Source organism: Perca fluviatilis, chromosome 1, assembly GCF_010015445.1.
Source record: "Perca fluviatilis chromosome 1, GENO_Pfluv_1.0, whole genome shotgun sequence".
Lineage (NCBI taxonomy): Eukaryota > Metazoa > Chordata > Actinopteri > Perciformes > Percidae > Perca > Perca fluviatilis.
The window spans coordinates 19,101,419-19,173,507 of NC_053112.1; the positions used below are offsets into that span (position 1 = coordinate 19,101,419).

The window sequence follows — 72,089 nt, forward strand, 5'->3', positions numbered from 1 at the left end:
GAACCGGAGGGTCGTTGTTTTTTAAGTCCCCGTACGGACCGATGTACGTAGCTGTGTCCAGGTAGGTAGCGGTCCAGCAGTCGCAGCCCCCCTCCCCCACCCCCCCAACATCTCTCCATTTGTGCATGTATAGAACCTGAGCATGTGTGTGTATTTCAGGCTCTATGTTCTAACACCAGAGTGAAAAATTGCAATTTCCCTACTGGGGATCAATAAAAAGTAATAAAATAATAGCTTCACAAACATGAGAACATGCTGCTTTTATATTTTTTTGCCATTGCAAATTGAACATATTTGAACTTTTGGACCCAAATAAACAATTTATAAATGTAAAATTGGACTCTCGAAACTTGTAATAGACCTTTTTTTTTTTTACAATGTTCTGACATTTTATTGACTAAACAATTAATCAAAATAATTATTGCCAGATATATTGATAATGAAATAGTCGCTAGTTGAAGACCAAATTTGATACAGATGTTTTTAAAAATACAAGACGCATAATCATGAGTACGGATGGCAGCAAGACCTCATTCATTCGTTTCATGGATGCATCTGACATCAGAGGATTTACATTGCTTTTAAGTACAAAAGGCTGAAACCTCCTGTGAACACCATATTCAAAGTTAACTGTAATGAGTTCCTCTTTGCTTTCTCACACATTTGCAGTGATGGTCTTTGCAAGCTGAACGCATGCAAACTCTCTGGTTTTGGGTCACCACTCAGACCTTATTACAAACAGTATAAAAGGCCCAACATCTCCCTCCCCTCGGTGTCCCCCCAAAAACGCTGAGCAGAATAATGAGCAGTAAACAAGGGGAGTAGAGGGGAGGAAGGAGATGGGGGTGTCCAACTTGAACTGAGGGGTTGACAAAAGAGGGGGCTGTCTCCACAGCGACTGAGTCGAGCTGTTTGAGTCACATGGCCCTGGGTTTCTATTGAAACCAGTTAGAAGAGGCTTGAAGCTCAGCCTTTAGTCCATGTTTTGGAAACCGATGGCAGCAAAATGAGTGAAGCCCAACAGGACGGAGAAATGACGGCAGGCAGCCTCCATCTGAACAGGACGGCAGCTTTGGGACTACATGACCAGGACATGAACACAGCTCAGTTTGGTGTGTTGTAGTCTTTCATGTCAGTTCAATTCATTGTCACCATAGAGTTTAACTGTTTTTCTTTTAAGTGAAGCTCTTGTTTCTTCTCTCTTCTCCCCAGAGTTCAAAGTGTTTAACATTGTCATCATTGCCCTGGCCTTGTGCATCCTCACTATCACCGGCCTGTACTGCATCACTGTCTGCTACAACCGCTCCAGGTGAGGATCAGATATAAGATATGCTTTGATATTTTAAAATGATCCCTGTAAACACTTGTGAAGGACCTACTTTTTAACCTTAATTGGGATCCATGGAAGTTACTACGTAGGTGCAGCCCCTAGTTTGAAAACATATAGTTGCATCATATTCTGTGAAGTGATAAATACAAGATTCAAAGAAAATGTGACATTGTAATAATGAGTGTACTTGTAATCCTTATGCTGAATGCTAGTCTTTAAAGCTACTGTAAATACAAATAGAGTACAATGCAATGTCAAATTATGTTAAGGTCATTAGTGCAATTAGTGCCATCTTCTCCCCCAGGCAGTCAAAGAGAGCCCACGTGTATGAGAGTGCAGTGACCCAAGGCGAGCCGGCGGACCCTGTGGCGGTCAAAGCAGTGAAGAGGTCCACCAGCTTCATCAACCCTCTCGCCTTCTTCAGGAAACCAGAGGCAGCAAAGGACAACTCCAGGATCTACTACATCTACAGTAACCCTCTGCCTGTAGGACTGAAGGAGGAAGAGGAGGGGGGTGGGACTAAAGCCCCTCAGAGACCAGTAGAGCAAACTGCACTGAAGCTGCCGCTGTCATTTCAAGAGTACGCCAATGATCCCAACAGTGGCGTCACTCTGGACCCTCCGATTTTTTACATGCAGCTTTAATAGGTGGTGAAGTGTTCTGCTGTGGGAGTGGGAGGGAGAAGTTGTCTGAATGCTACGAGGCGGGCAGAGACACCAGAATCTGAAAGGTCTGAGGTCCTTTGAGCCCTGCAGCTGCATCTGTCAAAAGTTATGTCACCATGTACATGTCATTAAAGGGGCACTCCACTGATTTTACTAATTAAATTCAGTTTAGTTATCATGGGGAGCATTACCCAGCCTGTAAATCAGCTGGTTATATGGCCTCTGTAGCTCAAGTATGAGAAAATAACCTAGATGAAGTCATAGTGATGTCATCAGCGTTATCTCAGCATAGGCTTGGGAAATACAAATTTATATTTATATAGGCTATAGATTAGAGTATGACATTTGAAGATGTGGCTGTTTACCATGCAAGGAACTGATGCTAGTGAGTTGCATTATGGGAAATGTAGGATCAAGTGTTAGAGGGCTTGGCCCATATAGGGACTAAAATTGAGCATATTTTATCCACTGCAGTTTCAATTTTGACCATTCTGTTTTGAAAGTACAATTATGAATCACTGGTTTACCCCTTTAAGACCTTAATCTATAGTCTAGCCTGACAAGCCAGACCCACATCAAGATGTTGGGTCTGGGAACACACCATTGGCAGGGCTCAATCCGAGGGGCGGGATAAACGGTACGCAATAGGATAGTGCTACAACCAACCAGAGCAACGAAGATTAAACTTTTGCTGTATCCGGTCAGCAAAACTCCAAACACATCTTCCTTTTGTAAGAATGACTTCAGTTCTTTGTTCTTTTCTCAAAGAAAAACTTAACTCCAAGTCTTCCAGAGTCGCGGCCAAAGTCGATTCGAAAGGCCGCTGTTCACCAGCAACAGCAGCCATCTTTTTTGTTTTCAAGTAGCAGGGAATTCTCGCAGAACCGTCGCAACTCTGCCGTCATTATGTTAAGCCCGCCCACCGACTCTATACAAGATGTGATTGGCCTGACTGGAGTTTGGTTTTTCCAGCTCGCAAGCCAACAGAGAGTTGCTAGACGACCCTGGCTGCAAATTACATTTGCTGCCGCTAGGGTGTCGAGATTTCTAGGCTACTTAATCTAATCTTTCATAACAAATAACCCCAGAGTGAGTTTTTCTGACTGTTGCTGCCTTATTCACTTTTTCAAATGCAAAACGTGGGTGCAAAAGCAAACGAGGATGTGTATCTGATATTGATCCATGAAACTGCATTCGTTTTCTATCCCTAAAACATACTTGAAACACCTGCATGAGCACATGGCAACGTGATCCGCATTTCTGCAACTCTTACACCTGTTTTACTGATTGACAGTTGGCTGGGTACCGTGGCTAAGAAGCATAGCAATGTGCAAGCAAAAGCAGGGCAGAAGAAGACTGCAAGCGAGCAAACAATAAATGTCAATCAATGTAAACAATGCAGAATTTTTAAAGGCACTGCAAATGTTTTACAAAATAGAAAATGCATGCAACATGTTAGTAAGGACTGAGTGATACACACAATGCATTTGGGTGAGAAACACTGAGTGTAAACAGAATACAAGGTACCTTTAATTTTAAAAGGTGCAAAATGTAAGTACTGGATGATGCTACTAGTTACATAGAGGCCTAATATTCATGTATATGTCTAAAGTTGTTCTTCTGAAAATGTGTATTAGAATACTGTTTAAAACTGTGCATACCGACGTTGTAATGCTCATTTCTTACAAGTCAAATATTTACTTTTTTCACTTTACATTTTTCTTCATCTTAAGCAAGTTCTTCCACATTTAAATAACCTCAAAAATGCAGGTTTGTCATGCTAAACAATAGGCTGTCAAAGTTCAAGAAAAGCTGATTATATGAGACACAGAATAGTAAACACAGAAAAGTTCTTTATTTTTTAAATGATCTTTAATAAAACTGCTGTTACAATGGCTTTACAAAAGAAGCCGAATGTGAGACACAGAGAAAGATGAGAAAAATACAAACAATTGTCACTGCAGAGCAATTGCAGAACTCAGCAAAAGGATCGGATTGCACAAGAGTCCGTCGTTAGACGATTGGCTGGGTCTCGCTCATCAGCCACTCCAGTGCCTCCTTTCTGCCTTGCCTCTCCAGCTCTGCACCAATCACCTCCCGGCACTTCCTGTGGTACTCGTTCACCCAGTCCCGCTACAGGACAGAGAAGAAAGGCGTCAAAGCATGGAGACACTGTGTTCAAGTAGTGCATAATGTGATAGGAATATTATAAAATATTCAAATGCAGGTTAGCACAATAAATAGTTCCTATTTCTCACATTACTTAAACTCTTACGGAGTGTTAAGTAGGCTACATCTGATGATTTGTTTTATTTGAAGGGTTTATAACCTTACCAATAAAAACGTTTTGAGACAACTCTTTAATGGGTGAATTTGTCTTTTATTATTATTATTTTTTTATTCAAATTATTATTAGGAAGAAATTGGTGTACATAATACAGCACAACAAATATAATATCTGATTTAAAGAAAAAAATTAATAAATGATATGTACAGTACGTATAAAAGAATGGAATGACATCCTTAAACATAATTGAAAATCCAGAGAAAATAAATGAGTGAAAGGAAAAAGAAAAATTCTAAAAATTTAAGTGACCAACAAAAAATTAGGGGGAGGAGACGTAACAATGAGATCATCATAAAATTAAGTAAAGTCTGATCTAAGTGACGATGTCTTTTATTATTATAAATGTAAAACATAAATCCCAATGGATATTCCTTACCTCCTTTTGAGTAAGCATCTCTGTGTTCATCATCTTGACTTGGATAGGAACTAGAGTGAGGGGCTCAAACGTCAGACTGCCTCGGTTTCTGTAGTTGTACTGAACACACAGACAGGAGAACACAAACATACTGATTCAAACATTAATTACCAGTGCATGTGTATGGTGAACAATAATAATATTGTGAAAAATCCAAGCATCTCTATTGATTCCATGATTATATGAACAGGAGTCCCTGTTCTCAGTTAAAGGACCTACTTTGGGCTTAGCTGGTACAACCAGGACCACATTTTCAATACGAATGCCAAAAGATCCATCTTCGTAGTAGCCAGGTTCTAGAAAAGAGAAAGAGAATTAAGATAAAAATGTTACATAATCAAAACACATAAAATGCTAAATATTTTAATTCTGGAGGACCTAAAAATGTATTTGTGTTTGACTGTATACTGTATATCACAAGACATTACAGAATCCAGCTACCGTATCATTCGCTGGCTAAATCAACTTCCCCTCCCTGCCCGCTGGTAACCGGCCATACCATCACTGACGATCATGCCGGCCTCCAGAGGTTCATCAGCGAAGGTCTTGTAGCTGATCCCGCAGGGCCCCTCGTGGACGTTGAGGAAGCAGCCCACGCCGTGGCCCGTACCGTGAAGGTAGTCCAGCCCCGACTCCCACAGAGCTGCTCGGGCAAACGAATCCAACAGATGGCCTGGGGAGAGAAGGGAGGGCTAGAGCTGGAGATCACACTTTAGAGTAACACACTAAAAAGTCATTAAGTGTTGTTTTCCCCACATTTTTATGCCACAAAGAATATTTAAACATTTTGCCCAAATGTGAAATTTGGTGACTTTATATGTGTTAGCACTGCGCCCCTGTCCTCTATCCAATGCATGCAAATGAATGCAAATGAATGCTCACAAATTAATAAGTAAGCTTTTTTCTCCCCATGTGATGAAGAGGGAGAATCTTTACACTGTTTACTAGTTAGTGATCTAAAGGATGCCTTGAGTAACAGGTTTACTGTTGACTTGTTTTTTGGTCTGAAACGAACAATAACATATATACATTCAACAAAAGAGAGAATATACTGTATATGTAAATGCATAATTTCAGCCCTAACCTGTTTGTCAATGCTAAACACGTTTAAAACTGGTATTAAAGGATGTAGATGCAGATGTTGTCTTATCTGGATTTGTGTACTGCGGTTTGTTTTGTTTGTTTTTTCAATTGTGGGATATGTCTTGGAGTTTTATTTGTGGGAGGTTTATGTTTAGATGATGTGTATATTTATGTTTGGTTGATATTTGTATGTATTATGCTGTTACTGTAGATATTGATGGGTCAACATGCCGGAATGTTTGGTTTATTGTTAGTTAACGTCTCCGAATGATGTTATGACCAGACACGAAAATAAAAATTCATACATTCATTCGGTAATCTATACAGTATTACGGTATAAGATAAGCCTTGTGTCAGTGTAGAGGACCTTTGGTTCCATTGGGGAAAATAGCAGCACTGACGGCTATGTGTCCCTTCAGTACATAGGTAAAGCATTCCTAGAGGAAAGAGAGAGAGAGAGAACACAACACAAAAAATAAAATCAGTAATGTATAATGACACTGCTTTAGCTTTTTTTTTTATTAAGAGTCATTCAAATAGCTTTAGTCACTAAACACTAACCTGGAATTAGACTTATTTTGACATTGAAAACAAAGAAACAAACAAATTAACCTTCTCAAAAGCTGATGGTGTCCCAAAGTGCATGGTGCGTGTGACGTCTGTGGTTCCATCACTGCCAAAGACAGAAAATAAATGTAGATGTATGCATGTAATACACAAAAACACTGAACTGTTTCTATGTTGTCTGTGTTCTTGGCATTAACAGGCATGGAGGTGATGACTGTCTTGAGTTAAGTCATGGCTTAGTTTTGTTAGCGTCAATGCAATTGATGTATGTAATAATTATCTTGCTTACACATATTGAGCTCCAGAGTCGATCAGGTAAACTTCATTCATGGAGAGGGTTCTGTTAGTTTCAGGCAGTGGACTAAAGGAAAAATAAAAATGTATCCATAAAAAAATTAAAAATAAAACTGCAGATAGTTACACAAAGCTAATACACCTGGGCCTGTTTCATAAGCCAACTAACCTGTAATGGATGATTGCTCCGTTGGGACCCACGCTGGAAATTGTGGGGAAACTGAGTCCAACAAACTCTTTCTGTTGACTGAAGAAGACAGAGTACACTTAAGAGACTCACTCAGTACAGCACACATCTTGATTACAGGTGATTACATTTTGCTACACGTCAGTGCCGGTAGAGGGGGATACAGTATAACTCCAGAATAGTCACTATCAACACAGTTTCAAACAGCGTCTCTCAGACGCAGCCTTTAAATCGTGACAGGTCACACGCAGTAAAACTGGCTGAGCTCTTCAAACAAATGAGCAAAATGTGGTGGTTTGTAAAACATACATGAAAAAGAAACCGACCTGCGTAATTCTTCCGCCTTATCGGCAGTAGACATCTCTGTCACGGTGCCCTTTGGAATCTGTAAAACAATAATCGCAGCACCTGTGAATACAGACCGGAGCAGTTTTTTATCCTATGGATCTAGAAAAATAATGAAAATACCTCCTTTTCCAACCAAGCAAAGAGTTCACAAAGGGCAACTGCATCCTTGATCTGTTGGAGAAGATTTCCGTAAATTCAGATCATGAACTCAATACTTACGAGATGTACACAATGGATTTTAAGGCGGTCCAAAGGGTTCTTACATGAGCCATTTTCATGCCTTGAATCTCAGCCGCGTTCTTCACAGCCTTGGCGAGGCAGAGTGGAGTGTAGGGAATTGGAGTCCTGTTGGCCTGAAATAGTTCAAGGGGAAACGTTTACAGCCTAAACAGTTACTGATGTTACCTAAAAATAAATGAAACAGTAAAATTATTTAAATGTCTTGAGTCAAAATATTTCAAGCAAAGTATTGTGCCGACTGTCAAAGCCAAAAGAATTAACACTGATCCCCAAAATGCCTTTCTGCCTTGACAAATGGCTAAGTAAATTAATTGTTGACTACAAGGATAAGCCTTGGTCAACTGAAAAAAAACAAATCAGAATAGGTCTGGTACAATGATGCACATTGTTAAAAAAAGGGGATTTGTAGTATTTTAAGATTGCAGCCAATAATAACCCTGGCACTGCAATTTACATGTTTCTGTCCTCCCACTAGCAAAACTGCAATGCAGATTGTTAGTGAGCATGTATTCAAACCAACTACGGAAACACACTCAAAATGTGTCATTTAATGTGTTTTAGGATACAGATGGTACTTGAGGGCGTGGCCCCATTTAGGAACCAGGAAAACACAAACCGAGTTAGAATTTAGCTATGTGTTATGGTGCTCTCTCACCTTGGGGATGACTTGTGTGAGAGCACAACTGGCCTTGTCACAGATCCACACTTTGTCCTTGGGGCTGTGTGCCGCGCAGATGGCCTGGAGCTCAGTGTAGACCGACTCGTACGGGTACGTATGGATGCTCAGCTCGGGCTTGCTGGGGGAGTCCAGCTGCAGGTGGTCTCTCAATGCAGGATCAGAAAGACGCTTTAGGTCCACAAAAAGCCTGCAGAGGGGAAGTTGAGTTCAGTGAGAATGTGAATTCAGGTGACAACCTTGTGTGGCTAGTTTTAATGCATGTAAATGAGTGTGTGTTATTACGTTAATTATTATTCTTAGTTTATAGAGTTCATATTCTGAGATAAAGAAATGCGGACCCATAATTCGTCACCACCATTTAGTCCTTTCATATCAGTCAGTCGCATTAAGGCAGATAACAGAACATCGATGGGGCCAATATTCTGCTGCATTGTTACATTCCATTACCTTATCGTGTTCATCCCCACAATGGCATAGGCAAAGAACACTGGGTTGTACTCGATGTCTGCACCACGGAGGTTAAAAAGCCCTGGGAAAAGGAAATAACAGAAAATGACATTTACATAACATTTAGTAAAATGTAAAGGTGCAGTAGGTAGGATTGCGAAGATCCAGGACTTAGCCAAAAAATTTGAACATCGACAACTTCTCAGTCCCTCCCGCCTTTCTGCTAAAGTCCAAAACAGTCACCTAAGTCCCTCCCCCCACAAGGGAGAATGAATGGGTGTGCATGAGCAGTGATTGACAAGCAGTTAGGCACCCACCCTGGCCCTGATTGGTGCATCTGAACAGGAAGCGGTGGATTTCTGCAAATCGCACTACAGGCTGTAGGTGGTGCCAGAGGAACCAGATTTTTTTTCAATTACCTGCTTCATGTAGTTCTACTCGAACACAGGGTCAGTTTCAGCAAATATGACAAAAAGTTAGTTTTGTAAGGCTTACCTACTGCACCTTTAAGAAAGAAATTGCTTCATCCCATAATGACAGCGACAATGTCAGTAGCCACTTAGCTATCTTTCCTATTCCATGCTAACACTCAAAACAGTAGTTACCTTAACATCCATTTCAAACACTACAGTATGTGTCTCAACTGAAACCTCACTACAATTCATTGGGTGTTAAATATCAACGTTATTATTGGACTGCCACTCACCCTTTGTGGATGCCTGAGCAAATACCCTTCAATTTAACGCCCATTGAAACCCTCTTGTCTAAATGCTACCTGATGACAATCAAATTCAGCAGTTTCTCTAATTGACACTCTCAGACCAAACAATCAGAAACAAGAGCTCATTAGGCACAGTGAACAAGGTGCTCAGACAGGCATCTAGAGGGACACCAGTGCATCCCTGGGTCCTTGGATCGTGATCATGTATCAGACTTATGTAACAGTAGGTACTGTATGTTGTGTACGGCTGCTGCTTGTTTTACACATCAGTAACTAAAAACTGCTAAAAACCTAATGTGGCGTCAGCAAAACGGATCTCAAATAGGCCTTTAATTCTTTGTTCCTTTGGGCTATAGTGTTTGGCCCCTGGGATTATATTTCCACTTGCCCTAACGTGTTGGAATTTGCAGGATATGTCCACCCATAGCCCAGGGCTTATTAAACCGCACGTTATGCTGTTATTTCAAGAGTTATCCTAACAAAAACAGGGTTGATATTTATTGTATGGTTACAACAACAAAAAGGTCAGACAAACATAATGTTTGATGTCAGGTCAAATAAGATATACCTGGTAAAAGTACTTTACCTAAATATCTACTACATCTTCAGATGGATGCATTTGCTGTCTGTCACACTGACTCCTGTCTTTTATACGGCCACCGTAAAGGTGTTTCGTCTGAAGTTTTCAAATCAAGTAAATCATTCCAACACTTTTTCTTTTTTACATTACTGTGTTCAAGTACAGTACCTCCTTGGCAGAGGTAAAACAAAAAAAATTATCCATACATGCAATCTCGTCCAACGCTGTGGCAACAAACCAGGTGACTTTCCTCTCAGTCATCTTGGTTCGCAGTGCTGTGATCTTGTCTTGCCAGGACATACCTATAAGAAGACAGCAAAGCTCATCAACATGGTGCAACTGAATTCCTTTCCTTCAAAAACATGTATATCTAGTTACAGTGGGCTGAAACCTTTACTTTTTCTGGCTTGGAAACAAAAGATAAGAAAGGCAAAGGGGTGGTTGGAGATTTAAATGTCTCTATCTCTGACACAAAACCCTAGTTAGCTCCTATAATTAACATTTTGTTAAATGGTTGAATGGTGTTTTGCACTCACCTGTGTACTCTAAGCCCAAGGTGCGGAGCTGTGTGCTGGGTCTTTCAGGGCGGTCCATCCAGACCACATCGATCAGGTTGTCCTGCACGGCCACCAGAGAGTGGCCTGCACTGGTCAGCGCCTTGGACATGTTCTTCCACTGATCTGAAACATAACATCATTAGTGTTAAGATGAGCAAATAGTTTTAAAAAACACAATCTTTTTATGACAACATGATGACAAGAGAAAACAGGATATATTATCTCAGCACAAGCGTAGCGGTCTAGAACCTTATTAAGTTATTGTGCAATGTGAGAATTTTATTCTCTCTATAATCTGTAGGGCTTGGATTCGATAGTATGGAGTATCGCGATTATCTTTTCCTTCTTTAACAAAAACAAAAGTTGAATAATACACTTCTAGAGACAATATATATATAGGATATATCATGAGACATTCCCCCCAGATCCTTTATAATCTCACCAGGCAGAACCAGTGGAATCCACATTGTGCCCTAAGTGTGTATGGCTGCTGGTCAAACAGGAGGTTGAAGTTCAGATAATGGAGAGGCAAAATGAGGTGCTCTCTGTACAGCTGTTGTGTTTGAAGATTTTTTCTATATTGTTAAAATCAAACCTCCAACATGTATGATTTTAATTTACTACAGGATATTTTCTGCTGCATTATGGGCTAAAGCCTTACTAGTAATGTTGATCGACTGCGCTGAGAGGAAAATGGTACTGCAACCTACCAGCGGCGATGATCCAAGGATCTACTCCCACTTTAGAGTTCTCTGGCAGGATGCTGATCAGCCAGTCCTCCTGAGAGGGTGTCTCCTTCAGCCCTAGACATGATTATAAAAAAAAACTACTGATCACAAACAAAGACAGAGACATACAATATGACACGTACCAGTGTTTAACACACAGCTTTTTAGAAGATTTATTTTTGTCTTAAAAGCCAGACATAAATAGGACAATATTGATAAGTTATTCATTCAGTCATCACCTCTGAGCATGTGTAGGCTGATAAAGGGTACTTATCATTTGTGTTGTGTATAAAGACAAAGGTCATAACAGAGTTTGTAGAGCCAGTCATACACTTTACAAATGTGTGTAAGTAGTCAAAAATAACCACAACTCTGGAGTGTTTGTGTTTATAGCAGCCTGGTCTCATAGAATTCCGTGAAATGATCACAAACTGTTAATATCGCATTACGTGGTGGTGGCATGGAATGTGTGAAAATTCTGTGTGGCCACCACGGAAAACAATGCCAATGTAAAATCAATGAGAAGATGGTGTAGCATTAGGAGCGACTGTCCACGTAGGGAGGTTGTTTGGGGTGGTGGATGGGTCAAACATAGGACTTTCACCCCGGAGACCGGGGATCGTGTCCCGCGTGTCACGTTTCCTAAACCCAACCGTAACCGTCCCGTTCTTCTTTTCCTAAACCCAACCGCCCCGTTGTTGTCCCGCATGTCATGGAAACGTAAGCCCACCCACGACCTTTTCCTTAACTTAAGGGGCCGTGTACATTTCACGGAATTCTTCCGTGGGCCCATCACGGAAATATTTTGCGATTCCGCCTTAGATTTTGAGTTAGGGGGCCGTGTTCATTTCACGGAATTCTGTGAGATCAGGTTGGTTTATAGCTTACATAACATTACTATGAGTTTGTTTCCATTTATATTTTTATGTAGAACAGAAACATCAACATTACCCATTTTCATAAGGGTCCAGTTGTTGTCCATCTGCTGACTGGCCTGGAGGAAATATCTCCCATCAGTCCACAGTGCAGCGTGCTGCTCTGTGACGATGGCTGTACCTACACATCACAACACACACAGCAGATTTGACAGATCTGGTTTGTACAATGGATGAAAGTAAAAGTATGCAAGAAAACTGATACTGGAATGGGAGTCTATTACTGTCTTATTATTACAAGGAACGTTGTTGCTTCATGACTATGCAGCACTTTGGCTCAACACTGCTTTTTTAAATGTGCTTTATGAATAGAGTTGATTGTATTGTCACTCGTCTGATGTGTCAATTGGGCTTTTAGAGGAAGACGCTGGGTCAAAGGGTTGGGTCAGTTCTGAGAAGCAAGATATACAGTACGCCTCTGAAATGAGGGCAGCGAACTAACAGTCTGAGAGTAAGTGAGCTCTCCTTCTCTATTTCAAAGTTTGTTGATTTCCCACAGTGATTGTTACCAAAGTAGGCCACCATGCCAAAAACTATACCTCCGCTAACATCATAAAAAACTAGAGATGCACGGATTGACCGGCCAGTGACCGGAATCGGCCGATTTTCATGTGCTCGGCCGATTTTCATGTGCTCGGCCGTGACCGGTGACCGGCCGGTCAGTCTGACTTATGCCGATTTTATGCCGGTCAAATGCACTCGGGCGCCGCATGATTAACATCGCGCAAGTTCAGCGCACCGCCGCTCAATCAGCTGTTCATGAAATGTTATAAAGTTGTAATTATACACTGCTCTGCAGAGCAGTCTGCTCTGATCTCAGCCTCTCTCTCTCTCTCTCTCTCTCTCTCTCCCCTCTGAGGCTCAATAAGTGGAACATGAAAACCGCGGGTCCCGTGAAATATGACAGCTACAGTTCATTGGAAAATAGCGTTGGGCACAGTGACTTTGATGCATTTTTGCTGTTGATCAGACCCCAGATGAGACAAGACGCTAACGTTAGCAAACGCTGCGGTGACTGTCCCTCTGCCTCTGACGCTGCAAGAGACGCTGTGTTAAAAAAAAAAAAAAAAAAAGAGACTCTGTATTAATAATGTTTAAAACGCTTTCCAGGTTAGTGGGGATGCATATACCGCTCCACACCAACATTAAAAACGTAGTAATCTTCCCCCAGCGTTTAGTTTGTTGCTAAATTGTGTATAAAATGAGTGGTGACGTTTATGTTTTCAGGTAACGTTACTGTTGACGTTCAAACAGGCCTGCGTGTGTGTTTTGAGAAATATCTTTATACTGCAAGACTATATTTATTATATTAAGTTGGTTATTGGATGTGAAAAGAAGGAAATGGTTCTAACATTGCTCTTTAGATGTGTGTGAATTTGTGAGTAATTTATATAGTTATATTTTATAGTGATCCATTATCTGTTCAAAAAATGTTCTATGCAAAATGTAAAATGTTCTATTTAAGAAAAGATAGAAAATAAATATTTGGGTGTGCTGTAAAGTGGTTAGAAAAAATGAAATCGGAATCGGCTAAAATCGGTATCGGCAGGTCAAACTCAAAGAAAATCGTAATCGGCCTAGGAAGTTCTAATCGGTGCATCTCTATAAACGAATGTCTACTGTACATCTACTGCACTATAAAAATGTAAAAGAATAATAGTTGGATGTCCCTGCAAGTTCATTTATCACATTGTCTGTGGAAAAACCACAGTGGAAATTAGATCTTGGCTACCGGTCTGCCCAACTAAGATTTGAACTTTAGATTACTTTTAAACTTGCATGTACATTGCCATTCACACCCAAGCCAAACGTACCTGCAGAGCCATTAAATCCACAGATAAATTCACGTCTGCAGTCACACGGTGCAATGTATTCACTCTGAAAGTCATGGGGACAAAGAGAGAGAACAGCTTCATTAACAATCAGTAAGAAGTGGCCATCGACCAGTCAGACATTTTAAATGCCACATTTGCTGTACTCCTCACATTACGCCCTGTGCACGGAGAGGGGTAAAGGGAGGAGCAGTCGGCAAAGGGCAACAATTAATTGCAAATGCCAGACAAGACGATAATAAGTGAATCAGGACACAACAAAGTCAAGAATCTGCATGACTGTGTGCTTGAGCGTTTATATTCAGGGGTGACTTTAGTAATGCAAACATGTAGTATATACGTATGTTGTGTGTGATGTAGAGCTGGGCAATATATCAATATTATATCGATATCGTGATATGAGACCAGATATCGTCTTAGATTTTGGATATCGTAATATGGCATAAGTGTTGTCTTTTCCTGGTTTTAAAGGCTGCATTACAGTAAAGTGATGTCATTTTCTGAACTTACCAGACTGTTGTAACTGTTCTATTATTTGCCTTTACCCCCTTAGTCATTACATTCACATTACTGATGATTATTTATCAAAACTCTCATTGTGTAAATATTTTGTGAAAGCAATAGTCAACACTACAATTTCATTGCGGTATCGAGATCGAGGTATTTGGTCAAACATATCATATTTGATTTTCTCCATATCGCCCAGCCCTAGTGTGATGTCCCTTACCTGGTGTGAATCTCCAGAAGGGACGATGTAAGCCTGTATGGGCTCAGAGAAGTATTTACAATTCTTCATCGCCTGGCGAAGCTGCCTGAGCAGCTCTCCTGTGATCTTTGGAGACATGCCAGTGTCTGAATGATTACAGAAAACAACACATTAATATAACATTTAAGTAATATTTCTTGAAATCACATCTTTTCAAAACAGAGCTACAATGCCCTTAATATGTATGATGAAGTGAATTAAAGCTGCTGATATTTCCAAGTGCGGACATTTTCACACCTAGGCATTTATGATGTAAAAAGAATCTATTCAATCCTGAAAAACACTAATTTAACACAACTACCCTTTAAACAACAAACATTCATCTGTTGTTATTCAAACCCACCCTAATTATCCATAGATTACCTGACATGTTGACTTCAGGTGACTGGAGCAGGACCGTGACAGACTTTACCTGACTATAAACGTGGAGCTTAAAGTCACAGTCCACACCTGGATCTTTAACCTACTGTAACATGCTGATTAAGCAACTGTCACAGGAGTTAAATATTAAAAGGAAATACTAATTGGCTGGTGTAGGCAGGTCTGTGACCTATTTCCACAGACATGGCCTAAAACAAAGACCAGAAGATTCTGTCCGGTGGTGAATTCACTATCACTACTCACATTTGTTGTAGGGGGTAATAACTTGGTGTTATTTTGATGCTCAAAATTTCTTAGGCGACCCCCAAACCCTCCGCTTAATGTGTCCCCTCAAATGTTGGAACAAAACCTCTGCAACTATTTAGCAAGCTGGACATACTCGTCTGATCCTACAGCATACTTTTATTTCCAGGGTTTTTCTCATAAATAAATCAAATTTCCATAAAAAAAAACGGTTTCCCCATTATTTTCCAAACCTCACATTGCATAACGTTACTTAACTTTATGGTGTTGCACCAATGTGTGTGAGTGAAAGAAAACCTTTTAATATTCCATTAAACTAATGTTAACATAATTACATTTAACTCCAACTCAATCAGTCAATAAGTAAGAAGTATTCTGTTTCAACTCAACTGAATGTTGCAGGGATGAAGTATTTATGTAGGCAAAAAGACATGGAGCACAGATGCAGCGCGACAAGTCTGCCGCAGCTTCCCCCTTAGCAGAACACGTCCATTATAGTCAACTCGAGCTACTACAGTACACTGACCACAGAAGCCATGCTGCTCATCTCTATTTTTACAGAGACTGTGAACACAGAGCATCAGACGGGTTGGCTTCAGAGCTCTGTGTTGCCAACTACTTTCCAATGAAAGTAGCTAGCACTAGGCTCAAAAAGTTGCAAAAACGTCATTAGATGGGTTCAAATGCATTTACAATTTTGTGATGTCATCACATATCATTTGCATAAAGCTTAGTGGCTGTGTCGATTGACTGCCTGCTGCCCGCAGAGGTGTATAGTCCAGGTGCCAGAAAGTAGAAATCCTGTCCAGCAGCTGTCCCAACCATCACTAAACCAGCTCCTCTACCAAGTAGATGAGCTCGTTAGTGAAAACACCTGTTCTAGATGTAGAGGCAGATCCAAAAACATGGCAGGATTTTTACTTTCTGGCACCTGGACTAATACACCTCTGGCTGCCCGCAAGGATGTATTAACGTTAAACATTTCTTAGTTTTTGTTGTTCCTCGTCGTTTCAATGCTTATCAAAATAAACCCATGGATGTATTAAGAGAACGAAGGAGATGGAATCATCATGTCGTGCTATTAGCTACCGCTAGCTACTACTGTTAGCTATTAGCTAGTCGTTTGGGAACAGAGAAGTGAATAATGTTACATCTACTATACAGGCTTTCCAGCGTACAGCCCGAGGATGTATTTTAAGTAGTGCTGTCAGTTAAACGCGTTATTAACAATTTGTTTTTAATCAATTTTTTTATTGCAAGATTAACGTTCTTTTTGGCCTAGCAAACTTTGTAGTTTTTTTTCACATGCTGTTGCAACAACTAGTAATGTTAGAAAAACTACAACACCACACCGGATCTAGCTAGACCGGAAACAAAACAAAAGGCACGCCGCACACGCTTGTTTGGGCTTGTGAGGCGGCCAAAGAGTAGTGGCTAATGTTACATTTTGAGTGGATGGCGAGCGCGAGATGCCGAAATGGATGCCAATAAGATTCTGAATGGAAAGTTTATTTTTAAAAGGTTGTCGAGGGGGACAGTAGTTTCACGCATACACAGCCTGTACTCCACGGATAAAGCAGACCAACTGGAACTGCTTCAAAGTGCAAACGCTGTCTCATTAACCGAATCAAAATTATTTAGGAGTTACTGCACACTATATTGACTATGTATATCAGCATATGGTTTTAGGACTGTGTTGTTTTATATCGTTTTTGTCATTTGGGACATTGTCCACCCCCTTTTCTGTCCAGGAGAAGTGTTACATTCCTTATTAGAAAAATGTAAAGGTTACAAATGTCCTGCTGTGGCATCTGGTTTTGGACCATTTTGTTTGTACTGTATAAGCAAAGTGTTAGTGTTACATCTCAGTTAGGTTAGGTACTTGGAGGAATTGTGCAATAAGGACAGATTCACACATTTTTCTTTTGTTTAAAGTAAATAAATAAAAAACAATTACAAATCTTAAAGTCAAGTTCATAAAGTAACTTTCTTTGCATTAATTTGATTCCCAATCAAGATACACTGGTAAGAATTGCTTTCCATTGTTAATATGTAAAAAAATTTTAAAAACTGTTCTGAAATGCAAAATAATAAAATTGTATTCATGTGATAGCCTAAAACATGCGATTAATCGCAATTAACTATAGAAATTTGGCAATTAATCACGTTTAAAAAAATGAATCGTCTGACACCCCTAATTGTAAGATAATACAAATGATGAATTACGGCCAATATATCCATTATTACAGCTAAAGGAACTCAGGAGAACCATCATATAAGCCTGCAGTGCAGGGCGGCTCAGCCGGGCTAATAGTCCCGTGGGTCTGCTTGCGTTCATAATGCACATTCATTATGCATAGTTAAATAACTCTGGATCTGGCTATTAGTGCATGTTACACATTTGTAAACATAATGATTAAGGGTGTGACGAGATCTCGTTTTACGAGATCTCGCGAGATCTCGCGTGACGAGATTTCTCGTCGAGGTGAAAAGAGTGAAAGAGTGACAGACAAGACGAACACAATATGTAAACATTGTAAGAAAGAAATGCCGTACTACTAACTACTAGTTAGTAGAGAGCTGTGGTGGTGCTGTAAGTGTTTTTGCATAGTGCTCGTGTTAGCCGCGGTATACGGCATTTTTTTCTTACAATGTTTACATATTGTGTTCGTCTTGTCTGTCACTCTTTCGCCGTTTATTATTTCCGCAGGAAAACCAAAATGTTGCCACACAAATGATTTAAAAGTGGCAGGGGGATTTTCAATAGTAATTCCACGCTCCATCACGCTGACATCACATGCCGCCACGAGACAACTTTTCACCGCGGCGAAATCTCGTCTCGTTCTCATGAACCCAATCTCGTGATGTGTTTCGTCTCGTGGAGTAAGCGTCTCGTCACACCCCTAGCTTGTAACCTTGGTTCTCTGAGTAAAGACTATTTTTCCCAGTCATATTTCTTAACTGAAGTTTTCTTTAAATTAGTGTTAAAATCGCGTCTCGCTCTCGTGACCCCAATCTCGTGTCTCGTCTTGTCTCGTGAGCGAGTGTCTCGTCACACCCCTAATAATGATTTAAATAAGGACAATTTAAAGTGTTTGGACTGGTAAGAAAAAAATGATTTGCTGATATAGACATAGGCTATGGGAAAGTCTTTCTGGGCTTGGGGTTGCCAGACGTTGCAATTCCACCATTGGCCGCAAAGCGCAGGGTTGCTTCAAAGCCTGGCGCTGTTCCTGGGGACTTGAGGAGGCCGAGGAAAGAGGATGGGGGAACCTTCTACAGAGGTCCGGGCTAGCCCCCAATGTCCTCAAATCCTAGAAACGCCCCTGTCACCCAAACAATAAAACAAACTGTGATTGTGATTTTCTAATAAGACTACAAAACCACAGAGCTTGGTTTTAAGTGGACGGGCGATTCTTTTTCAATGCACACATAGCTACAATGAATTATTTAAATGTGAGTCGATGTTGATTTTAGTAGTGGGTGTGGTAGAACGCCGCAGGATATTTGTTAAGTTGCTGGATAATTTTCCCAATTTTACAGTTCCAAGTAAACGCTTTTCTCTCCGCTTTGGTAACGCACAATACACTACAGACACAGGCGTATTGTGGCCAACTGTTCTCTCATTTGAAAACAACAACATCCCCCCTGCTCTGCACACGGAGACGTTAGCTCCCCACAGCGCCGCTAGCTAACGTTAAAGTCCCCGGTAATGTAGCCATTGAAATGCTGAATACACACCCAGTGGTTTCGTCTTGGAAATTTGATTCTTGGGCGAAAAAAGCGCTCCTTCACCAGCCTGGACCTTGTGTTAATTTACAAAACAGGAGGCTGCCATTTCGTTGTTGACGTGTGTGGTCACGTGACTGCAGCTTCTTCCAGTAGATGCAGAGGGATCCAGACTCGCCTCCTTTTCTCTAATACAATGTACAGTACAATAACACATAGCCTAATCTAAATGCCGCTACCATTATAATCCATGTAGCCTACTGGCACTAAAAATGGGAGTCTAGAATGACACTAATGCACTTCACTGCGTGGACCTCAAAACTAGCTAGCTAGTAGGCTATATAAGGTTAATGTTACATGATACAGTAACTGATATTATTGAATCGCTGTGTAAAAGAAATACCAAGTCACTTTATAAAAGTAGGCTAACTGAAACTTAAAATGCTTCGCAGTTTATTGTACTACCACATAGGCTACTCTATGCTCACACACTTTCTGAGATGTTTAAGGAAAAAAATCACAGATTATTGGCACAAGGCATACAAACATTTTTATATTTTAATCACAGTTTTCCAGATATTTACACACAGATTTTTGCCATGAATATGTCTTTATACATAAACATACTATTACTGTTAATGCATATATTGAAGGAACTGACAGATACTTTCACATGATAAATGATTGATTGATTGATTGATTGATTGATTGATTGATTGATTGATTGATTGATTGATACATAAAGAAAAGTAAATATAAAACAAATATGAGCATTTCTATAAAGGCTACACTGAACATTTATAATGAATATATTGTTGCCTAAAATGATTACTACAAAATGTAACTTGCACAAAGAAAAAGTTATTATTTGCTTGATAATAAATCAGATTATCATTTGGTGGGATACATTTCATAATCATATTCACAGTTTTACAATATAAGGATCCATGTATCCCTGCTGATGATGTGGCTGAGCTATACATAAACTGTGGATGGCAGCAGGTAGGTGGCAGCAAACATCAAGCAAAGAAGGAAGGTTCCTGGTATCAGCAGCGGACCTGCATTTCCTGAAGGCATCACATCAGAAAGGTCACCACAGGTTATTCTTTATGTTTATCCTTGTTATTATTACATAAGGAATGGAACTCAGTTAAAAGAGAACTATGACTAAGTGTGTGCTACGTTTGTACTCCAAGATCATCTTATTAAAATGAAGCAAATACACTCCTGTAGCTATCCAGTTGAAAACAAATGCTGCCTTCAAGTGCTCATAAAAAATTCATAAACCAAATCAGACAAGAGGTTTGCTTAGAAGTAATGCATCAATGTAATAAGAATGATCTTTGAAAACATGGCATTGGGTATGCACATTTCTTTTCTATGTTATTATCCTTATGTTGTTGCTATGATTATGGAGCGCACTTACTTTTAGTACATTTGTCAGACTCTCTGAACATGCCCATATTCTTGCTGGTTTTGACAGACTGCAGAAGTTCAGTGCTGACATCCCCTTTAAGGTACAGACAATGTGACAATGATTAATTACACACAGACTGACCGATTACTGATATGTTATAATTAATGAGCTGAGTCTAAATGTAGTTATGGACTTACGAATTTTGCATGACTAGGTCAGATGATGATATACCAAATGCTGCAGTGTACTTTAAATGTTTCAGAAATAACAAATACCGTAGCCTACTACTATTACATAGCAAGTTTTCCTGTCAGTTGGTTGTCAAGTGTGTGTGATTGCTTTGCACATACTTTTGCTTCAGACAAAGATCACTCTCAAGCACAGAAAATGTTATCATCACCACACGTCTCATATTCTCTTATGTGCTGCTTGCTGCTGTACTAATATACTTAATATCATGGTAAAGGAAGCCTTCTCTCAGTAATGGCAATAGTAAACTCTCCACCTTGTGGGAGACTTGTGAGGGCATAAATGACTGTCCTGTGCTATACTGTGTGAAACCTCTGTACAGATACTTCTCTGTTCCGCCGTGGGATAGTGTAAGGGACAGAAAATGAGACACACAGACACTCAATTCCAGCATCAGGTTACTGAGCAATTTTTCAGGTTTTCTAAAGATTTTTCAATGCCCGTAATTGTTCATTGTCAGCCTGATGAACACGGCACTGGGCACACAGCTTGCCCAGATAGGTCCTAGAAGCCTGAAGTAGCTGAAGATTTATAGACTTATAGATGCTGTCCGTGCAGCCCCATAGATTCAGATTATATCTCACACACAGGGCCAGCACTTGCTATAGGCGACCTAGGCGATTGCCTAGGGCATCAAATAATAATAATAATAAATTGAATTTATATAGCGCTTTTCATAGACTCAAAGTCGCTTAATGTGTTGGGGGTGCCGTGTCACCCTAGGTTACGTCCCATTAATAATAGAATTAGAACAACAAGCAAAATAAAACATGGTTATTAAACATGATCATCCTAGGGTGCCCCCTCAGCCACATGTTTACTTGTTAACCTGATCATAAGATTGAATTGATGATTATTGTCGATCATTTCCTAATTGGGGGAAAACTTCAAACTAATGATTCACTGTGCAATTAATTAATAATCTACTCACATACCTGGAAACTCTAACTGCTCTTAACTGCTAATTTATGCTAAATGTCATTTATTCACTGTATAATAACACAATGCCATACACAGTCCTATATATCTATCTTTATTTATCTGTAGTTTGTTGTTTTTTACTGTTTATTTACTTCCTATATTTAGCTAAAAGTTTATTGTTATTGTTATACTGTATTGTATTTTTTATACCTCTTTATTTTCTATACAAGTGTTTTGTAAGCTGCTGAAATCTGCTGCTGGAAATCCAATTTCCTTGCGGGAGTCATCCCAAAAGGATCAATAAAGAGAAGTCTAAGTCTAAGTCTTATAGGGGACCTTCATTTTTTAGAGGGCTTCTTACCAGATATCATGAAGTCGACTTGCTGACATACTCCAGCAACTGCAGACCTGGGAGAGGTGGGCAGGATGGTGACTCTCGCTGTCTCCAACTGCAGGACATCTGCAACCCTCTTACGGAAGTCATATCTGGGCAAAAAGAAATAAAATAGCGACTTTGTAATATCATAATTACTGGAAAATACTAGGAAAAACATTTTATTCAGTGTATTTCCTCTTATCCAATCCAGATATCAAACAACGGTGCATTGTACTTCAGAGATTGTAATGATTTCTCAGTAACACTTTATGATCATGTTTGTTGGATGTATCATGAATTCCTGTTGCTCAAAATTAAGAAATGATCAAGTCACTTTGAGTTTATGTGGATAGTAAACGCTGAATAGATCATCCATTTATGAATGTTAACTCATGCCAAATTAGCTGGAATCCATTTAAAGGGCATTTGATCAGCCTCTCAGTTTTAATCTAATTTGTTAGTTAGATTGAATGACCCTCCAGCAGTGTTCGAATTACGTGGGAGCCAGAGGGAGCCGAGCTCCCATAGAGTGAGGACTGGCTCCCATGAAAGCACCAAAGTCAGAAATCTGAGGGGGTCTCTCATATCTGAAGGTGTCTGCCATATGTGGCATTGTAATTTAATCTTAATCAACGCTCATTATCCATCCCTGTGCGATCTCTTACCATTAAGACGTTAAATTAAAATACAGGCTATACGTAGACCAGAGCCTACCCTACGCTCATGAACGCAGCATGACTGCACTTCACCACCAGGCTACGTGAGCAAACCGCATACGATCGATTTCACAGCACTCGCAAGTCCGAAGAAGTGACCTTGCTTTTAGCTTAATGTGCTTTTGAGGTAAATACCAATACATATAAATATCACTGTCAGTTATGCCACCGAAAAAAAGGTAACATGCGCCGAATTCATTTTCGGCCCTGACAAGTTTCGGTTTTACCACCAAAAAACAAAAAATAATTGCAGATTTAGAATCAGAAAATACCAAGTCCTCCCAGAGTTGTGCCTTTTGTCATTAGTTTTGTTTTCAATAACTTTGTAAACAGTGGAAGTAAGCCAACACCAACAGCTACATGCAAGGTATGTGGCACCAAGATAAATGATGCCGGATCAACAACGCCGGACTTCATCAGGCATCTCAAAACGCACCTAATATAGGTCAGTCACACGCTAATGTAAAAGAGACGTTACATTTAGCATATATCGTCATAGGTAACAAGGTAACCATCGTCGCAAAGTGCTGTGCTAATGCTGGGAAGAGGCAGATTATATCTTTATAGTTATAACTATAAAGATATAATCTGCCTGTAGCAGTAGCTGAGCCTCAGACATCCATGGCGCACAGGAGGCGGGACGCACAGGATCCATCTCCCCAGGAACAAACGCTGTGTCGGGTGGGCAAACTCATGTGATGCGTAATTTATCCCGTGGATGATTTGAGGCTTTAAGTGTACAAGGTGTACCCCGGTCCACCAAACACTGGGTCTTAATTCGGCACATATTTCTGTTACTGTACCTAGTCCGATTTACTATTTCATCCATGCGTGGCGCAGCGGATCCGTGGGCTAACCTCTAACGTCGCCTCCTCTGAGTCGGGTCTCCCTCGCGCTGGACTCCGTTTCACTGAGCCTACTAACACTTACAAAATATATAAATGGCATTACATCAGTGACTTCAAACTACTTATCGTGCGTAATTTGGACTGACACTGAGATGCATGTTGTTCTGTAGCCTAACTGGTGTGGCGCTGCCACTATTCTCTTGATTTCCACTTCGACATTAGACATTTTTTTGAATGAAAGAGACGTTACATTTAGCATATATCATCAAAGGAAACAAGCTAACCATCGCAAAGTGTTGCGCTAATGCTGGGAACAGGCACATTGTATCTTTATAGTTGTATATCCATTTGATGTGACAGACTTAGGTTATTATTTCACCAGGTCCGAGGGCTAGAGGATGTGTTAAATAGACCCCATAAAGTTATCCTACAACTGATGTTAATGCTGTACTGTCTGGACATGCTTTTAATTCATACGATTTATAGGATCAGATCAAATGGCCAGAGACTTGAGACTTGACTTGAACTTGCCCCTCAAAGACTTGAGACTCGACTTGGACTTCCAAAAAATGACTTGTGAACATCTCAGCTGTGAGCATATACTGCGCAAAAGCGCCACTCGTTAGGCCATGTGCGGGGTGTGCCAACTTTTTTTTATGAGATAGAGAGACCCCCTTAAAGACAAAAAGATAATTCGAACCCTGCCCTCCAGTCAACAGAAAAAAATGTTTTGATGTTGTTCCACTCATTATCAAAATCTACATCTTACAACTAAACAGACTGAGACGCAAGACCATAGACTGTAAAAATAATGGACGTTGCATCAGTGACGTCACCAATTAGTTTGTGTTTGTTGTTTTGAAGCCGGGAGTTTTTTGGCTGTCGTCATTTTGGTAGTTTACAACCAGAAGTGACCAAATTTTAACAAAAAGGAAGGCGCTGAGGAGGATGTTCTGACTGACAGGTCGGCGCGACCAGAAACTCGTTAGGAAAATGTTTACTGAGGTAATAATTAAAATGAGAAGTAGGGTCATATCCCCAAAGACTTCTGTAGAAAAGGACTTCGTTTTGGAGCCAGGAATGTGTCATAATCCACGAGACAATAGATACGTTTCGTTAGTATCGTTTCCCCAATGGTTCAAACATTTTATGAAGAGTTATTTATCTTAAAAAAAAGGGATGGTGCAACAAACAATGGTTTGAGTGTAATCAAAGTTAGACCATCCCTATTAAGTATTTAAGTGCTGCATACTCAGCCCAAAACAAAAACAAACATAGAGTTTGCAGACATTCAGTTCCACCAGTGACGTTGAAAACTACTGCACATGTCTACAAAAACACACCTCACTTCTGTAGTGTTTCTTCCCACCGCAGATGACCAATGACTTTAGGTTCTTATTTTCTAATTATTGAACATTTGCCAAAAGATTCTGCTGAAAGTGTATTATTCATTTCAATTTAACATGATTATATTTTACTACAGTCACCTGCTGAAGTTAGTCACGGTGGGAAAGGTCTGCCCTGCTGAAGGGGATTCTGGGAGGATGTTGGCACATGCGATGATGCTGTCTCCATTCTTCAGCTGTACAGATCTGTGGACCACTACAAACACAGATAACATTAGGTTTTATTGAAAGCTTTAATTCTCATCACTGCTAAATACACTTGGGGGAAAAAAAACTATGTCAGTGTGGTACCTGTGTTGTCTCCAGAGAGCTGGATGTTGCTGTCAGTGAAGAGCTGTCCCTGAGTCAGGCTGACTGGGCCTTGCCTTGCGGACACCTCTCCCACCACACAGCTCAGCTGGTTTGATAGTGAACAGCTGGAGCTCTGAAGGGGGAATAGAAAGAAGGAAGTGGATTACACATTAACCACAAAAGTGCAAGTATTGGCACCATTGCATGTTATTTGATTTGTAATGTTTCCTTCTCTTCGCTGCTTGAAAGTTTTGACTTACAACAAGTGCTTGATTGGGGTGAATACAAATGTCCTTGTAACATCTCCAGGCATTGATTATTAACAAAAAACATTTGCATTGGAAATGTTCAATTACATTTCTAAACCATAAATCCAATTAAGAAAGCCATTCTTGCAAAAGTCCAAGTCATTTCACAAATTACTATATATTCTATAATTAAGAGTAAAAACATTTGATTATGATGTCATACAAGTACAAACAGAACAATTTGATAAAACTGGGAGGAACTACATTACTTTCCAGAGATTAAACAAAGTTACGTGATTGGCCAGATAAAAGTAACCTAAGACAAGACAGAAATGTCCTTCTATTTCCTTCTATGCCACGTAAAAATCTACATACAAATTAAATACTTGAATTACCTAATATAAGCAAACAGGTCTGCAATAAAGCTCTGCATTAAATCTGAATTGAAACCAGAGAATTGAAAATGCCCTAAACAGTCCAGAATACTAAAGCACTTATCATCTTCAATACTGTAAGTACTTGTACAGTATCAGCCTTCCAGAGCAGTACACTTTGAGAATCAGGAGAATAAGAGACAGGCTGGTCTCACCATTGATGTCATGTTGAAGGGATTGAATGTGCTTCCCACACCGCTGCACTGGCGGGTGTCGGTGACCCAGTTGCTTGTGATGAACATGGATGCCACACTTGTCTGTGGGTTGTGTAATACAAGTGTGAGTGTGTGCACATATTTACGAGACACACTGAAACCACATAAACCTGATGTGGTTTCAGTGTGTCTCGTAAATCCACAGAGAATCATACACATTTACAATCTCTTCCTGATCCTTCTGCATTCAAAGGCAATTTCTCTGGATTCAAATTCTGAGTAAAAGTGGAATTTAACACATCTCTTTTGTTCCTTTCATGAAATCAACTCTGGCAATATCAACTTGGATCTGTGTGTGTGTGTGCGTGTGTGTGTGTGTGTGTGTGTGTGTGTGTGTGTGTGTGTGTGTGTGTGTGTGTTTGTTGCAAGTGTTTCCTCCCTTTCAGGCACAAGCCTAGACATGTGCTTCAACGTGGCAGCGCTTGTGGGTGTTAAATTTATCCCATTTCTAACGCAGTGTTTCTACCTGGCACTGGATGTGAATGTTCTTTTATTTATTTATTTTTTATTGGTGAAATAAAGTGACAAAAACAAAAATGTGTTTATATATATATATATATATATATATATATATATATATATATATATATATATATATTAATTGGCCTTTTACATGACTGTACTTACATGTTGTCCTGTCGATGACTGAAGGGTCACCTCCAGTGTGACATCACTGTTACTCCCATCAGGAAATATCTGTTGGTGCTGGGAGAAAGAACATTCAACATGTCCAATATTAGTAGACAGAGAGGCGGAATGAACGTGCACTGTCAAACTCACATAGTAAATAGTTCCACCAGAACTGGGTGCTTGTTTTGCTGAAAAATAAAGGCAGTTAAAATGGGGACAGTGTTAACAGTGGGGATTTAGCATTGTAACCTGTTAAGTCATTGTTACACTCAATCTGTGACTATCAGTTAAATCTGCCTTACCAAATTGAGTGACAATGTTTAATTCCCCACACTATGCTTGATGATAGCCTCTTAAGAGATACAGTATTCCAAGCTCTTATCCAAAGATGTTGTGCAGAGCTCAGTATGGGGCCTCTGGAGGGAGGCTGACAGAGACAGCTGTTCCCTTGGGGAGCTTCCTAGTTCAGAGGGCCTGTAGGTTTAACTAGCCAGCAAACAAATGCTAAGCTAAGCTAAAGATCCCGCCCCTGCTTCCCATGGCTCTTGATGCAACCCGCCACGGGCATAATTAATGCACTGTCTTTCCAGTGTAGCAGAAATACTTGTCATGTTTTTGTGGCAGCTTGGATCCTAATAAGTTAGCAGGAGAGAAAACCTTGTATGTGTTCTGTGGCTGTCAGAGACAACCGTTGGATTCTGATTTGTACAGTTTGCTGCTGTCATGTGGAAATCTCAAAACTTAGTTTCTGGTGATGAGCTGGGCTGGGTGATTTTCACGTTCGTGATATCTGACCTTATTAATTAGGGAAATCAATTTTACAATGTCAATGTTGAAATGTACTGTAGTCAACTTACAGACAAAGGCCGAGTATCTTATTCTCATTATGGAGGATGATGCTTTACATGTCTAACCCATTTTCAATGCAAATGACAATGTTACTCTGCCTCTAAATAGGCAATGTATCCTACTTCATGCACAAATAGGCCTACACAATGTGAACCACCTTTTCACAATTTGTGAATCACAAACCCACTGAAGAAGCAAGGGAAGTCAAGCCTTGTAAGCAGTGTTGAAATGTTGAAATATGAAAATGACCACATTGTTTTTTCTCAATCTAACTATTTTGCTGAAAATAACTTTCGCTGATGCCGGAATGAAAATACAAATTTGGGCAGTTTGGCGGGAACTCCACAAATCAAAAATTTAATAGAGCTTACAGGAATACTACTATATCACAGGCCTGCCTTCAGCAATTATGGACAGGAGGACATCATTTGCCCTCCAGTCAACAGAAAAAAATGTTTTGATGTTGTTCCACTCATTATCAAAATCTACATCTTACAACTAAACAGACTGAGACGCAAGACCATAGACTGTAAAAATAATGGACGTTGCATCAGTGACGTCACCAATTATTTTGTGTTTGTTGTTTTGAAGCCGGGAGTTTTTTGGCTGTCGTCATTTTGGTAGTTTACAACCAGAAGTGACCAAATTTTAACAAAAAGGAAGGCGCTGAGGAGGATGTTCTGACTGACAGGTCGGCGCGACCAGAAACTCGTTAGGAAAATGTTTACTGAGGTAATAATTAAAATGAGAAGTAGGGTCATATCCCCAAAGACTTCTGTAGAAAAGGAATTCGTTTTGGAGCCAGGAATGTGTCATTATCCACGAGACAATAGATACGTTTTGTTAGTATCGTTTCCTCAATGGTTCAAACATTTTATGAAGAGTTATTTATCTTAAAAAAAAAGGGATGGTGCAACAAACAATGGTTTGGGTGTGATCAAAGTTAGACCATCCCTATTACGTATTTAAGTGCTGCATACTCAGCCCAAAACAAAAACAAACATAGAGTTTGCGGACATTCAGTTCCACCAGTGACGTTGAAAACTACTGCACATGTCTACAAAAACACACCTCAATAGGCAATGTATCCTATTTCATGCACAAATAGGCCTACACAATGTGAACCACCTTTTCACAATTTGTGAATCACAAACCCACTGAAGAAGCAAGGGAAGTCAAGCCTTGTAAGCAGTGTTGAAATGTTGAAATATCATTTTCCAAAACTGGCCCCTCATCCCCACCCGTACCCTTTGACCCACCCTGAAAATTGTATGTGTTGAACAAAATAGACAGATTAGCACAAATGTAGCTCAGCGTAAATTCTGTCAGGGAGACTTCATTTACGTTAACTCTCTTCTTTTAAACTGATCAGCTGGTTGTTGGGTGTTACGTTCTTGTAAACCAATCAGAATCGGGCAGGTATGTTCAAGCCAATCACAGCATGACTACCATGTTTTAAATTTGTTCTCTCTCCTGCTTCTGTCAGTTGTCTTTTCAGACGAGAGTGCGACCCCTTCTACCTCCAGGCGTCTTCAACCACGGTGTTCTCGGTCTTCTCCCGGCTGACGGCTCCCTCCACCACCAGAGTCTAGACTCCATTGGGGAATATGTTTGGTTTTCTCTAAACCTCTAAAATATATATGTACCCCTTCTACGATGGAGTCTAATCTCCAAAGTTTATGTGTTTTCTTACTTTGCACTTGTAGGCTAACTTACAAATAAATGTTTGCATATCTGCAACAAAGTCTCTCCTGATTGAAATACTGATGTAGAAAGTGCATACAGCTAAGTATAATAAAATGGCATTTAGTGGAAAAGACTGTTGTTGGTTCTTACCATTTTGACTGTCCCAGTCACTGTGCCGTTGAAAACAGCCTTGGCAAGGATCCATTGTCCATCTGTATCTCTGCCAGCTAAGACGTCTGCACACTGCATTCTGTACAGAAAACACACACACATGCATACACACACATGCACAGAAAGACACAAAAATTACAAGGTGAGCAAAACCAAATCCCGCAGTTAACCTTTAGAATGTTATTCACAATATTTTGCTGAGTCATTCTCAATGAAGGATGAAGATATTCTGTTTGTTTACGATACAAAGCATGGGGAAGATGTCTATGACATCCTGTATTTACCCTCAATAGTTTGGCAGTAATGATGTATATGAAAGGAAAAGAGTATTCACAGTGCTCACCACTTCTTGTTTAGATATTGGAACATGTGGTCATCTTACAAGTGAAATAGCCTATTTCGTCATATGATATATATATGACGAAATAGGCTATTTCACTTGTACTTCTCTTTTCACTTTAACTCTCTTTTCTTTCTCGCTAAAAAGAACAAACCAGCCTGGTGCCACATTTATAAAACCTGTTACGCAAGAAAAAGTTGCGTGATGCAGGGTGAAATTTGTTGTCGCAATATTCCTCGCAATAATCGGGATTTATAAAGATGCGTTAACTTGTTCCCAGTTTTCCGCAACCTTTTGACCATGCATGTGATTGTGCGTAATGCTCCCAAGGTTTTGCAGACTGTGTTTTAGTGAACTCCGATTGTATCCCTGTTTTCCGAACCTAACCCAGTTTTTGTTTTCCTGAACCCAACAATCCCGTTCTTAAGACGACCCAGAGCCGGTCGCGGCACCCAGTGAGGGGCTGCCAGCAACGGGGAGAGGCAGGGGATCCAGGGCATCGGAGGAAATGCGCTTTTCCTCTGCTGCTCTCCCCTGCCTCTCCCCGTGAAATGCGCTGTGTTTGTTTGATGTGTGTGTGTGTGTGTGTGTCTGTGTGTGTGTGTGTGTGTGTGTGTGTGTGAGTGTGTCTGTGCGTCTTTATGTGGTCGTGTCTGATTGTAAGTGTCTCTGTGTGGGATGCTGTCTTTCTGCACCTTCAAGCACTTTCACCTGTTTTGATTAAGTTCTAAGAAATAAGGACTAATAATGATAATTCTATTTTTTACCTTTTTATTAATTGAATTTCCTTGCTTTCTCACAAAAAACGAAAATTATCATATGATCATAAATGTGATCTCACAGGGGTAAATGGCAAATATGAACCATAAATGATGTATATATCATTGGTAATTGAGCTAAATCTGTAAATTAGCTGTAAAAGTATTAAGGCTGTGTAACAAAAATATGAACACCACACAAGGGTTAAGGCTTCCAAACAGGATTTTGTTCCGATGTTCTACCTCTGTTAGGAGCACCTCGATCTCACAATCACTGAATCATGTTTTTTTCCCCCATTTTTCCGTTTCGTGACTGGTGATGAAGGTCTCCTTTCAAGGCTGGAATATTCATCGATTGATTAACATGGACCTTATTAGGACAAATATGGGACGACCCTGGGAGTATGGAGGGAATATTTATTAGGGCCCGAGCGCCGACAGCGGCGAAGGAATTATTGTTTCTTTCTATTCTTTTCCCATCAAATGAATTGACTTTTTGAGGCATCAAGTCTGGTGAAAATTTACGTATTTTAAGGGTTTCGGGCGCACAAAAATGGCTCGCTAGCGCCCCCTAGAAAGTTAAGAAAATTGAGCCCCTGCAGTGCGTTTAACATAGACTCACGAAACTTGGTACACATATGTAATATGTCAAGTTGTACAAAAAACGTCATTAGAGCCATACCCTAAACCCAACAGGAAGTCCGCCATTTTGATTTCAAAGTTCAAAATTAGTGCGATTTTGGCCATTTCCACATGTCGTATTTTAACGAACTCCTCCTAGAGATTTCATCCGATCAACTTCAAACTCGGTCTGTGCCATCTTAAGACGTTAAATATGAAAAGTTGTTAAAAGAAAAACTTTTCGTCATAAGGCGTGGCCGTGACAGGGCAGCCATTTTGTGCGTTCGCCCCAAACAGGAAGTGGGTGTAACTTCGAGTAACGTGTTGTCCGATAACTACCGAAACTTTTCACGATTCATAAGAGTCCAACCCTGAGCACAAATAAAGGCCGATATTTACTTAAAGTCATAGCGCCCCCTAGTGGCAACAGGAAGTAGGCCTAAAAGTCAAGGTGCTATACTTTAACGAACTCCTCCTAGAGATTTCATCCGATGGACTTCAAACTTGGTCTGTACCATCTCAACACCTTAACGATGAAAAGTTATTAAAAGAAAAACTTTTCGTCAGACGGTGTGGGCGTGGCGGCCATTTTGAGTGTTTAGCAATGAACAAAGAACTTGTTGTAACTTGAGTGTACGTTGTCGTATCTGCCCGAAATTTCTCACAATTGACAAGGGTCCAGGCCTGAGGACACCTACAGGCCAAAATTGACTTTTGGTCATAGCCGCCCCGGCATCAGGAAATCTGCCTTATATGACAAACATCATCCTACTTACATGAAACTCAGAATGTGTGGTCTACGTGTGATATTGATCCGCCCTATAATATGACCACGCCCACTTACTCAGGCCCCGCCACCTTTCATAACATTTGAACCGTTTAAGGTAGAGTCTTGTGTGAGGTGTCATTGAACTCAGCAGAGACTTCATTCTTCATTGGTGATGGTTTGGCCCGCCCCCTAAGATTTAGCCACGCCCCCTTTTCTAACTAATGACCCGTTTGATGCAGACCCTTGTGTGAGGTATCATTGAACTCAGCACAGACTTCCTTTTAATTGGTGATGGTTTGACCCACCCCCTAAGCTTAAGCCACGCCCCCTTTCATAACATTTGAACCATTTAAGGTTGACTCTTGTGTGAGGTATCAATGAACTCAGCAGAGAGTTCCTTCTTCATTGGTGATGGTTTGGCCAACCCTATGCTTTAGCCACGCCCCTTTTATAACTAATGACCCGTTTCATGTAGCCCTTGTGTGAGATATCATTGAAATCAGCATAGACTTCCTTATTCATTGGTGATGGTTTGGCCCACCCTATGCTTAAGCCACCCCTTTCATAAAACCTTACCCATCTAAGGTAGAGTCTTGTGTGAGGTATAATTGAATTCAGCAGAGAGTTTCCTTTTTAATTGGTGATGGTTTGACCTCCCCCTATGGTTAAGCCACGCCCCCTTTCATAACTTTTGACCCGTTTAAGGTAGAGTCTTATGTGAGGTATCATTGAACTCAGCACAGACTTCCTTTTTAATTGGTGATGGTTTGACCCGCCCCCTACGCTTTTGCCACGCCCCTTTTCACAGCTAATGAACCGTATGACGTAGAGTCTTGTGTGAGCTATCGTTGAACTCGGCAGGGAGTTCCCTTTTCATTGTTGACGATTTGCGGCATCTGAGTGCCGCACGAATACACGGTCGCAAGGAGCGGCGTCCACCGGTAACCCCGACACGCGCAGATGCGCGACGGCCCGTCCATCGCTGCTCGCAGCTTTAATTCATAATTCAAATTGAAAGTCCAAAGACAAAATTAAGCAAGATCAAATTAAAAATAGTATTATTTTAATAAAAAATAGTATTATTTTAATAAAAAATATAGTATTATTTTAATTAAAAATAGTATTATTTTAATTAAAAATATAGCATTATTTTAATTAAAAATAGTATTATTTTACTACACTACTAGGAAAAATCATGCCATAATTAAATGTGAAATGGAAAATCTCAAATAGAAAAAAAGAAATTATTTTATTTTAGCCTTTCTTTATAATTTTCAATTTTCAATTTGACATTTTATCTTTTGAATTTTATGTTTTACATTTGACATTGAGGTCGTGCATGGCTCTTTTTTTTTCAGCGGCGTGCGACAAAGTGGAAACAGGAGGCCTGAATGAGTTCACCGACAACCGGATGTCAGGAATCTCAGAGTGACTGCAAGTCTCTCTGGTAAACTTACTGGGTTAAGATTAGCTCTTTTATGGTTAATGAAAGGCTTGCTCCGACGAAGTAGGTCATTGAATCAAATCGAAGCATTTTATTCAATGATTCAATGATTCACTCGTTCAGGCCTCCTGTTTCCGCTTTGTTGGATATTACGTCATTTTGACGTCACAATGGTGCGCGCCACCTTGGATGCGTCTAGTGTAAAAAATCCTTTACTGGCCGCCCGGTAAGCAAGTGACCCCGGCCACCGCCAGCTGGCTGTCACCTAAGACTGGAGCTTCCAAGTCCGACAACATATCGGAGAAAATGTGCAATTGGCCATAAATATTTGTAAAACTGCCCATATTCAAACTGTACACAGTTAATTTCTCGCATAAAACAGTCTCAGAAATGAATTTAGTGGTGAAATATCAGACGAAAATCTTGATCGGGAGTTCACCGTGGTAGCAGCAGGCAACAACTGGAAACCTTTTACAATTTCCGGTTTTGGTCGGCGAACTCATTCAGGCCTCCTGTTTCCACTTTGTCGCGCGCCGCTGAAAAAAAAAGCAGTGAGCGACCTCGGCTTGTGCACCATAAATCGGACACGCCGGCCGGATATTACGTCATTTTGACATCACAATGTCGTGTGCCACCTTAGATGCGTCTAGGATATAACGGCTTTAAATACTCACGGCGATCTCATGACGTCACATTTGTAAGCGCCAGCTGGGCTGCGTCTAGTATATAATCAGCTTAGCAGCTTTAGGTCACAGCCAGCTGGCGGTGGCTGAGGTTGCTTGTTTACCGGCGGCAAATAATACTCACATCAACCGCTGTCAGTTGGAAGTCGTTTCGGACCCTCCCACCAGCCTTTGGGCCACTCCTCCTCATTTAAATTGACACCTGTCACTTCTAAATGAAAAGCTTAATGTTAAAACGAAATCTAAAAGGTGAATCTTAAAATTTCAATGTCAAATGTAAAACATAAAATTCAAAAGATAAAATGTCAAATTGAAAATTATAAAGGGGAAAGGCTAAAATAAATTTATTTCTTTTTTTCTATTTGAGATTTTAATTTAGGTATTTCCATTTAAGCTTTTACATTTAATTATGGCATGATTTTTCCTAGTAGTGTAGTAAAATAATACTATTTTTAATTAAAATAATACTATTTTTAATTTGATCTTGCTTCATTTTCTCTTTGGAATTTCAATTTGAATTATGAATAAATATTACTTCCATATGGGAGGAGCGTGAGGCTTGTGCAGGACCGCATAAGGTAACGCACGTCCGTATTTATAACGAGAAGAGTGCGTAAATCAGAATATTGTTTTTTTGTATGAAAATTCTGACTTTTTTGTGCACGAAATCTTTCAGAATAGAATCTACGCACAGTTTTATAAATGAGGCCCCTGGTCTCACAGAATACCGTGAAATGATCACAAACTGTTAAAGGTCCCATGGCATGAAAATTTCACTTAATGAGTTTTTTTAACATTAATATGTGTTCCCCCAGCCTGCCTATGGTCCCTCAGTGTCTACGAATGGCGATAGGTGTAAACAGAGCCCTGGGTATCCTGCTCTGCCTTTGAGAAAATGAAAGCTCAGATGGACCGATCTGGAATCTTGCTCCTTATGAGGTCATAACGAGCAAGATTACCTCCCCTTTCTCTGCTTTGCCCGACCAGAGAATTTGGCCCATTCGAAACGAGCAAAGTGGCAGTTGGTCAAGGCCACACCCCCACCCTCCACCCTGCCCCCCCCTCTCCTCCTCAATAGTATTTAAAGCTACAGACACAGAAATGGCACATACTAAGGAAAGCTCATTGTGGGACTGGCTCTAGTGGCTGTAATTCTGCACCAAAGCTGAATTTCGGGAAAGAGACTTCTGATACAGTATTAGGGGACCACTAAGGTCTATATAAAAGCATCCAAAGAGCACCTTTAACAGTGCATTACATGGTGGTGGGACGGAAAATGTGAAAATTCTGTGTGGCCACCGCGGAAAACAATGCCAAAGTAAAGTCAATGAGAAGATGATGTAGCATTAAAGGAACATGCTGACTTATTGGATCAGAATTTCTAGTAAGATTAAAAGTCGATACATACCCTTCTCATCTCTGTGCGTATACGTAAGCTGTTCGCCGGCTGCCGCGGCATCAGCCCATAACAGAACAGGCAAGTGAATGGTTCCAGTAATCCTACTGCTCGAATGGTGACAGATAAGCAACCGCTAACATTTTCCTATTTACATGTTTTGATTTGTAGAGTCACAGTGTGTACAAAAAACAACGTAACATGAGACACAGCCATCTTCTAACCGTAAACAAACCGGGAACTATATTCTCAGGCGGAAGAATATAGTACTTGGGCGGAGTGATATGCTCGCAGCAAGCCTGTCTGAGAATATAGTTCCCGGTTTGTTTACAGATAGAAGATGGCTGTGTCTCATGTTACGTTGTTTTTTGTACACGCTGTGACTCTACAAATCACAACATGTAAATAGGAACATGTTGGCGTTATTTTGTCACTTTTGTCACAATTCGGAGCAGTAGGCTAGTTGGAACCAGTTACCTGCAGGATCTGTGCTGGGCTAAGCTAATGCTGGAGCCGTCAGACAGCGTTACAGCACGCACGGAGATGAGAAGGGTATGTATCGACTTGTCTTACTCTGGGGGTTACGGTGAATAAGCTAAATTCCCAATAAGTCGGCATGTTCCTTTAAGAGCGACAACGGTAGCGAGTAGCATGAAAGCCCAAAAATCAACGTAAGGAGGTTGGTTGGGGTGGTGGATGGGTCAAACAACACTTCCTAAACCCAACCGTCCATTGTTCTTTTCCTAAACTCAACCCGTCCGCTGTATACGCCCGTCCCATTCTTCTTTTCCTAAACGCAAACCCTTGTTGTCCTGCCCACCCTTTTACCTTAACTTAAGGGGCCTTGTTCATTTCATGGAATTATTCCGTGGGCCCATCACAGACTTTTAAGGAGCCGTGTAAAATCTTCGGCGATTCCGTGACACTGCCACAGATTTTGAGTTAAGGGGCCGTGTTCATTTCACGGAATTCTGTGAGATCAGGTTGGAACAAACATACATTCACACAGGGTCTCACCTTGATCCGTTAGAGTAGTGAATCACCAGCGACCTTCCAACTATGCTGTAGGGTCCAGTTAATGGCATGTCAGGGTCCATGTATGCAGCTTGAGTCTGGTCGAGGCCATTCAGGTTCCCAAACTTCCCGCTGATGTCCCCAATCTCATATTGATCCACTGTGCCAACTCCAGGTGCGGGGCTGTTTGATATGTTCCAGGCAAATGGGTTAAAGTGGCCCTGGATGTTTGCATCGGAGCAGGGATCTGCACTGCCAGGTTTGATGGGCAGTGCGTGAATATGGTAACCCCCAGCTGAGGACTTCAGGTTAATCAGGGATACGTTTATAGTTGTGGGGCCTTGTGGGACAGACTGGGAGAACCGGACCTGTCCGCCAGGCGTCTGAAAGCCAAACCAGATACCTAAGCTAGCTTTGGGGATCCGCACCATTGTGATGTTGGCACAAGCAATCCTTGGCCCTCCTCCATTTGCTTGATGGATAACCACAGAACGACCGATAATGCCTGAGTCTGACAACCAGGAAGTGACATCAGTGAAAAAGGTTTTTGCTTCCACTCCGCCCACTCTGGTGCCAAGGTTGATGGTGCTGTGTTTGCTGGAGAGGTCTCCCACCTCACAGGATAAGGGACTGGTGGGGCTACAGAGGCGGGCATAGCTGCTGTCTTCTGTGTTAATGTTAAAGGGGTTCCAGTGTCCTCCTGTTGTGCTGCAGCGCCTTTCATCATCATCCCTCTCTGAGCTGATGGGGAAGATGTGAACATGCCAGTTATGGTTTATGGTAGGTGTTGTTGAGGGATTTCCATATGACAGATCCGTGAAGATGGATACGTCAGACACAGGGTTGTTCGTCAGCTGGGTGAACCAGGTCTCACCAACCACAAGGCCCTGAAATCTGGCTCTGGCTACGATCACTTCACCGGGATAGCTGATGCTGGCACAAACATACCTGGCACCATCTGTTTGGTGAATCACAACTGAGCGACCTACGATGCTGTTCTGTCCAAACAGAGGGAGGCTGAAGTCGGTGAACATCATGTCCACCTCGTTTTTACCTGCAAGGGACATATGCTTGCTGCTAAGGTCACCGATTTCATACATGTCGTGGGTTGAACCTGGCACTTTCGGGTATGTTGAGTCGCTCGTGTTGACACCAAATGGATTCCAGTGGCCACCCACATTATCATTTGAACACCGGCTTGATGCAGGCAACCTGACTGAGGGGACGGGAAAATTGTGAACATGGTAAGGGCCAACTCTGCTCTGTAAGTTAGTCAGGTTCACCGTCAACTCTGTCAAATCAAACGGGGAAGCCTGGCGGAAGATAAAGTATCCCTTGATCCCTCTCATATTGACAACAGCGCTCACCTGTTTCTCTGGCACATTATAAATCTGCGCACAATGGTAACTTGACCCCATGCGGAGGAGAAGAAAGCGATTGTTGACGTTGAAGCTTGTCAGGTCCAGACGGGATTTCTCAGGCTGTAAAGGGGTTCCGACTTTTACGACACCCAGATTGGTCAAAGCTGAGGGAACTAAGCTTCCAAGAAGAACACTACAGCTTGCAGCAGTGCTGGTTGATCCAAAGAGAGTGACATTGGTTTGTGAGGCACTGACCTGACCGATTGTTTCTAGGTCTGCAAGCAGCCTGGGATTGGTCTGTCCTCTGTTTAAGCGCATGTACACATTACCCGCAATGGGCCCAAAGAACCTGGCCTGAAAAGTCATGAGTGTTTGACCTTGACTTACAACCGTGCATACTTTAGTGCCGTTACATGTCTGCAAAGTCAGCGAGACGTCATCCAGGTTTAAGCTGTTTGGCAAGTTGATGGTGAAGTTTGACGAAGGACCAGCTGTGAAGGTGAACATACTGGGGCCAATATTTGCTTCAGAACAGGGCTGAGCATAATGGCCATACATAACAGGGAACTCGCTAATGGAGAAGTTAAGTGAACCACAGGATCCAGCGCCAGACACGTTGACAGTGGCCACCTGGGAGGTGGAGTTAAAGTACACCTGTCCTGTGACACCTCCCATGTTTAGAGGTGCCAGATACTGAACACAGGAAATGGAATCTGAAAAGGATGACAAGAAGAAGGTGATGGTGGTAATCTGGGTTCCTACGCTTGTTAATGCACAACCCTGCTCAACAAAGAGAATGCTGATGTTGGATGACCCTGCAAAACCCTGACCCACGTTTTTGAATGTTCAATTGACAATGTTTAAACAATGACCCAATAGTAACTGTGCACATTACAATATGGTTATAGTTAAAAAAAAAAAAAAAATTAATGTTAGTGAAAGATTCTCATCATGGACCAAGAATGCCAACTCCAGACATGTTGCAAGGCATAAAATTATACTCTGCTTGGAATAATAATTTGCGTCTAATATGGTTAAACATTCTTAAAATCGAATGCAATCCTTCTTCCTGATTACAAAAAATCCAGAACAAAAAAAAAATACTGTTAATTTCAAAGGTTTAACTGATGGAAACAAGATGTATCCTACTTTGCTGAAAAGTCCATTCTCCTTGTATGTGACCTGGAGGCTTCAAGTTTCCTGATCACACTTGTATAAACTGCATATCGGACAATTATTGGCTTCCATTAGTTCTGATGTCACCAAACCATGGTCACACGTGTTAAACTGAGATTTCTCCATTAAGCAGGTGATGGTGAAAACAGCCTTTATGTGTCAGATTCTGCACACACACCATTAAATGGATGTTATGTAATACACACATGCGCATCATCATCATCCATCAACCTCAATGTCATCACATGACATTTTGGTCGAAACTACTGGCAAACCTGACTGACAGCAATGCTGCTGAAAATTCGCATTTGAGACATTTGACATATAGTTGAAATAATGAAAGCAGTTGAAGTGGCAGTTGAAGTCAGGCACACACCTAACTTTCGGGCCTAGTTTTCGGACTAGTTAATACTAGTAATTAGTTATTATTAGTTATACTAGTTATTACTATTAATTACTAGTGTTTACTGAAGAACTATGAAAGGTATGAAGAAGTTACATTAACTAATTTAATAGTATTAAATAATAATAAATTATAATAATAAAGTAGGTTTTAAAGTGGAAGATTCAATTAGAAAGGAGCAGTGAAAATATTTTTTGTAAACTGAAACTTAATAAAACCAAAGCTCAATTAAAAAAATTAAACTTAACTTAAACAACATTGCCTGGTTAAAAAAAACTAATAGTAACAGAAAAATGTAAAATCACAAAATAAGTTAGATTATGCTGCTTGGTAGGTGACACAATAGGCACCATAAAGTGAAAATGTGGTTGAATGCACCGTTTAGTTTCTATTCTCAGTTAGATATTATATATAACGGCCACTTTCATTTCTTTAATGTTATTCTGCCTGTATGGCATTTGAAGTGAAAGATAAAAGTGGAAAAACTTTCATAATGTGATAGTCTTGGTCTGAAATCATTGTCATTAGCTCTGTTTGGATTGTCATTTGAATTATATTTTAAATAGATTGTCAGGACGATGCAATGCATGTTTTTATAAGTTTGCAGTGTTTTTAAAAGCACAACAATTTGACTAATAACTGATGTGATGTGTAAGCTTTACGTTGTAAACGTTAGAAACCTTGTTTATAGCAGACTATATCAACTTCAAAACAACCATGACACTGTTTTGATAGTCAGGCTATCAAACGGATCAAACCCCATTCTGAAAGTAGAGCCTGAGGAGACATTGTACTATAACTGTACAATCCCAAGTCATGGACACGGGCTTGGTGTAAGTTTAGAATGTTTGACAGCTAGATAACCAGGCTGGCCAATCTGGTCAATCTTCATGTCTTGAATACTATCCTGTGATAAACCTCAGATTCTCTGCGCAAGACAAAACCTTGTATAGTATTTATTCCTGTGGACTACAAATGATCAGTAGAAATAGTAGTGCAGGTTGTCCAAAATGTGCAAATCAGCAAATTTTGCATACTTAGGATTTACTGTACTTATAGTTGTTGAGTACTTACTAACATCACGTTTCTAATTTAATCAATTAGATTGGGTTTAGCCTTTCAACATCATGGTGGGATTCACGAAGGGAGTTGCAACCTACTAAGGTTTCATCAATAAAACTGAGCTGCTGATGTGACGATTGGTCTCAAAACAAGCGAAGCATTAGAAAGAAAGATACATCTTTGGCAACGTGCCACTGAATAAAAGAGAGCCAGCAGACGTTTCCTTCCAACTGAGATAATGAGTAGCTAACAACATCAACCAGAGCAAAATAAACTAATCTGTTGGCAGAAAACCCACAGACTCTCTGTCATCCATGGCACGTGGTTGGAAACCCTTGGCATAAACATTAGACTGCTGACTATAAATCATTCATGAAGTCCATGGGGCACATTATTTAAAGGTCAAAGATTGTAAAAATACTCACCAAGTAAAGAAAGCAGCAGGGCAGCTGTCAGAAGGCACATGATGGCTAATGTGTAAAAGACACACAGCAAAAAGAAAAGGTCTATTTAGAAGGGAAATGATTTTACAAAAAACGTCCTGCAGATCCTTGAAGATGTAGTTACAACATAAGAAGTTCAATGGCATCAAAACAAGGGTGAAGTGTGTTCTCCAATAGTGTGTCATACGTATGCAGCCTGTGTTGTGCTTCTGTTATACAGCTGCTCTCTTTCTGTGTCATCCTGTGATTGGTCAACAGGGCGACAGTGTCTCATGTATGAAGGCAGGGGAGGGAGGAAAAATATTTGGCAGCCCCAGTGGAGGTGGCCCATTCCCGCTCAGCTCAGCTGAAGGCAAAGTATATACAAGAGAAAACAACACTTGTTGATTCATAGTGTTCTGTTTGGCTGAATCAGTTCAAAACGCAAAGGAAACATTTAGTGGTTGTTAACACAGCACACAGTATAACCCATTTAATATAGCAATATAGACATATTTAGATGATATATTTACAGATCTTTAATTAGTGTTTTGGGGGACTTGGAGAAAAGTCTACTTTCTCAGTTGTTTGAATTGAAAGTGACCTGATCCTCTACATTTGTTAGTTGGTCTTGTGCTTTGTAAGATACAGTTTCACTTAAATACTTGTACTGTACTGTAGCCTACAGTATACTGTAATAGCTGGCTTAAATGATCTACCTGCACCCAAATGTTTCAAAAACAGGCACATGATGAAATTGAACAGCAGTGACAGTCAAAGACATAGACACAATATTAAATAACATTTTGACAGTGTGCCTACTACTTGGTGCACATCCACATAACACCGGAAATAACAGGAAATCTGCTGTTTGACATGTCCTGAAAAGCGAGGACAATACAGCCTACAGTTAATGAGTCTCGGAGGAGGAGTTTGTGTTTGATTATTCAGAATTTTTGAGAAACTCTATTCAAACTTTAAAATAGTATTCAACTTTCAACTTAAAAAAAAGCCCTTCTGACATTTTTCTTCTGTCTTTCTGTCTTCTCCTTTTCTGCTCCTCCTGTGGCAGTATGTTGCTAAAGTGATCTGCGCTCAGAAGGAGTGGTGGAGGGAGGGGGAGACTGTATGTTTGAAAGTTCAAAAATGTCCATTTAATGATGATTATACCTCTGAAGTTCGTTCTTTTATTCAAAAACCGGGAATCCAAAGGGCAAAATAGTATCATCACCAGAGAGATAAAAGTCTGGCGAACGCATTGATGTGGTTTGTGGTGTGAAATATATGCGACACAGAGCAGGTAATAAAAAAGCGGAAGAAGGAGAATAAGAAGATTAATAAGTATGGGGGATAATAGTCATTGTGCCGATTGCTGCTATTGCAGCACATCTGCACACATGAATAGATACAAATAAAATGTGAAAAAAATAAATATACTGATTAACAATAAAGAACAGCAGCCAGCCAAAATGAAATTATAGAGCTAAATCAATTTCAGTGCATGTATGCAACTGTAACATGAACATTTGAGCTAGTTGAGCAAAACAATCAAATTAAATCATCTTGCTAAATTTACAACATATAGGATACATATGGCTGGGCTTGATTGGAATAAAAACAAATAAGGTGCCCAAAATCAAACTTGTAGCCTCAGAGTTTTTCCGCTGGTTGCTGAGTCGATCCATTCTTTTCTTTCCCCTTTTACGACCCTGTTTCTGCTTCTTCCTCTTTCCGCTAACAGAATATGCCTCAGTCCTTGTGACAGGGTTGAGGGGAAAAAAGATGAGAGAAAATAGTAACTTGTTCTAAGAATAGCAACCCAATGGCCCATCATTGTGGGCTATTTTGGGTAGGCCACACAGCTATTTACACATATTGGAGGACCTGTGTAGTGGGTCAGGTCCTTGCTTGCACTTGGCTTGTTTAAATCACTGATTGCAGCAGGAGCTGGAATTGTGATGTGATCATGTACGCACAGGTTTACCATGTTCACACAGGCATGCAGACAATAGACAGAAACAGCAAAAGACTGCGGCATATTGACACAGAGCAGAAAGATTATAATTATTATAATTACATGTACTTAGGTGAGGCTTTTATCCAAAGCAAATTACAATAAGTGGATTCAACCATGAATATACCACCCAACACATAGCAAGAGTCAGGCAAGTACATAAAATTCATCAAATAAGCAAAAAAACAAAAACAAACAAAAAGCAAAAACTGCTTCAAGTGCTACATTTTAGAAAAAAGAGACAGAGAAAGGTAGTTGCAGTCAGTTGCAGATGGAGCGGACAATGTGTAGGGTTACTGATGTCAGTGGGGAGTTTGTGCCACCATTGTGGAGTCAGGACAGCACACAATCGCGATTTTGTTGACCGGTAACTAGGGGTGTGAATCTTCACTGGTGTCACAATTCTATTACGATTGTCCTGTCAAGAATTCGAATAGATTTGATATCACGATGCATCATGATGTGTCACATCCTCAATACTATTATATATTGCTACACATGGTTTTCATTGTCAAATTCAAGCAGTCATATATATATATATATATATATATATATATATATATATACACATATATATATATATGAACTCCTTTCTTATTGTATCTGCTCTTGAAGAAGACACTTAATGAATGTAGCGGAGTCTGAACACAACAGACAAAAAGACAGCAACAAAAAAAAAGCAGCGAGCGGAAAATCAACAAGTAGGCAATAATCGATAATTGTCTGTCACTGCATCGATGCAGAATTGTCCAGGTCTGCATCACGATGCAATGATTATTTCAATGGCCCTACTGGTAACTGGGCCCCCCCTCGTAGTTAAGGCCCAGACACACCGACCAGACGGTCGATCCTCGGCAGAAAAGGCAGTCGGACTGATCAGTCTCCCCGAGTTGGTCAAAAAACGTGCCTCAGAACACACTGAAGAGACGAGACGTAATACGTCTCCATAACAGCAGGCAGCGCTAATCTGTATTGTCGCCCAAAAATGAAAACCGGCAGCTGATTGGACGAACACGTCACGTGGGTCTGGTTTCTCTGGAAATTCAAAGACAGACTGTCATGGCGGCTTGTTCAGAATACGTATATATACATATTGTACTAAAATAGTTCACCAAAACGTGTTTCTGAAAACATTTTAAGCGAGAAATAGGCCATGCAGTTGCTGAATCTGTCTTCATTTCAGATCGACAAAGGTCAGTTTAAAAGATTTTCGTAAGATTTTGAAAGACTCTAGTCACGCTCATTCCGCTCCCCGTTTCTGGGTTAGCACTCCACCAATCAGATGGGTCATTTGAGTCCGACTGCCCCGCAGTGCCCGCCCCGCCAATTATACATGACAAATCGGCCAAAATGAAGGCCGACGGCCCCTCGCATGGACAACGGCGTGGAACACATGGAACAGACTAAAGTCACTGACCTCGCCAGACTGTCCAACGGCCGATTATCGGCTTGGGGAGTCTCGGGCTTGGGACGTAGCAAGCTGTTTGGCAGTATAGCAGAGCGTAGTGGACAGGATGGGGTGTATGGTTTGACCATGTTCTGGATGCCACAGCACGATAGGCTAGTACCCGTGTCTTAAACCAGATTTGAGACACGGATGGGAACATTTTGTCAATATATTGGGAAATAAATGTAACGACATCTTCGAAAAAATAAGCAGACCACATCAATGTCCTTTCAGGTGATACAAAAAATTAATCCTTTTAAAATCATTTCCTTAACCTTATTTAAAATCAGATTTTTAGAATGTAGCACCAGATTTTCTTCATGTCCAGGTCTGAATTAAAGTTATTCTAGAAGATACAGACTTTGGAACAGAAATAAAGCACATATATCACGGTTATTAACGATCTTTTTAGAGTAGAAACCGGTCTGATCAATACCAGTATTCAACAGGATCCAATGGAAGTAAATTCAGATAATACTGAGTTACTGAGAAGCATTAACACACCAGGAGGGATTTCGATTTTCGTTGTATATTTTTAATGATACAATGACAATAGAGGCATTCTATTGCATCAAAAACTAAAGCATATTCCTTTGGTGGTAGGAATACCATACTTGTTCAGAAGTTCAGAGTATGACATCAACGCACCACTAGAACTGAGGAGCTGGTTAACTGTAGAACAAATCACAGCTGTCTGTGAAATAACTATCTCATTACCACACACATTACAATATTGCACCATTATGCTACTTGTACACTGGTCACTTCATATTTAATATTATACATATTTCATTTTGTTATATATACACTATGTATGTAGGTAATACATTTTATTCTACACTTTTATATACATGTTAATTTTTTTCATCCCTCTAAGTATATTTTTCAGTAGTTGTTCTGGCATTTTTATTTTTGTTTTATTTCATCTTATTTTTTTTATCTTATTCATTATTTCTAGTATATTTGTTGTATTTTCTGTATGTGTGTGAGGTACAATGTGTGTATGTCCTTGGTAACTTGTAACTTGCTGCTTGAAACAAAGTAATTTCCCAATTTGGGATTAATAAAGTATATCTATCTATCTATCTATCTATCTATCTATCTATCTATCTATCTATCTATCTATCTATCTATCTATCTATCTATCTATCTATCTATCTATCCAGGAAAAATCCATGGACAAAGCAGTTGTCCAAGAATAAGGATTTGTGTTTATTTCTCTCGCAATAATAATGATAGCCACGTGAGGTCGCTGCCTAACAAGAAACAAAAGGTTGTTATGAGCTGATTGCACAATCAACCTATACGGCTGTTTTCTGGGTGAGGACGGGCAGACCAAACATCCAAAAAGTCACTGGTCCCCAAATTTGTATGGTAAGCCTTGTGGCATGTTGATTTCCTCTTTTTGAGAATAAGACTACCAGGAGGTGCCAGCTGCCTCTTGAATAGTAAAGTATAGGCGTTTGATATAAAAGCCTACATCATATTTGCTCATAAAAGCCAAGAATGCACATTGTAAATGTTACTATCTTAAAACTATATGAATAAAAGTGATGCTGATGTCCTCAGGACAAATATGTATTACATTTCAGTGTATTACATCCCCCCCCCCCCAATCAAACTCAAACACACTTTAGACTAATCCACTTTAGATATAAGAACCATGACACTACCATGATAAAAACATTCAACACAGAAAAAAGAGACAAATCATTATTTATGCCTCCTTATATAAGGAGTGCTGTTCCTGGATCTGCACTCATCTCAGCCTACAGGTTGTATACTCACCCTTACGGCCACTAGATGGAAGCAGTGCAGCACATTTGTATGAGTCATATTTATTATTTATTTGGATGCTATGTTGCCCGAGCCTCAACTAATTCATTCTTTCCACCAAAAATACATAATTACCCTTTAGATGACAGTATGAGGTAATGCTAAAATTAAAATGAATGCTAGATAAAAGCTCATGAAAATGACCTATATAGCCTAGAGCAGGGATCTTCAAAAGGGGGTCCGGTAGCATTAGAGGGGGGCCTCCAAGTTATTTTTTAAAGTTTTTTAAAGTTTTTTTTATTTTTAAATTGAAAAGTCTTAACATGAATTCAATATATTATGAGCAAATATAAACCCCCACTGCTAACTACGGACCGGTAGACACTAAGGTAGCCATCCACAGATACAGTAGCCTAGGCCTATATCCTAAGGATTCACTTTGCCACATGTATGTTTAACATTAAAACATGATTTATAAAATCATACAAACATTTTTGTTATTGTAGCCCCAGTTTAATATGCAACTTCATTTTATACAATACATATTGTATAAAATGAAGTTGTAATAGGTGGATGCATAGGGGGGTCCCTTATCAGTCTCTCTTTCAGTTAAGGGGTCCTTGGCTTAAAAAACGTTGACGACCCCTGGCCTAGAGAGTACACACTGAATATAAGATCTTTGATATATTTGCATGCAGCACATTAATACTATACAGAATGCCAAGTGTAGCCTGTACATTGTCCAAAATATACGCTAAGATATAGTTACCTTGCGTTTATAGTCTGTACTGTGTAACACGTCCGTTGCTACTGCTAAAGATAGCCTTTCTGTCTGAACTGGGGCATACATAAATAATACACATCAACAACAGCCCGCCTGAGTCACGTGCGCTCCGTCTCAAGCAAGGCATTCGCGAAAAAATGTGTTCCCGGTTTTAATGAATTACATTCCACTTCCTGCCATATTGTGAGCCAGCGTTTCCGCTTTCGCCGGCGTGCTAGATGTACACAGCATGTGTTTGGTGCCTGCGCAGCCCGCAGGGAGCGGGTTAACCATCGCGTTGACTAAAAGTCAGTGAAAGCGTTCGGACTCGTCGTGCTTGATCGGAACCATTGAATTCAAACTTGCATTGAATTGAAACTAATTTAGAAAAGGTCCGGGGGACAATTGTGTTGGGTCGTCTGTCAGCTAACCGGAGCCTCATAGAAGGTATGTGGACGATTTCATTCATTGATTCATCACGATCATAACGGTAGGCGTTGCTTTGTGGTTGCATTATCCTTTGCCTTGCCTGCTTATAGATGTTTATCAGTGTTTCAATGAAAAATATTGCGGTAAAACAAGTTTATGCGTCATACATGCTTCGTAGCATTTTGTCCAGCAGCTTGTCGAAATATGCAACATTGTCCACACTTAGTTATCCAAACAGCTGCAATATTGTTTACTGTAATCATAAATAGACTAGATGCGGTGTGAGTTGTTGTATTTGACATTTTAGGCACACTCTCCAGAACGCACTGGCTTAATTATTCCATCAGTTCTGTAGGCGTATTTAATGTATAATGTCATATTTTATCAATGGTGTAAATATTGGAGGGAAAACAAAGCTCTGTCAAAAAATGCCCAGGTTTGCTGTGCTCTTTTTATGATAGGAGGTCAAAGGTCAGGGTCAGTCACGATAACAACCTCCTGCCGGTAAGGGATTCACACAGTGCCACATTTCCTAGACTAAGTATTACCAAAAGTTGCCAATTTTTGGTGTTCAAGTGACAAGCAAGCACATTATCTTATAATAACTCACATATTTCAACGAGATGTAAGGATGAAGAAAGCCTCTTTAAAGCCCCCACAATGTGTGTATAGCATCTTCAGACGATCATTAGGATGGTATACTGTACGTTTTTGTGACCATTACTGTTGTACCATTTTCTGTGTCCCTGTATCTGATTCTTATAGCGGGTTGCTGTACTCTTTGCTACTACCACTATGAGTCGCCAAAGTCCGAGATCTTCAAGTCTTACACAAAGACAAGCACCATGTTGAGCTGGTATTTTTTTTGACTCAAAGGAAAATAGCACTGTAAATTATTGGAGGTGGATGTTTAGGTTCAATTACTTTATCTTCAGTTCAATTTGCAGTTGCATATCAGGAGACAGAGTTGTTTTTTTGATGGGCAAAACTATACACAAGACAAACTTTCCATAAGTTATTAGCAGTTATTCATAAATCAATTACTAAGCTCAGTCATGGAGGAGTTTTTGTATTCTCCCACAGCAAAAATGTTAAAGTGTCATGGAAACCTTTCACTTGTAATTTATGTCATTAGTGCAAGTTTATCCTGGTTACACACTGATGTTAACAAAATTATAATATCTTCCTTCTGCATTAAAGCTTTTGTTGAGTTAAAGAGGCTATCTGGTGGTAATGTCTTTTCATCCTTTCTGCTGGATGACTCTTTCACCTGCAGCTAAAAGTTTTCTGTTAACCGGTTTATTCATAGTAGAGGTGGGACCAAGGCACTGTTTTGCAAGTCTCAAGTAAGTCTCAAGTCTTTGCACTCAAGTCCCAAGTCAAGTCCCAAGTCAAGACTAACAAGTCCCAAGTCAAGACTAACAAGTCCCAAGTCAAGTCCAAAGACCAGGTATTTTGAGTCCTAAACAAGTCATAATACAATATTCACAAAATTTAAACAACAGACACACAACAGATTACATTTACACAAATCATGAATGCCTTTTCAAATTTGTATTAATTTTTTTAAACAAGTTTTATCAAGTGCTACTGAATTTAATAGCACTAACACTGCACTTTCATAATGTTTTATGTCAAAATAAATTTAAGGGATAAATGTAAAAGATAAAAACTCACTTTATGGATGAATTATCTGTGTGCGCATATGTGTGTAAAAGAGAACATAACAGTTTGCATAAAACAACTTAAAGGCATAAACCGTTTTATTCACCCACAAGGTTGCCCATTTTCTGTTACTTAGGGTTGAGTAGGAGTTAGGGAGGGAACCCACAACATGCCGACATGGCGCCTCTGTTGATGACATGATTTAGCTTCGACTTAACGTTACTGTTCTTTGTGCAACTTCAATTGTTGAACAAAGTTAGAAGTTGTTGCATCTCCATCTGTGATTTTCGACCTGCATGTTTTGCATATTGCAATCTGTTTTTTGTTGACCACTACATAGTCTTCATACGCAAACAAAATTATCTTTGGTGTCATTTTCAACTGGCACTCAGCGACATGACTTCACTTCTTCATCTGTCAGATTGGTTAAAGTGGATCTGGGAAATTAATGGAAATACATTTACCGTATTTGTAAAGCACATTTTACATAATGTACTTTTTAATCTTCGAGTTTGGGGAAAGGTATTAAGTCTTTTCAAGTCAAAAGGCTGAAGTCCAAGTGAAGACACTGGTCATTGGTTAAGTCCAAGTCGAGTTGCAAGTCTTTTCTGAAATTCTCGAGTAGAGTCTAAAGTCATCAAATTTGTGACTCGAGTCCAAGTCATGTGACTCGTGTCCACATCTCTGATATATAGTAACAGTGACTCTCACTCACCGTAGGTTTGCATGCAACGGGGTGTACACAGCTATGTTATGAATTAAACATTAACTGTTAAATGGCCACCAGCTGGGTTACCTTGTGCATGCTACAGCACCTTCTATCTTCTCGCCTCCTCTCAGTTTCCCGCCTTTTCACCATTTGTTTCGTGTTTTTCTTCTCCGATTTTTTTTCCTCTTGTCATGCCCCCAGGTTCTGCAGATTAAAAGTCAGGCAGACACCCCCCCACACCACGACCATCCCCTCTCAAAATTGCACGTTACCCAAGAGCACCTCCTCAGCACCTCTGGCGCGTAGATATTTCTCAACCTGTAATGACTCTCTGAGGATATCCATTTCCACATCAAAGCCTGGCCATCTGAACTTAAAAAGGACCCAGACAAATATGATAATTGTCTGCAAGAGACCTGCACTGACATACTTGATTTTTCATTTTGGTTTCTTTTTTCCCCCTTCTCTTATTTTGCTCCACAGAGCCCTCTGAAAAGCTGTGAATGTTCACCATATGGACCTGAAATCTAAAACGGTATTCCCCTCCTTCTCTGATTCACTCGGATAGAGGGGGCCCCCGTTCAAAATCCTACAGGGACTTTCTACGAGTCAGAAATTTAACCCAGAGCCAATGACGGAATAGATAGAAAATGCAAACACACTCCATATTTATTTTTCCTGCACCTCCGCACATCCTTTTTGATGTAAACTCCATTTTCCACTGTTTCATAAGGTCCTCATGAATATTGCAGTTGCTTGAGACTCCCGGGAGGCGAGACAGTGAGGTTTCTAACTGGTCTTAGTTTACAAAAGAGGAGGAAGCATATAACCTACTTCTGAAGCTTGAAATGAAAGTTTTCAATGTGAAAACTTCCATCCATCTTCATCCACTTATCCGGGGTCGGGTCGCGGGGGCAGCAGCTCCAGCAGGTGACCCCAAAATTCCTTTTCCCGAGCCACATTAACCAGCTCCGACTGGGGGATCCCGAGGCGTTCCCAGGCCAGGTTGGAGATATAATCCCTCCACCTAGTCCTGGGTCTTCCCCGAGGCCTCCTCCCAGTTGGACGTGCCTGGAACACCTCCCTAGGGAGGCGCCCAGGGGGCATACTCCGAGTTCCTCACGGATGACTGAGCTTCTCACCCTATCTCTAAGGGTGACGCCAGCCACCCTCCTGATGAAACCCATTTCGGCCGCTTGTACCCTGGAAAACTTATTGAGCGTAATTTCTACGAAATCTACACCAGTCTCTGTAATCTGATCCCCATCTTTTCCAAATGATTGATGATAATGTAGTCTTTACATAGGTCCAAATTACAGGTCCATCAGATTCCCCTAATATAAACAGCTTGTGCAGATAAATCCAACTATTGGTAGCCATTTCAATACATCTGGCTTCCATTAAAACCAATCCATACGGACACCTGAATACTTGAATGTCATGCAGCAGTTTAGTTGCATGCGACATGGTTTTCCAACACTCTCTATCTAATCTAATCTACAAACTGTCCCACTGATTTTGAGGAGGAGGCGCGTCAAAACTTCCAGACACTGACCACTATCTCGCTGAAGAATGTGTTTGTGACAATAGTGATTAAAATATACTGTTCTGTTCTTATTTATTTGTGTTGTTGGAAATGTGTGTGTATTTGAAACAGCAACGAGTACGTCAAAGCCACACAGCTATCTCTAAATAATGCACCAGCCATTGAGAATTTAGTATTCTTCATGTCCATCTTGTTATTTGTAACATGCCTATAGTGTTGAGTGTTACAGTACTTGCAGAATAACATTTAGATATTGCTTGGCGGAGGGGAATCTTTCATCTCAACACATCTGCAGCATTCTCTCTGTCTGAGCTGCTCTCTTTTGTTTATTTTCTCTGCCCTAATGAATGGTTTTATAATAACCCGAGGCAGCGCAGCTAATCTTAAGATCCATGCCGAGACACAGGAAGTACAGTGTCCACTGTGGTGGGGGATGGACAGACAGCCTCATAGATTAGAGTGGCAGTGACCGGTTGAGTGGCTGCAGTCTGCAGGGACTTAACGAGGCATGTCCATAGGAAGACTTGATTGCTTGGGAATGTTTTGGTGAAAACAGGAACTGAAGAACAAGGAGGGAGAGAATATTTGATGAATGTAGTTTTTTTTTTTTGTGCTCCTTGAGTGACAGGTGTGTAGAAGAAGAGGAGGTGCACGCATGTTGCAACCCCTTCATTGATTTTCTGGTCTCGATACCTATACTGCAAACTTCAATTCTTTTGTATTTATTTATTTTTCTGCGTAGCACCCCACAGAAAAAGGGAAATCATGTGTGTGCTGGTGAGCCTGAAGCCATTTAAAACGCACACTGCCCAGTGAATTTGAACCTGTCCAGAGGATAGAGATGACTTCATCATTACCTCACCCTGCTCTGCTAGAGAACTTATCAAAAACATGTGGCTCCACTCTTCTTCTACACTGCAAATTGATTGAGTCTTGGACTCCAATGTTTTTCCTTTGTTTGAGGACGTGTGTGTTTGCGCGCAAGCAGTCTTCGTTTTTATTTCCTTGGATTTCTTGTCTCTCTCTGGGTTTTGACTTCATCTGTCATTCATTTGGCTTGTTTCAGCGTGTAGCTCTGGGTTTGGTCAGACAGGGCCACGGCCACTGAGTTGGACAGAATTATACATTAGACTGAGCATTTGAGCCTTTATGTACGTGTCTGTTACACCCATTGAAACCAGATGAAATACATAACGAGGATAACATTTTATTGACCATATAATTAACTATACTATACAGTACTTTAAAGGAATAGTTGGACATTTTGGATTTTGTTACTTTTGGACAGAGCCGGGCCAGCTGTTTCCCCCCCCCCCGTTTCCAGTTGTGTGCTAAGCTAACTGGCTGCTGCAGTAGCTTCATATTTACTGTACAGACATGAGAGTGGTACCGATCCTCTCATCTAACACTCTTTCAAAAAAGTGAATAAATGTATTTCCCAAATGTCCTTTCTTTTTCAGTAAACTTCAAATTCATGGCTTAAAGGATGAGGCTGGCACGCCAACACGCTAGATTTTAGTTTAATTAGTTAGTTTAGTTAGCTTCCTTCATTTTGACTCTCTGTTCCATCAAAGGTCAACACTGTCAAAATGGCTTGCTTATGGTCAACGGTGCCAATTTGCGTGTCAGAATTTAAACAAAGTTCAACTGAGTGCAGATTTACTTCAGCCCCGTTAGTGATTCCATGGGAATGAATTAATTTCACTGCATAATTTTGCCATTTAAAAAAATAATGTGAGGCCTTTAGTCAGAGGGCTAGGAGTAAAAAATGCACCACATTAAGATTATTTTGTTGCTATATGTGGACACGCACAGTTGCTGTTTAACTGTTACATGCTTGTTTGTTTAGATGGAAATAATCCGTTTTGGTCGGGGGACTGATGCTTACACGATGTGGGCGATCATGATAAAGTTGCGTTGAGCTGCACTGCTGATCTGTAACTTCAATGTTTTATTTTTAATGCTCTGAAGGAGTCCGTCGAAGCTGAAGAGTCTCTTGTTTCATACTATTGTGCATCAACAGTCAGGGTGCTGTTTGATGTGATACATGTGTGGGCTGTGAGTGTTTAGATTCCACAGTTGTTTGGTTGCCAGAGGTCCCAGCGGGGTGGGGTTAGAAAAACCTTATTATACACTTGTGGGCGGATGAATTACTGAAAGCATCCGGCCTGACGTGCAGTACAGCTGACTTCTGTCCAGTTTGTGGAAGTGTGTACTGTACGTCCATATGTGCATGATCCGTATGCCCTCACTTTGGATGTGCATGTGTGTTGATATGTACATGTGTGTTTAGTTTGCACTGGGAGTTATAATATGTTTGTGTTTACACAGGCCTTTCTCTGTTTGTGTGTGAGGGGGCAGTCCTGGCAGAGCGCCGGCTCCGGTCAGCAGTCTTCCCAGCGCAAGAAGCGAGACGGCGTTTGCATAGATATTGAAGTGGAGTAACCATAGCGACGGGGTCAGCCTCCGACCATGGGAGAAGCAGAGGTGCCAAGTTTTGGGCCAAATGAGCTTTTGGAGCAGACAGCGGCTCTTTTGATCCCCGTGGTCGTCACCTTATTAAAGTGTCTCTCTTAAGGGTCAAACATTTGAGATCATGAAAGTTCGAAGCTGACTCCACAAAACGATTGGAATCTTAATCGTCTGGAGTCTTCATGAACGATGAGACCTAATATGTTGTATTTGATATACTACTGTCATTATCCAGTCATTAAGTTAATGAACTAATGAGCTGAACATGCAGAAATACCAACAATGGTTATTATGATTATATTATAATCAACCAGAACAATGGATTAATTCTGTCCTTGTAATGTTGGCTCCATGAAGTCCTAATCGTTGATTTTCCTGTTGATGACCAATGAAATGCTGCCATTGTGAGCAGATAATGGTACTAACTTGCCTGGGCTGCTTGCCAGTCATGAGTGTGAGTGTGCAGCCACTGTTTGTGAAGGAAAGGGTGGACGCCTCCCCCATTACTGTGCCCCGAGGGTCTGCATTAATATGGAGATTAGATTAGAAATCTTCCAGGTCACTTAATCTATTCAATTAACTGACTGTCATTTTGCATATTTACTGGCAAAGAAAAAAAAATACTAGAATGTACAGTGAAGTACAGCCATTAGGGTTTGTATTCATTTGCCAGTGTGAATCCATTCATCACAGTGTGTTCATGTGAGGGTCATTCATAGCTGTGTGTGTGTGTGTGTGTGTGTGTGTGTGTGTGTGTGTGTGTGTGTGTGTGTGTGTGTGTGTGTGTGTGTGTGTGTGTGTGTGTGTGTGTGTGTGTGTGTGTGTGTGTGTGTGTGTGTGTGTGTAAAGCTTCTATGGATGCCTTTTATTACGGGTGTTGATCCTCTTGCTGTGTGGGGATCTGGAAAGGATGCACTGTCACATATTTCTAAATGTGATGCAAAGCTTAAATTGCATGTGTGTGTGTGTCCACACCATATCTAAATGATATCCATGATACTGCCTGGTATTTTCTTCTTCTTTCTTCTCTCCATTAAGCCATATTTTCTGCTGTTTTTATTACACTGCTATAAAAGTCCTACTTAGAAACATAACTCTTGTATGTGTACACACACATAAAAACTCACACAGTTTCAGCCCTGAATCCTGCAATGACATGCTTTGTTCATTCTGAGTGCAACCTTTATTTTGTCATCATTGTGTAGAAAGATATATTGCTCTGTAACTGACCTGTGTAATGATCATGCTGGTTTGGAATGTGTATTTCTAAAGGGACACTCAACGGATTTTGATTTCAACCAGCCCAACATGTTGATGTCAGTAGTACTGTGCTGGTGAAAAGCATTCTGGGTGATGAACAAAAAAAAATGCAGTCGCACCTATTACCTTCTCAGTTGACCACCCGCTGGTTCATTTTGAACTTTTTGGACACAATGTCTAGTTATGTCATGTTTAACTGTATTTGAATGTGAATGCTGTTATTGGCTGTCCTTGTTTGAATGAGGTTTTTAAGGTGTGATTAATGCGGGGAAGAGAAGTGGCTTAATAGCCGCTTTCTTATCAAACACTTTTTAGTTTTTTTCCTTACAACCGTATGCAACAGGTACCAAATCATCTATTCTGTGTTTCCACCACAGACAGTACTTAAATGTAGGCAGGGTTGTAACAGCCATGCGCAGAGAAACAAGCTGAAAAACCTTTTTATTCCTCACTGCTTCATCCAGCTCTCACTGTATTTACTCTTTACCGATAATGCAGAGGAATGTCTGCACCAATGGTGGACTTTTTAGCTCCATCTTTTTGGTACTGGATCAGTGTGCTAGGAACCTCAACAGATTGGGTAATGAAAAAAACAGGACTGAATAGAGTATTTCCATTGGTACCATCCACAACTTTTGACATTAGAAACCCAAAAATAACTGCAACTAAAAACTTTTTATTATCGATTAAACTGCTGATTATTTTTTTGATAATTAGTTTGGTCTATAACATACAGTATAACATCAGACAGTAAAAATTCCCAACAAGGTGACGTAATTAAATATCTTGTTTTGTTTGACCAACAGCCCAAAACTCAAAAATATTTAATTTACTACTAATGTAAGACCAAGAAAAGCAGTAAATTCTCACATTTAAAAGCCGGAAACCATCAAATCTCTTTTGCTTGAATAATGAATAGTTATTAGTAATTGTTGCAGGTCTACAGTTTATTAATATTCTACTTTAGGAATAAAGTGATCCAGTGGAAATTAAGGTGTGTGTGTGTGTGTGTGTGTGTGTGTGTGTGTGTGTGTGTGTGTGTGTGTGTGTGTGTGTGTGTGTGTGTGTGTGTGTGTGTGTGTGTGTGTGTGTGTGTGTGTGTGTGTGTGTGTGTGTGTGTGTGTGTGTGTGAACTCTTGTTGGTCTCATCTTTCCAGGAAACATGCTTTATTGCCTCTCTGACCAAACATTTACATCATCTGCCACTGTTGTAGAAGGCACACCCATGCCTCGGTTCCTGTTTGTGCACACACACACACACACACACACACACACACAAAACAAAAAAAAAAATTGTCCCATCACACAGTGACAAATCATTGTTGGCAGCACTGAGTTTAGCTGGCTGCTGAATTCTAGTGTTGGTGTGGGTATGTAATGTGCTGTCCTCCTCTGTTGTCTCATCTCTAACTGGGTCGGCTTGTGTACTAAATGATGATTCTCATCTTTGCTGTCACTGAACTAAAACGCTGTGTCAGCACTGCCCAGTGTGATCTTAATGTTGTGTTTTGGCAGTTGTCTGTTGTCCTTAGTCATGGTTTTAATTGATTTAGTGTGCTTTCTTTGGATGTGTGGTGTGGTAGGGCATGACAAGACGTGACATGAAGCCAAATGTCGGCTTATAAAACAGTGCTGACGCTCACAAGGCAATCAGGGTAGTTACAGTTGTAGAGACAACACCACACTCAATACTGTGGTATTTCTGCATTTGTGCCTCCCAGAAATCACTTGTCAATCAGTTGAGTGTTAGCACGTTGACCGAGCTGGCCATAGTGATGATGGTACGTTGTATTTAAAGGTACAGTACATCACTGGTATGGTGGTGCTGGTGGTGGAGGAGCGTGAGCCACCATGGTGCGAATCCACAGTTTGTTTATATCTTCTCCTGCTGGGTCGCAATAATCATGTTGAAATGTAAAAAAAAAGCAGCAATATTGTGTGTGTCACATGTTCTAAAGTGACAGCGGTTTTACAGCGGTACCAATCAATAAACTGACGTAGCATAATTAAAGACCAATTTCTGTGTGTGCGGGCCAGCTCTTGCATCCTGGCATGCCTTCATGTAAGAATAATTACAGTACAGGACATCATAAACTCATGAACTTTAACAAGTAGCTGCAGGTTTTCTGAGTGTTAGGCTCAGGCACCTGAAGATATTCTTAAAACCATTAACGAAAAGGAATACCAATAAGACGCTAAAGTAACAAACCGGGGACTCCCTCGTGGCCCGGGCTGCCCTGAATCATCATTGTTTTTCCCCTGCCCACAGCTCTCATGAGCAGATAGTACTACACCATATTATGAGTGAGGTAAAAACTCTATACTGTATTCAACCTCAGAGCCATTTACTGTGTCTACTGTACACTGTGCTCTGAGGTGATTTATAAAGCTGTGACCACCTCAGTCACCTCAGCCTGTGTTCTCATCTTGTATTTAGGTCAATGTTTCTGCAAGAAAAACTACATGAGGGAGTCCCCTGTACATACAAGATCAGTATGTCTTCACTGTGCTGTTGTTGACGTTGCTGTGCTTCTCCTCTGCTGGAGGGCCATTGCATGTCATTAGTGATGCATGTTGCATTCTGTTCAGTAGCCCCCTTGGGGCATCACAAGCAGTCTGTGTGTGCATAGTACACAAACTGACACATTTCTGAGTGTTATCATTTTGATGTGCAACCAATCGTGCTCCTTCGGATTTCTTTGAATTCACTGTCCATTTTTTTTGCAATGTAAATGGATAATTAGTTTTTTTTTATGCATAGTACAACTAAGGTTTATAGTTTTTATGCTCTAATATTACACTTTTAATTATAATTCTTCCAAAATCTATTGTCAAAAGGATGAAAAACAACTCTAAAGCGATATACAGCATACACAGACAGAAACAAGCCTCTCCATCTGTCTCTGCTCCCACCGGCTGTCACTCTTCCTCTCCAGCTCAGTATTTATGTTATTTTCTCAGTGTTTACCGAGGAGAAACTGCTGAGGCTGAGCAGAAATGAAGAAGCTGATAATTTAATAGCAGATTGCGCACACAGTGTTCCCTGTTAGCAGTTTCAGTTACTCAAGGAGCGATGTTGCATTACATCCTGTGCATTTAGATGGCAACGCAACCCTTCCTTTAAAAGAAAGATCCACCCTTAAATAATAATTAATTCCTGTAAGAAGAAAAAAAAAACAGACCATTGTCAGACCATTAACATGGGCTAAAAAGGTTTAGGTATCTGTAACATCAACTGTAAGTGTCGACTAATACCACCATTAATATTCTGCGATCAACTGAATGATTAATCAACAACACCTGTTTATCATACATACACAAAAAGCATAGCAGGTTGATTTGTCAGACATGGATCAGTGCATTTATACCATTAACTATCCCACTGTAAACTGTAGAAAAAAAGAATTAAATCATAAAAGAAATTGCCCATCTCTTACGTTAGTACAAATATGTAATGGGACAGAGACAGATATTGTTATCATCTTTTATTTCGAAGTTTTTTATTTTAAAAGGAAGCCCCCTATAGTAAGCTTCCGCCAGCAGCTGCTTTTATATTTCATAAAATGCATTTTAGATCTGTTTTCCTTTTTAAGTATGTAAAAACAGATTCTCATGACAAATACACTTTCCGCCTTATCAGTTCCCCTTCCTGTCCTGACGGATCGCTGCCCCCACACACAAACAAACTCACACACTTTCCACTGAGGATGTAGCTGGACGTTGGGAAGAGATACCCTGTCAGATATGTGTGGCGTAGTGTCACATGTCTCGGACTCGCAGGATGGGAAGTCTGGGAAGGCTGTATTTCCTTTACCTCAGCAGAGGAAATAACTGGATAGGACCCATCTTTTGTTTTGTCCTTCCAGGACGGTCACTGATACGCTTCGGATGGGAAGTTGCACAAATTTAACATGTAGCACAAGGCCATATGATGTTTCTGTGCCCTTTGTGGGCCAACAAGAGTTGTTTATAACTTGGACGAGTGATGTCATCCATTTTGTGGTCAAAGGGATTGTGGTGGTGTGTCCTAAAGACAACAAATCAGTTTCAGTCTGATTTTGGTGTTCTGGAAAATGTGTTTTATGGCCTCTGGGATGTGACAATAAGGGGAAAAGACAAATATGCTTGTGGTTTATGTCTGTGTTTTACAGGTTTGTTAAGTCCAAAATGTTGCCAGCGTGAACTAAGGAAAAGTATCTTTCATAAGAAGTTGGGTTAGTAATTGTGATGACATTCCCTATTAATCACACAGAATTTGGAACATAGCTTTCTGTTTTTAACTGCCATATCATCGATAGTGCTCCTATAATGTAAAGTCTGAGATATATTGGTATTATTTTCATTGGCAGATAGGGCTGCACGATTATGGCCAAAATGATAATCATGACTATTTTGATCAATATTGAGATCACAATTAATCATCACGATTATTTATTGATTTTAACCAAAACAAATTTGATTGTCACATAGGCTAATTATAACTGCTTTCACATCCATATTGTGCTACATTCCTGCTAATACATCCATATTGTGCATCCATATTGTGATATATTCCTCTATGAAGGAGTATGCCATTTCAGCTGTTGTGTGACCGCTTTCCACACGTTTGCTGTGAAAAGATACAGGCAACGCAATTTTCTGTTCACGTTATCGGCGCATTGTTAAAATCCTGTGCCAATATTGCGCCGGTGCCCGGATGAAATGGCACCGCTGATTTCGCTGCCTCATTACGCTGCCACTTAAATGTCTGCATTGCGCTCTGATGCTCCGAAACCCACGTTAGAGGCAACAAAAACATCTACTAACTAAACACTAATAACACGTTACACAGCAGGTAACGTTAGCCTACCATTAGCTACAGTAGTAACTGGATTAAACACAGCTAAAATGCTGACAGCTAAACGGTGTAGTGTGACTGTATTTCACTGTAGAGGATTCCAACAGCAGGACGTACAACAGTCTGCCGCTAAAGCTATGAGCTAAAAGACACAAACTAGCACTGGTCACTGCTGTTGTCTGAAAAACAACACAGACGGGACAAAACGTTGCGTTTACTGGTAAACTGGTAAACCCCGGAGCGTTCTCTGAACGGAATGACACATTTTAAATATCACTCGATCGCACAAATTTGATCGTGGGAAGCCAAAATCGTGATTGTGATTAAAATTTGATTAATTGTGCAGCCCTATTGGCAGAGCTGGAAATGTAGCATAACTGCAGTTGGAGCTCAAGCTGGTATAGACTGATGGATGTGAAGCCCCTTTCACACATGCACTGCAAACCTGAAATTATCTACACATTACGTGGCGAATCTGTATGTGAGAACGCAAATGCCCGAATCAGTTGGATCGGACATCAAACGGTGTTCACCCTGCCAGCTCCCTAGTACAAAATCTGTATAATCTCCGATTGAGCCAAAAGTGTGAAAATTCCCAGCAAGCGAGTGGGCGTGTTGATTATGTCTAATGCTGCTCGCGCAAAACAGGAAGGAAACAAAAATTCAAGGGTGAAGAAGGCGGGTTATTTACATGAAGACGGCAACGAAAATGTCTAACTGGAGACGCGAAGAGATATGGGAACTTCTGTTTGTAAAGATTGGGAGGTTGGGAAATATGCTTTGCTTTTTTTAGGTAAGAAGATAAGTCTTTTAATCTAACTTTATGCAACAAAACAAAACATTCCCAAATTGTCCAACTATTCCTTTGAGAGAACATTTAATGGGAAGAGACATATTTGATCCTTTTTTTGACAAGGTTAATTCTAGGTTAACTTATTTCTAGGCTGGAGGTTCAGTTTATTGCTAGAATTGTAATTGTGATGGTGATTGTTGTGTTCAAACATGGTTTATGTTTAGGTAAACTTTTAGAGAGGATGTCAAGGTTAGGAAAATAAACTTTAAACATACCCCGACATGTTAAATATGCCTGACTGTTACACCCACAGACAGCGATTTGCCATTGCTTCAATCCAGTCTTGTTTATTGATTGTGTGGTTTTCAGTCATATTGAGCCCGTCCTATGATTATTTATTTATTATTTAAAATGTCATGATTCCTGGGAATGGCAGCAGGTTTCCTCTGAGCAGTTTCTTCAGCAGTTCCAGTGATAATTTTTGGCCAAGACAAAGGCCTTTGTCGCCACTAGTACCTGGCAGTCGGCTTGGTGTGTCAGGGCCTTAAAGGGTTTTTAGAACAGTTACAAAACTTGTGTCTGAGTTGTAGTCATAATCGTTCTTTCCAACAATTTCTTGCTGCATTGTGGGCTGTTACATCCTTCAAATAGATGGCCCATGTCAGATCATTAAACACTGACCCAGCTGAAGTGTCTTTGAGCAAAGCACTGAATCTGGATCAGCTCCAGAGGTGCTGCTGCACTGCTTAACACAACATCTGACTTTACTGAAGAGGAGTGTTTATCCTGATTGGATTAATGATGTATCACATTTTCAAGTTGTTATTATTAATAAAACAAATGAAAACAAAAGTGGGTGTTTAATGGGGCTGTTTCCAGGCTAGTCATGTCATGTACTCTGCCTGAACTCATCCTTTAGCGAGGCTCTCTTCCTGTTAATACAGCTGTCTGGGTGATCTGTTCAGAACAGCTTTGTAGAGAGTGGCGATCTGCCAGCATTGAACACAGATCGACCTGAGGGGGAAAGCAAAAGATTGTGTCATCTCACCAGAACAATAGATACAATTTCCCATCATGAAAACAACTGCTAAAGGCTGGTCTGGTATTATAAATGTAAAAGAATGGGCTGGATATAATCAGTGTGCATTTACAGTTACATTTTCAGTATTTAATGCTGTTGTCCAGACCAGAAGGTTAAGTTCAACATAACTTCACTTGTAGCAGGGGCCTTACTTGTGAATCTTTGGTTAACGTATCATCTTTTAAAGGTCCAATGTGTGGGAATTTCTCCCATCTAGCATCGAGATCATGTATCGCAATCAACTCTCTCGTGCCATGCAGTTCAAAGTACGTATTACAGCTATGGTAGCCTTCACGCATTTTTCTGATGACGCCGGTCTCTTGCTGTTTTCAATATCATTTTTATTTTTCTGGGCGAAGAAGAAGACTCCTGTTCCTGAAATTTGGATTTTGAATAAGTGTGGTCCTCCATGTTTCCTTCTATAAACGCTGGTGGTGTTTTAAGCCCCCAACGTCTCCTTCCAGGCAGCGCTGCGACCTTTGACTTAAAGGCACCTAACCCTAACCCAAACCTAACCCTAACCATTGCCTAATCCTAGAGACGTTGGGGGCTTAAAACACAGATAAACTCTTCAAACTTGACGGGGCCGGGAAGCGACGATACCCATTAGCAGCACCTGTGAGTTTATCATGTGACAGCGAAAACGCGAAAGGTAGAGCAATACTGCCCTTCAAAGGCAAAAGACCTTAACTCGCTAGAGTGTGATACTGAGAAAAATGACTTTAAAGTTTCTGTTTTGTCCAGACAAAAGTATTATAGGTAGAACTCCCAAAATTTGACAACTAGTTGTTATAATGAAGAAATGTTTGTATGTAAAAAATCTTGAGTTCAAAATTGACCTTTGATCCTTTGGCAGTTACCGTACTCTGCCTTTGTATCATGTGCCAAAAACAAGGAGTCATGCAAAGGCAAAAGGCAGTAACATATAATCAATATTTTCTTGCTGTTCACCATACTTGCATCCATTATAAGAACACCTAACCATGGTCTTGTCATCATGGGATTTGTTTTAAATTATATAGAAGACATTTGGTTGTTCCTATTCAGTGCTATTTGATCAGGATAGTGTGGCAACACTAACACAGTTGAACAGTATGACAGATAAGTTACTTTGCAGTACAGTATACAGTATGAATAAATACAAGAAATATTTTCTCAATAAAGATAATTTAATTATAATTGAATACACAGGTATATTTATTGTTTAACAATAAATATATAATGTTTAACACTTTTGCAAGGCACTGTATCAGTGTCATATTCTCATTAGGGGCTGAGCCCCCCTAAAGGTCTGATCCTAGAATCGCCCCTGGTTAGGGCCACCAAAACTGCTCAAGATGCACAGTCAACGAACTTGACTTGGATTACTACTTTTTAATTCTGAGATAACATTTAGGTTAGCCTACTTTGTACGGACGTTAGCAATAACTAGCTTAGTGCTTTTATGGATTTGTGTAAGATTTGACATGAACACCTGCAAGAAGGAAATATGGCTCAAACACGTATGGATTGTTGTGGATACAGCAGATGACGTGCTTTGCTATGGATTATGTCTTCCATGGATTGCATGGAAAGGTAGGATGCCTGTGTATTTAATGATTCCTTTTTGGGCGTCTGATGTGAGGCTCCGCAAAGTGAGGAGGTGTGTCAGCATCACCGTTGGCGCTATAAAGTTAGCTAGCTCCGGGCTGTCACGGACACTGACAGAATAGGAATCATCGCCACTTTATTTGAAAGATATATCGTGGTTTGGTGACAATTAAAAACGGCAAACTTTGACAGTACGACAAGGCCAGAGTACAGTAACATCACGGCGGCACAGTAACATCTCTCTTAATGCCTGGCTAAACAAAGTCAGAACACCTTAACTCAACTTCAGCGTGTCGGATTCTTCTCGTATGGTTTTGGATGTTACGGTTGTCATAGTCTTTTATTTTCTCGTTAAAACAATCAAATTGACTCACGATATTTATTCACATGATAAAGGAGGTCTCAAATACCCCAAAAGTGACATTAACTCCTTTTTGCCCAAACATGATGTTACAGTGTTTTGCCTTTTGTAGGGCAGAATATGTCCTGTATGTCCCTCACCGGCTAAGGTATTTCAAGATGGAGCATGAATATGGAGCGTCTACCCCAGTTCATGCAAATGCAAATGTAAAATTTCAAGCCAATAGGAATACTTTCAATTTTAATTGATGGTGGTGGTAAATATTCATGAAAAAAACACAGATTTTGATATTGAACAACTAAAAACGTTACACACTGGACCTTTAAACCATAATTCTGCACCAACCCACTGTTTCTGTTCAGCCTGTGTAGTGTGGTTTTCCTCCAACAAGAAGTTGTTTCTCTGGTAATTATCCAAATTGGATTATCATGTTGTTAGTCTGGGATAGAGAGGTTCCTGCTGGTCTGGGGGTCAGTGTTGGTGAGGGTGTATTGATGCAGTGTTTCCCCCAAGCGGCAACTTCTGGGCCTGAAAATTTAAGCCAATCTGGATGTGCCTTAAACCTGCATTCTATCTAATTTCCAGTAGGGGGTGATTCAGCTGGCTCCAAATAGAAGTTGGCTTGTATAGAAGTCTATGGGAAAATGACCCTAATTCTCCCTTGATTTTGTTACCTTGTAACAACTTTTTCAAACCAGTTTATGGTCTCAATTCTTCAAAGTCTTCTTCAATACAGCATGATGTTCATTTTGTAATGGATGGCCCCATTCATTTTAAAATAGACAATAAAGCATGCAATGCTTAAGGGCATGGCCACACGCCCATTAATCAGGACAGAAGCTTAGTCACTGTGCACATTAAAATAGCAGTGAACTTGTTTTTGGATACTCTATTATTAGCGACCTTACTTTTTTCGTGCTTCTGTTCTCTCCAGTGAAAATAACTACAAGATGAGATCCCACATATTCACCTCACACCTGGGGCTTCCATCAGCTGTGCAGTCAATTTGCACATTTGGCAGGCGATGGGGTTAGGGTTAACTGACTTGAAGCATCTCCAGCCATACAGCCAGGTTACTATATATTAATTTGTTCGACCTTCTTAACTCAACTTTAAGTCTACTTGCATCTTTTTTCAATGAGATGATACGCCATTTTGGCGGTAGTTTAAAAGAAAACAATTGTTTTCTGTTGTGCTTCTTGTTTGCTACCCTTTTACTGTAGCATGTTGCATTTGTAATATATCTGGATTTTATTATTTAATATTATTTATTATTAAGCTATTTTCCTTTTTTTTGTCTTTTTTTGTTAATTACTTATTAGTTGTAATAAATGTAACAAGTGACTATTTAGTGTGTTAGACACACACACACACACACACACACACACACACACACACACACACACACACACACACACGCGTTTCTATAAAGCAGAGTCAACAGTTGTCAGATTAGGGGGCTTTTAGAGTGGACAGCAGCACAGACAGAATCACACCATCTAAAAAAACTGCTGCTACCAGGTAGAAATTCTGCTTTCTGTTGCCATCAGCGCATCAGCCAGGCAGCAAGGTTACATCCAATTAATCATAAAGGGCAAGATCAGGCACCAAGTCTCAACTATGGAAGATATCATTTTGAGTGAATGCTAAGCATGTTAAATGTAGTATCTGTTAAACTGATTTACTCGGAGAATGGTTTGACTTGCGTCCTCCTCGCTGGCAAGGCATTGCATCAGATTAAAGTCAAAGGGAAAAATTAAACGCAGGCTTGCCGTCATCTGTGTGCAGCTATTGCCATATTAAGCTATTGTGGCAGGATGTTATCATGTCCATGTGTGATTACTTTGATAAATGGGTTGATTTAAACACCCGGACAAAGTTTTACAAAATATCATCTGCTGATGTTCCCTCTGAATGAACACAGTCCTTATCTGCCATCTATTCTGCCAATGGTGTGAAGATAAACAAATCCTCACACGTGCCTGCTTTTGCTTTAGGATCAACTAAATTGTTTTACCCGGCGGTTCAGAATTTTACCTTTGCTCTGATGTTAGCTCTTCTCATCTAACTCACTTATCCTCATTCAATTTCAAAGTCCCAAGTTACACAAATAAACTCAATAGCAGTGAAAGGATCACCTCATAGCTCTGAATTAACTGAGGCTCCACCCACCACGCCATCAGAGAGTGATGGGGCCGAACAGAACGGACACTGCAGCTTTCACGTCTACTCTCTAGCTCTAAACATGTCTGACAGAATCAGATTAGTGAGACGTTGGGATTGTTGTGTAACTGTGGCAAAACTAACAAGACAGAAAGCAAAGTTGACTCTTGTCTCATCCATGGGCTTTTTATTTTTATTTTTATTTTAGGAAAGTGGTGTCTATTAGAGTTTAGGCCACACCTCAAGCTATTTGTTGACGGCCTTCTGTCTTTCATAAGTGACCTCACCTCCCCTATTATGGCTAAAACAATAACTTGTTAAAAAACACTTAAACTTTGTCGGGATTTTATATAATGAGGCCGATGCTGTGTGGCTGGACAGTCACATCCACCAAATAATTGTGGTCAGCAGAAAAGGCTGTTATGTAACTGTGCTGCTTTCTGACTGCATCTTGCCCGAAGAAAAAATAATTAGTATGTCGAGTGCAGTGCCGGGCTTAGTTCAGGCGGGATTCATTCTGGTCATTCCACATGCTCTGCTACAGGTTGTTGATGATTGAACCTGGTCATGAGGCTGATGTCCGGGCTGTGACACCATTGTGTGTTCTCCATGGTTCTCCATGGTTTAATGATTAGTCGAGTCATTTTATTTATATATTGCTTTTAAAAACAACAGCTGTTGAACCAAAGCGCTTTCCAGTCCTCAATACAGGACAAAATTACTAAAATAGAATGGGCATAACAAGCAATAATACAAAACGTAATACAAAACAACTAACATGATAACAATCAAAGTCAAAGTAATACAGTAGGAAGTTAGGAGAGATGGAATAAATCCAACAACAAATTTAAAAGCAGTAAGAAAGCATTTAGAAATAATTAAAGCGGGTACTTCACACAAGCTGCACAACAATCTCGCAGACTCTTCAATCGGTTTTCATTTTCAACTGGATTCCACATAGAATACAGTACATGGAGGTACATTTTTGTACTTAAAATTAACTTTTTCACTGATTTTGTTTTCTTGTATGTACCTTTTTGTTTTCCCTAACATTTAATGGGCCCTCATGGGAGTAGGTACTTACCTTTCGAGTAATTTAATAAGTAATTTGTGATACAGATTTCTGGTAGAAATTTCGCTTAACCCAAAGTTTTTAAGTCAGTTCAGGTAGCACGCTGATGGGGCGTTTAGATAGTGTACGAGAAGAAACTCTGGCCCACTGCTGCCGTGACCCAAAATGAATCCCTGGCTGCAGTGCCTTCTGGCTTGGCCTCGTCAAAAACTATTGGTAGTGGTGTTGGCTGGGAAGCTGGTGAGGGATCACGTCCTTGTTGCAGCACTAGTAACTCCTATCAGCTGCTCTGTTTATATAAATTCCTACTGACAGTGACGGGAGTGGAACGATGGTGCGATGTTTTCCTCTATTTGGATAACAACTACTCTTTTTACACAATCCCATGACCTAATGTACATTTATTAAATTGATTTAAAGGTATCACTGAAAACTTGTTGTCACTACTGGAAATTGACTGCATTTACAGTATATAGTGTTTTATCCAAAGAGCTTTAAGTTTTGCTTCTCATCCACACACACACACACACACACACACACACACACACACACACACACACACACACACACACACACACACACACACACACACAGACAGACACGAGGCAAGGCACTGGCCTATGCCACAGCCAACCCACAAGCAGTCAATCGAGACACCTCTGAAGTCCAGACTCTGATGCTGATGTCAGGTGTGAATTGCAGTCCATCTCAACTTGATCTAGGCACAGTCTTGATATAGCTGGTTACAAGAAACTACTGTAGGTCTAACAGTGTTTCCCACAGGTTGAGAATTTACTTGGTGGTGGTGGGTGGCGCAGGATGTGGTGGCGCGGCGCGTGATGGCTGGGTTCAGTAAAAACTAGTCAAACGAAGGTTTATAACATTAAGAGATAATTAGAAATAACAGAGAAAGAAATAACAATTTACATATTAAACTTATCAGACTAAAAGATGATACAGCTACAGACGAAGTGTAGCCATGATGTACTTTGTCAATTAAATCTGGTTGGTTCGTCAAATGTTATGGTTCAACAGATAAAATACCTGATTACCCAGAGCCCAAATAGGCTATTATATGTAACTTAACCTTAATACTATGATCCATACAGACAGTTACATGTCTCCTCCTAATTCCTGTTAAATCATACATGTTTTTTGTTTTTTTGTTAGATCATTTTGTTTTTTTAAGTGTTTTAATCCGTGTTTTGGGGATGGTAAACACACTGTTTTGTAGGCTACTATACATGTCCTTGTTGATCTAATATGATCTAGATCTAATCTGATGATTTCTGTCATTCAAGCAACTCAAGTTGTAGTTTAAAACTTTTAACAGCCAACATAATAAAATCTTGGGTTTTATCCGGGCTCAAGTCCATAAATACAGTTAATGGATTCAGGCACAGAGAACAATAAACTCGGTTAGCGGATAGCTCCGTTATAAAGATATGGAGTGGAGGAGACTGCCGCGGACAGGGGTAACAACCAGACTTTCATAAATGACGTTCAGGGAGCTTTCACAGCGGTGTGGCTGCGGCATTTCCACGGTTTGATAATACAGTTAATCCCCGCGACAAGACCACCAGCAGCAAGTTACTACTAGCTATAGCCTCTGAGCCTGAAGTGAAGCGGTGATGCTGTCAGGCACGCAGAGCGCGACTTCACAAGGGAGAGGGGCTGGAGGCCACTGGTCTTTGTGCGCTGTAAAAAAATACGTTGTTGATTGGGAAAAAATGTAATTCGGATGTTATCTACCTGGGCGGGTCTCAATCTACCTTTTGCGGTGCGCCCAAGTAGCCTACAACCTATGTATTGGAAACACTGTCTAAATAGGCTGTGGGTGGATGGATAACCAAGCTGAGTAGAGTCTGTAGTCCAATTTTGTGTTTACACTGAAATTCATCTCTGGATTTGTCTGTTGCATTCACCAATATGCTGAGTGATCTGCTGGCTTCTTAATTTTTTTTTGTATGGCTAGACAGATCTGAGCTATGGAAGCATGCACACTTGCTGTCAGCGAGCTTCATGCTTCTCACACTTCTGGTTGTCATTCCACACCTGAAGGAGCATTCATTTTTCCGCCTCCACTAACATGAAAAACATCACCGCCAGATCAGCAGGTGGTTTCAATTACTGTTCATTTGGCCAACCTGGACAGAAAGTGTGTTTCCACAACTGCTGGGCCATCTGGGGCTTTTCACTTTCCAGGTGCTCTCCAGCATCTCGCACAACTCCCAGAAGCAACCAACACTTTCAGTCATCGTGCCCACAGTTACATCATTTTGGCTGTTCTGCTAAATACAACCTAATGTGCGTCTTGTTGAGTCATATAATAACTTTTATAACGTATGGTTGTGCTGATTGGTCTCTCAACACTTTGTTTCATAGTTCTTTGATACACCAGATTTGGAAAATTTTTTGTGTTATTTCGATGTTATTTTGGACCAATCCCAAAATTCCCACCCAAATATCATTATAATGGAATGCAGACGCAGCACCCTCAGCAATAACACATCTCACATGCTATCAATAGCTCTCGTGTTCTACGGTGAGCCGTGCTCCCTGGTGTTGACACAGTTGGTGTTTGTGCAGATGACGTAGATGACTATCAAGGGCACAGATCGAGTCCCTCAGGCCGCCTGGCGCTCCGTGTAGCTGCCAGTACAGTCTTCGTAGTGGAAACTGCTGACCGCTGTGACTGAGAACACACACATTGAGGCCTATACACTGACATGAGAATTCACCAATGCAAATACATGTACACGGGCAGTAAAAGCCACATCCAGATATGGTAGAGGATCCTGTAGAGACCATAGGGAGAGAATAATGAAAATAAATCCAACACTTTGTCCACATGTCTTTACAGAGTCTTCCCTCTTGGAAATGATTCATAAGAGAAGGAACAAAAGGCATTTGATATTTCCTTTTGTAAAGAATTTGGTTAGTTACCAGGTCTGCTGTATCTGAAAATAGGGTAGCTGGTTTGTAATTTGGCCTGTATACATAAGAAGACAGGATGAATAAGTAACACAAATCCACAGTTGTCACCTAATTGAAAAAGATTACAGGTGTTTGCTAACATAATACGACAAATATCTTCTTTTTTATTAGATTTATTTTGATTATGTCATATAGGCTACAGTACCAGTTAAAAGTTTGGACACACTTTCACCATTCAAGTGAACGAGAAAGTGAAGTGTGTCCAAACTTTTGACTGGTACTGTATGCTGAATTACAGAGCATACAGACTTGTCAAGGATGCTTTCTTGTGGAAGCTGTCTTCCTTTTAATTTCAGGTATTTATTTCATGGTTAATTTGTGTTTTTGTATCCTCATGGCATTACAGACTTCAAAAAACACACAATGAGTAAATAATATTTATAATTCCTGTTAAATCATACATGTTTTTTGTTTTTTTGTTAGATCATTTCGTTTTTTTAAGTGTTTTAATCCGTGTTTGGGGATCGTAAACACACTGTTTTGTAGGCTACTATACATGTCCTTGTTGATCTAATATGATCTAGATCTAATCTGATGATTTCTGTCATTCAAGCAACTCAAGTTGTAGTTTAAAACTTTTAACAGCCAACTTAATAAAATCTTGGGTTTTATCCGGGCTCAAGTCCATAAATACAGTTAATGGATTCAGGTACAGAGAACAATAAACTCCGTTAGCGGATAGCTCCGTTATAAAGATATGGAGTGGAGGAGACTGCCGCGGACAGGGGTAACAACCAGACTTTCATAAATGACGTTCAGGGAGCTTTCACAGCGGTGTGGCTGCAAATGAATGCGTCTGCTTCTTAAATAATTATTCATTTCTTATACTGACGTTGCATTGTTGAAACTGTATGACAATCTGTATAAGCAAATAAAGAGAATTAAAAAGTAAGACCGGTGGGACCGGCCCGTTCTGTGAACGGCAAGGATTGCGGGTGTATAGAGCAACGGCTTATACATTGTCCCATGCTAGCAGACTAAAATCTCATATTTTATCTGCTTTTGTGTTTCTAATTGTTTTTAACTGCTCTTAAATGTTTAATTTCTTATACTGCACTGTAACTTCTATTCTCGTATTTTATCTGTTTTTAATGTTTTAATCGTTTTTTAACTGCTCTTTAATGTTTTATGTAAAGCACTTTGAATTGCCCTGTTGCTGAAATGTGCTATACAAATAAAGCTGCCTTGCCTTCTAATTGTGACATATCTCTTCAGCTCAGACACACAATATGGCTCAGAGCTTTAGATCCACTAAAACTCTGAGCCATATCGTCTAGTTGTAACAGCCCCCAGAAGACTCCAGAAAGTAATAATGTGTTTGTGTTTGTTTTTGTCCTAGTTGGCGAGACGTTGTGAACTCGAGCAGTCCCCTGACAGGTAAGAATTTTTACATCAACACGCAGTATTTCAGCTCCTGCTCAAGCCTTTAAGACACCTGTTGATTGAATTAACAGCACAGCACTGTTCTGAGTATTATCTTCCGCCATAACACTCAGTTGATGGGAAATAAAATGAGAAAAAGTGAAATGTAGTGTTGACTGAAGTTTTTGTCTGACGTCCAAGCGCCTCGGCCCTCCTCTTTGGTTTTCCCAAGGACACAGAAGGTAAAGGGAGAATTATAGTGGGCGCTTTTTTTTTTGGAGAGCCTTGGACAAATGACACGGCTTTGGTCACTGGTAAGCTTACAAACTGCTTCTGGCCAGACAGTTTGCTGTGTTGGAAGTTATGCTGTAAAGGAAATAGTGACAGGTCTTTCTCTTTCTCTTTCTCTCTCTCTCTCTCTCTCTCTCTCTCTCTCTCTCTCTCTCTCTCTCTCTCTCTCTCTCTCTCTTTCTCAGTATTGCTCTTTTGCCCACTTGTGCCCACTTGTGTTGTTTGTTGCATGGCGACTTCAACAATCATTAATCCATTTCATATTTTGGCTTGGTCATTGAGCCAAATAATTTTTTGTTTCCCACAGTTCCTGGTACACATATTTTTTGTCAAAAACATTCTTGCTCTCATTTGCTTTGTCATTAGCTAATGAAAAGAGCAAGAATGAGATTGTGAACCACTTTATTTACCAAATGCAGTATGAATGTGAATTGGGGGTTCGACACTTTTTTAAGCACAGCAAACGTGCATGTGCTAGCTT

General features: G+C 40.3%; 4 protein-coding genes across 5 annotated transcripts in view; 2 read left to right on the top strand and 2 right to left on the bottom strand.

The window, feature by feature from the left end:
- Window positions 1–898: 898 nt before the first annotated feature.
- Window positions 899–2,143, top strand: si:dkey-246e1.3. The gene is made up of 3 exons (XM_039804017.1): window positions 899–1,112; window positions 1,213–1,309; window positions 1,635–2,143. Exons 1-3 carry the CDS (start codon window positions 1,007–1,009, stop codon window positions 1,972–1,974), a joined length of 543 nt encoding a protein of 180 aa, XP_039659951.1. The 5' UTR covers window positions 899–1,006; the 3' UTR covers window positions 1,975–2,143.
- A 1,685-nt stretch (window positions 2,144–3,828) lies between these two features.
- On the bottom strand, window positions 3,829–19,238 carry xpnpep1 (X-prolyl aminopeptidase (aminopeptidase P) 1, soluble). 2 transcript variants are annotated; one of them, XM_039804007.1, is made up of 20 exons: window positions 19,087–19,238; window positions 14,683–14,807; window positions 13,938–14,001; window positions 12,140–12,244; window positions 11,171–11,263; window positions 10,440–10,583; window positions 10,110–10,205; window positions 8,603–8,684; window positions 8,132–8,342; window positions 7,500–7,589; window positions 7,357–7,407; window positions 7,215–7,273; window positions 6,871–6,948; window positions 6,697–6,768; window positions 6,453–6,513; window positions 6,208–6,277; window positions 5,257–5,430; window positions 4,977–5,053; window positions 4,719–4,817; window positions 3,829–4,128 (listed from the first exon to the last, which is right to left on the bottom strand). In XM_039804007.1, the coding sequence occupies exons 2-20, from the start codon at window positions 14,797–14,799 to the stop codon at window positions 4,009–4,011; spliced, it is 1,863 nt and encodes a 620-aa protein (XP_039659941.1). In that variant the 5' UTR covers window positions 14,800–14,807; window positions 19,087–19,238; the 3' UTR covers window positions 3,829–4,008. The 2 variants fall into 2 exon arrangements, with proteins under 2 accessions (XP_039659941.1, XP_039659934.1); XM_039804000.1 differs by lacking the exon at window positions 19,087–19,238 and adding an exon at window positions 15,085–15,512.
- Window positions 19,239–19,614: 376 nt separating this feature from the next.
- cusr (Copper-only SOD repeat protein) lies at window positions 19,615–41,245 on the bottom strand. Its single transcript, XM_039812164.1, has 10 exons — window positions 40,984–41,245; window positions 36,560–38,630; window positions 29,511–29,610; window positions 26,823–26,900; window positions 26,136–26,237; window positions 25,299–25,431; window positions 25,089–25,203; window positions 22,023–22,147; window positions 20,501–20,584; window positions 19,615–20,141 (listed from the first exon to the last, which is right to left on the bottom strand). The coding sequence occupies exons 1-10, from the start codon at window positions 41,021–41,023 to the stop codon at window positions 20,050–20,052; spliced, it is 2,940 nt and encodes a 979-aa protein (XP_039668098.1). The 5' UTR covers window positions 41,024–41,245; the 3' UTR covers window positions 19,615–20,049.
- A 5,978-nt stretch (window positions 41,246–47,223) lies between these two features.
- The window catches only part of add3a (adducin 3 (gamma) a), a 112,147-nt gene continuing 87,281 nt past the window's right edge, over window positions 47,224–72,089 (top strand). Inside the window, exons 1-2 of the mRNA XM_039780467.1 lie at window positions 47,224–47,427; window positions 71,295–71,332. The gene's annotated coding sequence lies outside the window, so the exon portion shown is untranslated. The remainder of the gene's footprint in view (window positions 47,428–71,294; window positions 71,333–72,089) is intronic.

Coding starts and splice junctions, on each gene's coding strand:
- si:dkey-246e1.3 (XM_039804017.1), top strand. CDS start 1,007: ATGAGTGAAGCCCAACAGGACGGAGAAATGACGGCAGGCAGCCTCCAT. Junction 1,113..1,212: donor CATGAACACAGCTCAGTTTG/GTGTGTTGTAGT, acceptor TCTTCTCCCCAG/AGTTCAAAGTGTTTAACATT. Junction 1,310..1,634: donor GTCTGCTACAACCGCTCCAG/GTGAGGATCAGA, acceptor CTTCTCCCCCAG/GCAGTCAAAGAGAGCCCACG.
- cusr (XM_039812164.1), bottom strand. CDS start 41,023: ATGTGCCTTCTGACAGCTGCCCTGCTGCTTTCTTTACTTG. Junction 38,631..40,983: donor CCTGCTGCTTTCTTTACTTG/GTGAGTATTTTT, acceptor CATCCTTTTCAG/ATTCCATTTCCTGTGTTCAG. Junction 26,901..29,510: donor TGACTGGGACAGTCAAAATG/GTAAGAACCAAC, acceptor TCTTTCTCCCAG/CACCAACAGATATTTCCTGA.
- xpnpep1 (XM_039804000.1), bottom strand. Junction 6,949..7,214: donor AAGGCGGAAGAATTACGCAG/GTCGGTTTCTTT, acceptor TGTCTTCTTCAG/TCAACAGAAAGAGTTTGTTG. Junction 6,514..6,696: donor GACTCTGGAGCTCAATATGT/GTAAGCAAGATA, acceptor TGTCTTTGGCAG/TGATGGAACCACAGACGTCA.